We start from the raw sequence: 70,099 nt of genomic DNA on the forward strand, positions 1-70,099 counted from the left end.
TCTTTTACTTTTCTTTTTTCGATTTCTAGTACAACTGAAATCACCCTTTGAGGGCACAGACCAATAAATGACAATCTTTTCTGCTGCACAGAACCTGAAGCGAGTGGCTGAGACCTGGATGGATGAGTTTGCCGAGTACATTTACCAGCGACGCCCAGAGTACAGGCACCTCTCCACGGGGGACATCTCTGCCCAGAAGGAGTTACGCAAACAGCTCAAGTGCAAGGACTTCAAATGGTTCATGGCTGCAGTGGCCTGGGATGTGCCCAAGTACTACCCTCCCGTGGAGCCCCCACCCGCTGCCTGGGGAGAGGTGAGGATCAGCTGCGTGAACACTGCTCTTACTTTAGTGTGACCATCTCTGCCAGCCTCAGGAGGTGGGAGGGGCTGCTGAAACCCTCCACTCCTTTGCCCAGCAGCCAAGTCACAGTAGCTTGAGTCACCTGGGCTAAAAGAATGTTCAACCTTCGTAAAAATCGCTGGGGGTGAGCATTCAGCCTTCGGTCTTGATAACCCCATCTAGAATTCTTGTCCACTGTTGATGCCCCAAATGGACTGTGAAGCGTGCCTGAAAAGTGTTTTTACTTGAGATTACTGAAGTTGCCCTAAGAGTTTGTGGAGAATGGAAATACCTGCCATGCTCCTGTGTGTACAAGAGTCCATGATCAAATCCCTCACTGTCCTCCATGCACATGTGGCTATTGGGGGATGCAAGGACGTGGTTCCAGAGGGACTTGATCACCTTCCTGACTAGGGTGCGCTAGGCAAAATTGTGAGGAAATGTGTTTCCAGAGCACTGACACCAGGGCCACGTGCAGAAGCCCTGTCCGTTCCTTAAATAAGCACTAACCTTTCCACCTTTGAGCCCTTTGCCTGTCCCTGTTTGGCACAGAAAGGACTGTCGTGCTGGTTTGATTCCATTCAATCTTACTGTCACCTTGGCCCCATAGAAGAGAGTATGCTAACGCGAGAACCAAATTCGGATAGGGTGGGTAGGATCCTAGAGACTTAATCTGCCTTTAGCAGAAAATTATGAAGCCGGGAGTTGACTGTTGGCGCTGGCTTTGGAGGACCTTTTCTGCATCGTTCTTGGTCTGGCGGTGTAGGGCAGGGCAGGCCTCTGTCCAGTTAGTGTCTGTGGCCTGACAGAGCTCTGAAAACAGGTGGCCCAGGACACAGTTGGAGAGGTCAGAGCACTGAGGCAGCATTCCTGGGGAACTCTCCTGGCTCCTGTAGAAAATGTGTTCATCAAGTTACATGTGCACTGCTTGTTTTGCTGAGAGGGTCCAAAAAGATGTTCTTTATTTGAGTCCGATAGCGCAGACATAAAGGAGTCAAGGTCATCCCCACACTCTCTACCTCCTAATGTCTTTTTCGCATGTGTGTGGTCCTCATCCTGGAAACTTAAATCAGTAATTTGGTCTAATCCTTTGCATCTTAAACATGTCATTAGAACTTCCCTGGAATATGAGTAATATTAATCTGCTGGTATTAGTTTTAGCTATTTATCGGGGGCTTAGTTTACAACAGTGGAAATGTAAAGTACACTCCAGAAAGAACTCCTCGGTCTAACACAGGGGTGTCAAACTCATTTTCATGGGGAAGCCACATCAGCCTCACGGTTGCCTTCAAAGGGCTGAATGTAATTTTAGGACTGTATACATGTAACTACTTCTTAACAGTCAAGTAAGAGCTCAGTGCTGCCGCTGGGTAGAAACAAAGTGCTGGGCTGCATACGAGTTGGAGGGCCGGATGGGGGCCGCAGGCCTTGTGTTTGCCACCTTAACCCATTGTAAGACAAAGGAATTCGTTACCCAATAAGCAGGCAAGTTCCTTTCTAGAGCTTTTTTGATGAAAGTTACATCTGTCCTGTTTCTATGCTAATTTGAACGGTCCTGCATTAGTAACTGAGAAATACTTGTGAAAACCCTACAGTATTATTGTGTGATTTGCAGCCAGATTAAAATCTCATTGATCTTTTCTCTGTCTTATATAGAAATATAAAATTTTATTCCTACCTGGTCAACTTTAAATTGCAACTGGCCACATTTTCCCACATTACCTGACTAAACTGTAACCAGTATTCTAAAGCACCTCACTTGGAAACAGACTCAAGATTCCATTGAGATTCTAGAAAGACACAACTTCCCAGAGATAATAAAAATAAGATCCATTTTCGGGCAAAGTAGTGTATGCCAGACTGTTTTTATCCACTGCTCACACCTCATATGTAGCTTGCCTGGCCCGTAGAGATATTTGCATTCATCATTTCTGATCTAAGCAATCAAATTGAGAAGATCAGGGTTTTTTTGTTTTTTTTTTAACATGATGGCAAGTTTCTTTCCTCAGCACTTCAGAAAATGAGGAGCTAGGTCAAGGGCCAGCTGCGTTCAGACACATGTGCTTAGTGAAGATGCACTGCAGAGCAAAAATGAAGACAGAGATTGAAGGAAGGTAGAATAAAAGGAAATCAACATGTGACAAGGGTTTGCCTGGTAACTTGTTTTGAAAACTAGATATTTTCTAAGCAAAATAGATCCCCGACAAGGAATGTAATGCATGTACATTTAAATCAAGAGACAAGTGAAGGGTTTGAAATGCAGCTTCATCTTCATGAAATGATGGAAAAGAAAGACTATTTCCTAATTATTTATTGGGTGGTAATACCTACTTCTTAATAGTGGACACAAATTACTAAATGTGCAGAAGACACCTGCTGGCCATTTTATCTCAAAAAAAATTTCTTTCAAAGTTTTCACTCTTGTGTTTCCTTTTCCCTCTGAGAGGGCTTTGTAGAAAATAAGTGTTTCGTTTTCGAATAATTTGAAATTCACAGAAAAGTTGCAAAGTTCCCCTAAGCCCTTCACTTCACTTCTTCTAATGTTAACATCATATGTTTGCCATATTAACCACAGTATATTTGAACTAATTAACATTTGTAAAATACTATTACTTAAACTACAGACTTTATTCAGATTTCACCAGTTGTTTTACTAATGCCCGTTTTTTCGGTTCAAGGATTCAGTCTAGTATATGAGCGGACTGTTTAATTTCCTATGAACTTTAATTGTTAGAATGGGCAAAGCTCCTAAATAAATGTCAATTGTTGTTTTAGTAAGAAAGTTAAAAGGGAAATGCAGACCATGTGGGTTTTTTTTTTTTAAAGCAGCTATAGGAAGGAACCACAAATGTCCAGCGAAGTAAACATAAGAATTCTTTATGGGAGACCTTTGCCAAGAAGCAGGGTAACTCGCTGTTTTATGCACTGGTACTTGGAACAGCTTTCCACCTGCTTTTCTGTGCCAGCCTGATTCTGGATAAACAAAGAAGTGCTTAGGCAATGTTTGGCTCTTGCAGTTGAAACTCGGTGTGTAAAGGATATGTTACAGACCTTTAAAAACAGCCTATAAACAGCTACTCAGTTCCCGAACAAGTTCAGCGGCATTATTGCGCTAGTCTCCTAACTTATCTCTCTGCTTCTGCCCTTTCCCCCCTTCAGTTTAGTCTCAACATAGTCCACTGAAAATGGTAGATAAGGCCCCTCCTCCATTTAAAACCTTCCAATAGCTACTTCTCTCTTGGCGTAAAAAACAAATCTCTTTCACAGTAAAAACCAAAGTCCTTATCAACACCATAAATGATCTAACCCATATTGCAATTCCTCTAAACTCATGTCTTAGTATTCACCTCTGGCTTACTTTTCTCTAGGCACACTGATCTCATCCCTGCTCCTCCAACTGGCCAGGCACAGTCCTGCCGCAGGGCCTTTGCACTTGCTATTTCTTCTTCTTAGAATCCTTGAGTCTCAGAAATCATATGGCTCCTTTCCTCATTTCCTTCAGGTTCTTACTCAAAAAATCATCTCAGTAAAGGTCACTCTCTGTTGTATGCAGCATTTCACAAACACATGGATTCTCAAATTTACACACTTCTAATCCCCCTTCCCTGCTTTGTTGTTCTCCTCAGCATTCACTGTTATGTAACAAGCTAGCTAATGTACGTATCTACTGTACTTCTCTTCTATCTCACTCAGTAGAAAGCAAGCTCCATGACACAGGAATTTGTTGATTTCTGGAGTTATTACTGCTCTCCAACAGTTTAAAAAAGTGTTTGACATGTAGTAGGTACTCAATAAATATTGAATGAATGGATGAATGAATGGAGGGTTCTGACTCCCTGTTGTTCTCTTCCCCATTCACTGCTCTGCTCACACACTGTCAAAGAGCAGGCATACTGAGTGTTCACTGTGCTTTACTACATGGGGACAAGTCTCTACATCACCCCTCCCTGTCTACACAACGTCCGCCTCACTGGAAAGCTCGGCCAGGAAGACAGTTTAAATCATGCATTTTGGGTAACTGATTCTGATTGACGATCAGATCTATGGTCCACATGGTAGTCAAACAAGACATGGAATACTCTCTGTGGAAGTCCTACAGGGGAAAAGGAAAAACTCCAAAAGTAAGATTTCTCTGTTCTGACAGTTTCCAAACTCTCCTGGTCAGCTTCCTGCTTAAAAGACAAGAAGATATGAAAGTCACGTCTGATAGAGAATTTCTCTCCAGAAGTCATTCCATCCTCTGGTGCACAGGGGTCCTGAGTGGAGTACGGAAGATGCAGGCCCCAAAGAGAATAAATGAAAGTTTGAGCTGTGTAATAATTCCAACACCTCTTAGTGCTATTCAAATGAAAGTGAGATGCTTTTCCACGGTGCTGTGTCGGACAGGGTAAGGGCAGATTTATATTGGAAAACTCCTCTTAAATCATGCACATGTAGAAGATCTTTTTCTGAGTCGAAATGCTAAATAAAAGAAACAGAATCTCTTATTATTTTTTCTTCTTACTCCTTCCCTCCTTAGAATTCATGAATTTGCCAAAGTCATTTTTAGCACTCCTTTATAGTCAAAAAAGAAAACTTCTGCAGAATTCCAAATACCATGTGTAAGAGCGAATAAAAGTAGTAAAATAGACAAACATGCCTTTTCCAACCTGCGCCATACATTCTTTTATGAGGTGTCTGCTTACTGTCCTCAATGTGCCAATCTTGGCCCGTCTGCGTGTCATCTTGCAATTGTGCAGCACTTTTTTTAAATCTTTATTTTAAAAATTCATCTCAATGCCGAACTACTTCGGCTGCTATTTAAATTTCTTCCTCAAAATTAATGTCACCCTGAATTATGGAACATTTATAAAGACAGGCACCCTAAACAACTCCTGGTCTCCTCCTCTGGTTTGGGCTGCTCTCGTCCTCTTTTAATTTGCTTCCTGTCTTCTAATGTACTTACCGTACACAGGCTCTTTAAATGTCTCCATATCAGCCTACATGAAAGGAAGTTCAAGACTAGGAGCTGCACAATGTTAAAGTCCATCTGAGGATGTGATCTCGCCTGTTGCTGTACAATGCCAGCGCTCTCTGCACAATGAGTGAGGTTCTCTCACACTCTCTTGGGAGAGCCGTGGCCAGTTTCCCACCTTCCCCTCAAACCTGGTCTGGCAACTCGGGAAGGTGCAAAGTCAGATTGTCCTGCTACCCCTTTGTCAACTATGCAGGAGCCGTCCTTGCCATTCAACTGCTGTTTATCTAAACCGGATCTTTCAACTGAGCATTCATTCAGAGATGTTTTGTCATTCTCTGGCTGTATTAGAGCTGTCTCAATCTGTCATTTATTTACAAAGGCAGAGGCAATGCCCGTGTACTATGCTAATTCATCTCTCTGGAGCTCAACCACAAGGTTGAGAGAAATGTAAGGACAAATAAAGATTCACATCATCCTTTCAGATTTTACTATGTGTTTGCTGAGTTCTCAACAATTGAGACAGTGGAAGACAAGCTTAAGTATCTTATGATGAACACAATTTTAGTTCCATATTCCCAGTGGAGCAAACTAGACATCTTCTCAACAGTAGCAATTTGACCCAAATCATAATGGAGTCAGGGGTATTTCAGATCTCACAGATTTGATTTTCTTCCTTTATATTCCAAACAAAACTTTGTCTTTTCTATTTATCTTGGTCTTCCTTAAAATATACTTTCCTATTTATAGTGGAAAACTCCTCTTAAATCATGTGCATGTAGAAGATCTATTGACACATGTCTACACACATAACTATATCACTTTTGGAGTTCATGGGACAGAAGTAAGTGACATTTTAAGTGCATGTTAACCTACATGAATTCACCTTAATGTTTAATTTTCAGTGACAATCGCTACCTTTCCACTTCCAAAAATTATACAAAATTAATAAAGTTTGAGAATCCTTCCATTATCACAGCAGGGTTTCTAATCTACAACCTCAGAGAGATGGCACTGATAGAATAAATTCAATATAATTGTTCCAGTGATGGATATAGGAATACTTCCATCTTACCCATTCTTTAACAAAATGCCCCGTTGCCTTCTGTGAGATGCCCCACAGTTTGCCTTAAAAATCCAGTGACCACCCACAGGACAAGAATAAGCACAGGAAAAAAAAAGAAAGAAAAATACTTGGGATCCTGGAATAAAAGTGAGAAAGTACTGGAAATCAATTCCAAGTGAGTCAGACTGATCCCTGGATGTGTCACCAGGCGTGGATGTGGCTTTAATCACTTACAGGCAGGCACTAGTTAACAAGAGCAATATTCCTCTAAGTGCCTTGCAGTGTGCTGAGCTGTCCTGTTAGCAGTAGTAGGTCCTGACTGGCCCTGTGCCAAATTTACAAAGCACAGTGCCTCAACTGCTTAAAGGTGAGCCATCCCTTAAATCCACAGTAGATGCAAAACAACACTGTGTTAAGTATTTCCTGTTTTAATTCGTAAGTTGTTGCAATATGACACTTTATGGACTCATTTTCATGCACTTGTATTAGGTAGCCTGTTAATATAAGATGGTGAGTTGTGGATTTGCATTTTTGGGGGGTGCACAAGCCATAGTACCTGGGAATACTGAAGAACAACATGTTCCAGTTCTGCTTTGTCCTGCCATGATGTGGTCATGATGATATGGTCTGTCATTGTACACATTACAGAGGGTTTCCGGAAAACTCCTTCAAGTGAGCTTTCTGTTTCTCAGAATGTTGAGAGCAGTTCACCCTCACTGTAGCATGATTCTATAGCCCTCAGCCACACGGAAGCAGCAGCTGTGTCTGACATGCTCACCTTTCCTCCCTTGTGATGAGCACAGTGCCTGGCCCATTACTACGTACTCAACGGAAAAAGATGAACAAAAATGAACACCTGATAGATCAGATAATAGCTAAGTGAGGTCACACAAAGCGGGTAGGATGGCCAGCAAAATTCTGCAACAACCCATCCCACGAATCAGCAGAGAGACACAGAAAGACTGTGTTGATTAGAAGGGGTTCGGTAATGGGAAGACAGACAAGGTGACTGAGAAGTAAGTGGTGGTGCCATCCAAATGCGAACCTCCTGCTGCACACATTCCCCGTCCCAATGGCAGGGTTGTTCTTGGGATGGAGCTGAAGGTGGGGGGTTATGCCAACAGACTTTTGGCATAACGACCAAAAGTTGTTCCTTTTGGCCAACCAAACCATGGACATCCCCGGTAATATTCATTGTTAATATTCATTGTTAATATTCATTGTTAATATTCTCTTCATCTTTCTTTTGATTGCAAACTCATCAAACAACATTTTGACTCCCATCTAGTCTGTTTACACAGAGAGAATGTTCTGATGATATGGATTTCACAATTTCCCTTCACTGTTCCCCTTGAAAGAGATTTATCACACAAAATCAATAGAGAGATTTGCAATGGAACTTTGGTGCATGCGTAGCATTCTGAGGCTAAATGTGCTGGTTTTATCCACAGGAGGATTTCTGAGCTCTGTGACAGTAGCATTCTCAGAAAGACTCTTGGGAAAAGTAATCCCTGAGTTCTTGAATATTTATAACTTTTTCAATGGCCTTCATACTTGAAGCCTAGTTTGGTTGAATATAAAATCTTTGGCTCATACTTTATTGTCTGGAGCATCTTTACAAGGTTGTTCCACTGTTTTTTGGCACAAAATGTGCTTCAAAGTCTGACTTAGTTTTCAGAGTTTTTTTCTTAGATGTATAAAATTGTTTTTCTTCATTTAAAAACAGAACAGTTTTACTAGAAATGTTTCACTGTTGATGGTTCTCAGTTGAACTTTTCAGATGACAGCCCTCTAACATGTAGATGTTAATCTTGTTGTGAAGAGTTTCTGAATTATAGTTTTATATATTTTTTCTCTTTCACTGGGGGAACATTCTTCTTTGGGAATTTTTTTCTTAAACTTTCTTTATATCTCTTTTCAATTCTTTGGTAGAACCCTTTTATCCTTTATTTATTTCTGTTTTATTAATTTCACTCTTTTTCCTTCTAGCCTCAATATTGTGTCTTCCATGGTCTCTATTTGCTTCTTTGTTCTTAATTTGGTCTTCCTTTCCAAAATATTTTTCTTTCTGTTCTTCTCTTTTCTTTCCATTTCGAAGTTTTCAGCTCTTCTTTCATATCATCATGTTTCGTATCATTCCAGCCACCCCCTTTCTGTTCTAATTCTGACTTGTCTGATTCTTTACAGCTTTGATTGTTTTTAAGATTTTTTAGCTTATTTTGAAATCCTATGTTATAATTTTCATCTTTGTGTCCACATTTGTGGTATGTTCTCATTATCTGTTGGAACTATTTGGTTCATTTTATCTTTATTCTTGTCATATCTTGATGTGGGTGTTTATTGCCATCTATTTTTATTTTCCATATATAAATGAAATAATTTTCTTGGATGACTAGAGGTAAATTTATCTATAGGAGTCTCTTCTTTGTTGTTACCATAACAGTAAAAAAAATGGCCTCTTATAGATCACGTCTCTGCCTCTCAGGGCTATGGCGGATTTGCGAATGCTTCTTGCCTCTAACACTGTGTTGCCTATAAAGTTCTAAGAGTCCTCCTTTCCAGAGCAGTGCTGTTACCTTTAAATGTATTTGTTGTTCGGGACTTTCTGGGCTCTGTCTCAGACACCTCCTTCTCTGGTATTCGAAGCTTTCATCTCCCTGGAATCTGTAGTGTTTCATTTTGTCTTCATTGATCAGCAGGGCTTTTTTTCCTCTTATTTTAGGGTAGGGGAAGGGAAGGAAAAAGAATGAGTCCTTGTCTTTCCAAAAGGAAGTATTTTGGAGTGTTTCTGAGTCACACGTGGGCTAAGCCTGCTTCAGCAGAGTTTAAAGTCTCATGGCTTCTACTGGTTTCCTATGCTTTCTTTGTACTTGTCTTCAGCATCAAATCTGTAAGAATAGTCTTGGAATTTCACTGGTAACTTTCAGATTTGATTGCTTTAGGTTCTCTCCTGAAAAGGATCCTCTCCTTTAGGGGTGAATATTTGTTGATTTTGAGTCGTAGCTTGTGGAATCGTCAACAGCCCTGCCCTCCATCTTTCCCCTGCCAACTCCTCATCAGTGCTGATCCCACACCAAGGTTGCTGCTGTCTGCCGTTCAGGTTACATGAACCCATGCTATGGAGTCTGGGGGGATGTGCATGTTGTGTGTATTTTTATTTTTTCATTTTGCTATCCTATGTACTCTGTCTGGTTTCCGTGATTACGCAAAACCATACTGCTGCCATGCTTTCAGCATTAAAAATCCCAGTATGTTTTAAAGCAAGACTATAGTGGAAAATTTAGCTTTTTATTTCTGGCATCACACCATATGGATTTTTACTATTTCCAATAGAACAGCAGTATTTGAATGTTAGAATATGGAACAAAACTGCTGCAAACTTGTATGTAATTCAGGCAAAAATCAGAGGCAAAGATCTTGGATGTGTGTAATTGGTTCTGGGTGACTTGGGTTCAGAACAAGACTGGGAAAATTAATTTGTCTTCCTCATTTTAGGGATTGGTCTAGAGAGTTCAGCTCCTCCTGAGATTATCTTGTTACATTATTTTCTCTTTGTAATGAACCTAAAGAATAGGCCAGTTTATTTATAAATTGACCAACAAATAGGCATCACATCAGGCAAACGGCTATGCAGGTCAACCCCCAAAAGGGCAAGAACTAAGCTGTGAGCTTGTTTAGCCAAATACCACTGGGTTGCTGATTAGACAACGATAATATTCTAGTAAATCTGAGCTGGTGAAAAACTTAACTCCTATATCTCAAATTCAGTAGGAAGAAATCTAATCAAATAGATACAAACGAAAAAAGAGATAAGTGGGAGAAAACAAAACACAGAGAGAGAATTTGGCCGTGGAGCACAGGAGGGTTTCTGTTACATCACATACCAAACAGAGATAGTTATGTCCCAAGTTGCTCACTAAATCTCAGGCCGACGGATGACCTTTGGTTTCCCCAAATGCATCTCCTGTGGATTTAACAGGTTACCTAATATAAGTGCACGAAAATGAGTCCATAAAACGCCGTATTGCAACAACTTACGAATTAAAACAGGAAATACTTAACACAGTGCTAACTGTTGTTATCCTAATCCTCTAGGCTTTCCCCATTCACACAAACTTGAAACAAGCTCATGCCACCACATAGAAAACACAATGTAGTGTTTGCTACATTGTGAAAGCACAATGTAGCAAATACAGTGTTCAATAGGAAGCGGCTATTGTTCTCTCTTTTCCATAGGTCAGTACACACCTTCAGTTCTACCAAATTCCTTGGCACCTCCCTTTGTCTAAACTCCAGCTCCAACATGTACTGGATGTGCTGAAATCAGGCAAGTTAATCTCTGTTTCCTCCGCAGTAAAATGAGAACAATAGTCCCCCATCACAGAATACGTTGAGGAGGCTCAACTGTAGTAATTCATGTAGAGTGCTTACCTCAGTGTCTGGCATATGGCAAGTCATCCTCAGAAGTTCCCTGTCAGCACAGACAGCGATGGTGGTACTGGCTGTAACTTGCACATCGAAATTAATGGCTCACAGGGTCACTGGAGTTGTGGTGGTGGTTTTAACCATCTCTGCCCATCTCAAGCCAAATGAATAATAAATTACCTACCCAAAGATAATAATTCTATATATGTCATAGTTACTGATAATTAAAAATTAAAGCACCCCAAAGAAAAAGAAAAGTTACATTTAATTCTCTTTCCTGCCAAAGTAAAATGAGTAAATATTTTCTCCCGAAAAAATTTTTTTCTATCTCCCCTCAAAGATTAAATTTTCAAAAAACCACTTTGGGTAGAACATGCAAACTAAACTTAAAAAAAAACTGAATGTGAAAACAATTTCTTGCAACAGAATCAGACTCAGTCATGACATATGAAATGAGCGAATGATGGGGAGGGTGAAGAATTCAAGTTCATACGTAGCCTACACCTGGGTTACACTGAGCAGAGGTGTGTGAGAATCCCCCACTTTTCAAGTACTCCTTTCTTCTCTCTCTTTGTAGCTCCCCTTCTCCAAATAAATTAGAAAATTGCTTACAAATTTGAAAACAGATTTTGCCTCTTCCAGCTTCCTAAAGTATCTTCCGGTTTTAGGGACACTTCAAGCTGCCCTTCTTGGTGAAAAACATTGGTGACACAGCTGGAAAGCTTGGCTGGGACTGCTTGAGCTATACCTTAAACAGAACAATCTTATTTAGTTTCTAAAGAAGATAGTATGAATGTAAAGGTATTCAATCTCAAGTAAAGCAAGATTAGAAGGGGGCAGAATAAAAATAAAATAAAATACCTAGCACTTGCAACTACCTGGATCTGTTTTTAACTTCCTCTCTGTCCTCGGAAGTAATCCCAGTCCTTTGGGGGAATTTCCAGACAGTTCTCTCCCCTAACACAGGCATTCACCATCATAGAATATATAATGCTATGTATCTTTGAAACTCTTTTGCTTACGTGTAAAATGGAGGTGAAATACATTGTGTGTGTGAGATGTAATAGTCTAAATACATTGAGAAAATTGNTAACTCTCTTCCCTGCCAAAGTAAAATGAGTAAATATTTTCTCCCAAAAAATTTTTTTTCTGTCCCCCCTCAAAGATTCAATTTTCAAAAAACTACTTTGGGTAGAATATGCAAACTAAATTTTTAAAAAACTGAGTATGAAAACAATTTCTTGCAACAGTGTCAGACTCAGTCATGACATATGAAATGAGTGAATGATGGGGAGGGTGAAGAATTCAAGTTCGTACATGGCCTACACCTGGGTTACACTGAGCAGAGGTGTGTGAGAATCCCCCACTTTTCAAGTACTCCTTTCTTCTCTCTCTTTGTAGCTCCCCTTCTCCAAATAAATTAGAAAATTGCTTACAAATTTAAAAACAGATTTTGCCTCTTCCAGCTTCCTAAAGTATCTTCCGGTTTTAGGGACACTTCAAGCCGCCCTTCTTGGTGAAAAACATTGGTAACACAGCTGGAAAGCTTGGCTGGGACTGCTTGAGCTATACCTTAAACAGAACAATCTTATTTAGTTTCTAAAGAAGATAGTATGAATGTAAAGGTATTCAATCTCAAGTAAAGCAAGATTAGAAGGGGGCAGAATAAAAATAAAATAAAATACCTAGCACTTGCAACTACCTGGATCTGTTTTTAACTTCCTCTCTGTCCTCGGAAGTAATCCCAGTCCTTTGGGGGAATTTCCAGACAGTTCTCTCCCCTAACACAGGCATTCACCATCATAGAATATATAATGCTATGTATCTTTGAAACTCTTTTGCTTACGTGCAAAATGGAGGTGAAATACATTGTGTGTGTGAGATGTAATAGTCTAAATACATTGAGAAAATTGGGTTTACTCAGAAGCTCTGTTGAGACAAGTATCCTCTAAGACCTATTCCAATGCAAAGCAGTTAGGTCCTGCCTTGGATGAGCCACTGACCCCCTCCAGACCCCACAGCCCGGCTGCTTCTCCTTTATGGATTTACAGAGAGCAAATGCAACTTCCCCATCGCCACTGAATAAACACTGCATTTCTTCAGATTATGGTAAAATAATCATAACATAAAATTCACCTTTTTAACGATTTTAAGTGTACAATTTAGTGGCATTAAGCACATTTATGTTTTTATGTAACTGTCACCAACATCCATCTCCAGAACCTCTCAGCACCCTAAGCTGGAACTCTGTACCCATTACGTAATTCCCTACCCCCCTCCCCTTAGCCTCTGGTAACCTCTGTTCTTTTTTCTGTTTCTATGAATCTGACTGTTGCAGGTACCTCATGCAAGTAGAATCATACAATGTCTGTACTTGCAGGTCTGGCTTATTTCACTTAGCATGTCTTCAGGGTTCATCTATGTTACAGCACGTATAAGAAGTTTATCCATTTTTAATTCTGAATAATATCCCATTATATATATACCCAACATTTTATCCACTAATTCATTAATGGATATTTGGCTCATTTCCATGTTTTGGGTATTGTGAATAATGTTGCTATGAACGCAAATAAATGTTCAAGCCTTTACTCTCAATCATTTTGTGTGTATACCCCAAAATAGAATTGTAAATGACATGGCAATCCTATGTTTAATTTCTTAGGCACTGCCATGCTGTTGTCCACCACTGCTGTGCATTCTGTATTCCCACCAGCGATACCCAAAGGTTCCAGTTTCTCCACACCCTCACCAAGACTTACTGTTTTCTGTTTTGTTTTATAACAATCCTAATGGATGTAAAGGAATATTTCGATATTCCTGGTTTTGATTCGCATTCCCCTAATCATTAGTGATGGTGAACTTCATTCCATGTGCTTATAGGCCATTCGTGGGTCTTCTCTGGAGAAGCGTCTGTCTTTGGCCCATTTCTGGGTTAGATTGTTTGCTTTTTTGTTGTTGTTAAGTTTTAGGAGCTCTGTATATATTCTGGATATTAATCCCTTATAAGATATATGGTTTGCAAATATTTCATCTTCTTATGTACCTTATACACTGCTCAGAGTGTTCTTTGATACACAAACCTTTTTCATTTTAATGACGATCACTGATAATCTTTTCTTCAGCTTTTGGTGTCACATCCAAGGATCACTGTCAAATCCAATGCCATGACGTTCTTCTCTTATGGTTTCTTCTACAAGTCCTTTCGTTTTAGCTTTTACATTCAGGTCTTCAATGCATTTCAAGTTAAGTTTTGTACATGATGTAAAGTAAGGGTCTAACTTTATTCTTTTTTTAAGATTTTATTTATTTATCTTTAGAGGGGAAGGGAAGGAGAGAGGGAGAGAAATATCAAAGTATGGTTGCCTCTTGTGTATCCCCTGCCGGGAACTGGCCTGCAACCTAGGCATGTGCCCTGACTGGGAATCGAACCACAATCGTGTGGTTCACAGGCCCACGCTCAATCCACTGAGCTACACCAGGCAGGGCTAACTTTATTCTTTTGCATGTGGATATTCAGTTTTCCCAAAACCATTTGTTGAAAAGACTCTTTTTTCCCGATGAATGATCTTGCCACCTTTCTGAAAAATGAAAAGCATTTGACCTTATACGGGTGGGTGTATTTGTGAGCTCTCTATTCCATTGGTTTGGACCAACTATTTTGATTACCATAGCATTAGGGTAAGTTTTAAAATCAGAAAGTGTGTGTTCTCCAACTTTGTTCTTTTTTTCCCCCAAAATTGTGTTGGCTAATCAAGATCTCTTGAGAATTCATGTGAATTTAAGAATTATTTTTTTCTTCTTTTTCAAAAATATTATTGAGATTTTGATAAGGATGAACTACAGATTGCTTTAGGTAGTATTACTATCTTAACAAGATTGTCTTCCAATATATGAACACAGGATGTCTTTGCTTCCATTTATTTATGTTCTTTAACTTCTTTCAATATGCACGATACTTTTGCCAAATATTTCCACAGGAACACTGCCCTTCTGCCCAAGCAGGTCCCAGCTGCAGCCTAGCAGGCTTCTGAGACTCTCCCAAGTCCTTTCTCTTCTGCCCCCTGGCTTGATTCCCATGGAGCACCTTACCGGAGAAAGCAAGGAGGGGCACTAGATCTTGGCACTCTGTGCCTGAAGCAATATTTGGCTCTATTGTCCTGGCTTCAGACTCTCTATTTCTTTGCATGAGTCAGTTTCATAGTTCCTCTAGAACTAGGACGGATACGTAACGGCCCAGCTCTCTCAGCAAGTGGCCAGTTAGCACATGGTACCATTCTCCCTCTGACAGAGAGTAATCCCAGAAGAGGTTCTGAAGTCAACAGTTATCAAGTGTGAGGTTTTTACAGGGTCTTAAGGCCCCAGCATAAGAGTCAGAATCCCAGATTCACCNTGACACTCTGTGCCTGAAGCGATATTTGGCTCTATTGTCCTGGCTTCAGACTCTCTATTTTTTTGCATGAGTCAGTTTCATAGTTCCTCTAGAACTAGGACGGATACGTAACGGCCCAGCTCTCTCAGCAAGTGGCCAGTTAGCACATGGTACCATTCTCCCTCTGACCGAGAGTAATCCCAGAAGAGGTTCTGAAGTCAACAGTTATCAAGTGTGAGGTTTTTACAGGGTCTTAAGGCCCCAGCATAAGAGTCAGAATCCCAGATTCACCACTGATGTACTATAACCTGACTATGCCTCGGGTAGCAAGTTGAATGATGGCCAGCAAAAAGATTTATCCACATCATAATTTCCAGAGCCTGTGGAAATTACTTCATTTGAAAAAAAAGGCGGGGGGGGGGTCTTTGCTGATGGAGTTAATAGCTTCAAAATGAGATCATCCTGAACTATCTAGGTGGACCCTAAGTCCTGTGATAAGATTCCTCGTAAGAGACACAGAAGAAATGCAAAGAGAAGAGGAGAAGGCCACGTGAAGACTGAGGCAGAGACTGGAGTGACTGACCGCTAGCTAAGGAGAAGCTGAAAGAAGCACAGAATGGAATTTCCCTCGGAGTCTTCAAAGGGAGCGCAGCCTAGCCAACACCCTGATTTTGGACTCTGGCCTCCAAAACTGTGAAGGAAATACCTTTCATTGGCTTCAAGCCTCCAGGTTTGTGCTGATTTGTTACAGCAGATACAGAAAGCTAATACACCTGGGTTTCCTCACTGCAGAATAAGAATATAAGAGTTGAACCTCATAGAGTTGCTGTGAGGATTCAATGAACTGATTTATGGAAAGCTTTACACAGCAGAGGGCAAGCTCTCCATTAAACGTTGGGTACTATTATTTACTGCTATGGAAACCCTGATTTGCATTACAAATGATGGAAGATGCAACACTTTACCTAAATCATACCGGAGGCAGTGGTTGAAAAGGATAATTGTTTTTGCATAGATACTTCTCAGCTTTTATTTTTATTTTTTAAGCAAAAACTACAGCCATTTTCTTGTTTACCAATGTCCATGGGTATAGGGAAGGTATCACATCGTGTATCCCAAAGCACAAATCCTAAACTCGTGTGGGTCTGCATGTCGAAGGAAGGATGGGGAAAAAAGCGACATGTGTAACTAACACATGAAACACTGTTTACGGGCCACCGGATATATAAAGCAAGAATACTTTGCATCTTTATATTTGAACATTTTTCTGGAGAGTCCATAGATTTCATCAGATTTTTCTAAGACAGTCTGTGACCCAAAAGAAGTTAAAAATCACTTACGGAAAATGATACTGACAACCTTCAATGGAAAAAAATTAAGACCAGGCTCAACATATTAAGCAGACAAGGACCACATTCAGCTGGAGGACTCCTTGTGGCTCCAAAGCCATTGCTGGAGCTTTGCCCATGACCTAATCCTAGCAATAAGCGGAGGTGAGTCAGGACTTGGGTGAGGGGTTTGGGAGATGAGGTGAGCTAGTGGCTTTGCGACTCTAGCGATCTCCCAAATAGGCCTGGTATGTGTGTAGTACCAGAGAAGGGATGTTCAACATATCCCACAAAAGGACTGAGCAATAAATTCTCTTAGAATCATTTGAAAAATCCAGTGCTTGGTGAAGTGTCTTTGTAAAGCCCTAAAATAAATTCCAAGCATAATAATAAATAGCTGTTTTTGTGACCCCTCTCATTCATCAGCAGAGAAACTACCTAGAAAAATAGTGAACATTTTTCTTTATTTAAAAGGTAATTATTGACTATTATATATTATAGGCTTGTGTCAACCCAAAATTTGTGCGTTGAAGCTCAAACCTTTCAACAATGTAACCATACTTGGACAGAAGGCCTCTAAGGAGGTAACATTGAAGAGCGTCATAAAAATGGGGCCCTTGGCCAGCAGGACTGGAGTTTTCCTAATAAAAAGAAGAGACATCAGGCATGTGCGTACACAGAAAACAAGCCATGTGAGGACACAGTGACAAGGCCGAAATCTTAAAGCCAAGGAGAGAGGCCTCAGAGGAAACCAAACCTGTTGGTACTTCAATGGTGGACTTCTGACCTCCAGAAGTGAGAAGGAAGTTTCCGTTACGTCACCCACCCAGTCAATGGCATTTTGCTGTGGCAGCCCGAGCTGACGATTACATTATACACCAACATCTATGCCGGGAGCTGGAGCTACAGAACTAATTAAGGCATGGCTTCTCCCCAAGAAGCCTCACTGGCTTGAAGTAACACTGTAGGACCCTGCCAGACACAGAACACAGCCCTTGGCCTCTCAAAGTTTGTAGGGTGTCAGGTAACTTGAACCAGCCCGGACTGGCTGTTTAGCTTGTACTTATACCCAGATTCACTACACAAGAACTAGACCAATGTTGACTTTCCTTAAGACCTCTTCTGTCCCACTTTTTTTTTGTCTTGTTCTGCTGTATTTTCAGGGAAACATAAAGTCTCCCTCTCTCCCACAGAAAGAATAACTCTTGCTTTTGGCAACTACCATTTATATCACAATCCCATCAGACCCCAATCACTTCATTCTCAGAACTATTCACCCATTGAGTCTGGCCGTGATGAACTACTTTCACAGTTAAGAATTGGAGAAGAAGAAATTGTGTAAAATGCTTAGATCAGAAGTCAATGTGAGATTATTGTTCAAAAAGCCAACCAGAGCATTCAAGCACTTTGAAATTATTACACTTATTTTTACGTAAGGTGGGACTCCAGGGTGGAATTTCTATTGTCACAGGTTCAGAGGCAGTGCATTTGCTTTTTCATAGGAAATAGTCATTTGTTTTCCCCATTCGTTTTGCATGGATTTCCCTTGCTTCGGGACAGAAAGAGGGCATGCTGGTCAATGTGACTCAGAATGTTAAGGCTAGACTTTCACAGCTCACTATCTCTCCTTCCTGTGTGTTTGATTTTGTGGAGGGAAGAAGGAGGGTGGAAAGATATTTTATCACTACTGTGTTCTTTACTAAATGGAAATGATATGGCTTCATAACGTCAGTCCCACAGAAAAAATCTCAGGGTAGTTATACCATGAAAGGTCTCATAAATGTCACATGGCCGTGTAGTATCCCGAAATGTCACTTGACATGTCCACATTTTTCCCTGAAAAAAAATCAGTGGACCTCTTCTGATATGCTGACTATGCTTAACAGTGATGAGATTTACAATTAAAAACTCAGACCCTGAATTACCTTACTTGCAAATAAGGGCAATTTGCTGACCTTCCTTAGAAGGATGGCTATTAAACTCAAGAATAAGTTCAAGAGAATCTACTTCTCTGAAAAACTTTAAAAGCTCAAAAATTATCATGTGTCTCGGGGATTTTGCCGCAATCTTGTCCAGGGTCAGAGAGGTACATCTTTCTCAGAATCAACCCTATGATTTCAACGGCAGATCTTCATTAACTAAGGGTCCTTAAATGTTACCCAAGAGCTTAACATCTCTTTATTAGGCAAGCTTTTAAACCTGCCCATATTTCAATGATCTGACCTGAACTCAAAAGAAGAATTATCTTATCTGGACACTGTTGTGTGAGTAGTTTTTCAAGTATACTAAAAAGTTGCTTTATTTTTAATGCCTGGGGCTACTGACCTTGGCTTCAGGGATAATGTTGAAAGTGGCTTTTCATGATTGTACTGGAACTCAAGCAAATCTTAGATTTATTGGCAGTTCATAGGTGAATCTAAGCATCTTAGATTCATATTCATAAAATAGCACTCCAGGAGAAAAATGGCTGGAATTTTGTAAGTTAAGATATTAGTTAAAAGATGCAGTGCCCTCTATTGTTGAAATCTAACACTGTAGCTGAGCTGTTGGCCAGGAAAAATGTCTGCAGGGTCCATCCCGAGTATCAGAAAGCAAGGTAAAGAGGGATAGGTTTGGAGCTGAGAGGCAGTATGCTACATTTTTCAACCTGACCTCTTGTCCAAAATCCAGACTTCTGGGTGTCTACCTACAGGTGTCACAAAGACACCTCAAATCCAGCGTGTCTTCTTTATTATCTACATGACACAGTTGTCAAGACCTATAAATGCTCTCTGAAAAATGCATCTGGAATACATGGCTTTCTTTGAATGCATATGTTCTTTGGCCATGCTCTGTCACTGTCATTATCCTACTCCAGACACTCATTTTCAGTTAGAGCTACTGCCCATGCTTACAACTGCCCATCTCTTTGTCCATCTTTCTCATCCACACCAGCCTGTCCTATCTCAAACAAGTTTTTCTTCCCAGTAATTCTAATAATTCCCTCTGCCAACAAAACAAGGTCTACATTCCTTTTCTCAACATCTAAGGTCCTTCACAGAATGGCAGGAATCTACCTCCCAGTCTCATTTCTCACTGCATCCCAAACTACCATAACTGATCCTACTATAAAACTAACATGTATTGAGCATTTAATATGGATCAAACACTAATGTAAGCTATATATATCATCATATTTATCCTCACATCAAATTTATCTATATAAATTATACATCATATATATAATGAAATACTATTCAGCCATATAATAGAAAAAATATTTGCCTTTTGAGACAACATGGATGGACTTTAAGAGCATTATGCTGAGTGAAACAAATCAGACAGAGAAAGACAAACATTTTATGATCTCATTTATATGTAGAATCTAAAAATGTGGAATGCATAGAAATAAAGAATAGAATGGTATTTGCCAGAACTGGGGGTTAAAAATAATAAAAGAATGTTAGCCAAAGGGTACAGACTATAAGATGAATTTATTCTAGGGGTGTAATGTACAGCATAGTAATTATAACTGACAATGCTTGAAAGTTGTTAAGACAGTAAATCTTAAATGTTATCACCATAAAAATGGTAATTATATGACAGGTTGGAGGTGTTAACTGATCTGATTGTGGTAACCATTTCATAATACTTATGTGTGTCAAATCATCACGTTGTACACCTAAAGTGTACATAGGTTATAATACCCCAATAAAGCTGGGAGAAAGTGTCCATCAATGAATGAATAAAAAAATCAAATGTGACTGATATATAGATGTAAAGATAGATAGATGTAGATACAGAAATAGAGATATTCCATACAATGACATATTACTCAGCTTTAAAAAGGAACAAAGTTCTAATACACACTACAATGTGGATGTACCTTAAAACATTGTTAAGTGAAATAAGCATGACACATGCATGGGCCCACTTACTGAGGTATCTAGAATAGCCAAATTCATAGAGTCAGCAGAATAGAGGTTACTGGGAGCAGAGAAACTGGGGAAGTTATTGCCTAATGGCTACAGAGTTGCTGTTTGAAGGGCTGAAAACACCTTGAAAATAGGTAGTGGTGACAGTTACACAGAATTTTGAGTGTACTTAATGTGATTGAATTTTACTCTTAAAAATGGTTAAAATGGCAAAATTCATGCTACCATATTTTGCCGTGTATAATGTGCACAGCTTTGCCCAAATTGTTTAGGGAAAAATAAGGATGTGCATTATACATGGGTATAATGATTACATTCCATGGATACAATACTGGATATAATAATCCCATGTATAATATTCACAAAAACATGGGTGCTCATGAAACACGACAAAATATAATACGTATATTTTACTAGAATTCTCTTAAAGCCCATGCGGAGGTGTCGAAGCTGTGTGAGAGTGGGGAAAGAGAAGAAGGGGCTGGGATGTTCAGGGCCAAGTCAGCTAATTGATGGGGGAGGGGGAAGAACATGGGTACACCCAGCGTGACACCCAAGCTGCCAGACTGAGACCTTCAGTGGCTGTTTATGACATTATTGAGATTAACAGGTGATCCAGACTGAAAAATAAGTCTGGAGTTTGAGGCCACAGCTTCTTCAGTAGCAGTCTTTTTATTTTTTAATTTGAAGGGCTTCATGGGATGTTTCAGAGTGTCATAGAAATGTGATCTGTTTGTGACATGGCCACAATTACCAATATGGTTGATTCAACTGGAAAAAATGAGCCAACAAGTAAATAGTAGCTAACATTTACTGACCACTTCTAAAGTGCCGAGCCCTGTGCAAGCACTTTGCACGAATCAGTTTCATCTCCCCAGCGACCCACCAAGGCATGCTTGTCCTCATTTGACAAACCTGCTGAGCTATGCCAAGTATGAGCCATTCCCCCCAAAATGCCTGACACTGTCAAATCGCTGGATTTACGTGTATTTTGCACCCCTAAGTCTACATTGTCATTCCGTCACTTCACTCTAGATTCGAATCTGTTCGTCCTCCAGAGCCCCTTCCAAAGTCATCAGTTGTGTGAAGTGTTCCAAGTGCTCAGAAATGGTCGGTTCTCACTTCGAATTTAATGTCTCATCAAATGCCTTCAAAGCGATGTGGCCCAACGAGACTGTGGGCTCCTTGAGAGCAGAAACTGATTTGTCTTTGTCTTTGAATCGCCATCGGTTAAAGGCACTTACCTGTGAAAGTGCCTTTTATTCAGAAGCACCCCTTAAATGCTGAGGTCCTAAATGTGGATACATAGATAAACTGAGATTTGAAAAGGCCTGTCCGGCTAGATTGCAGGAAAACTCATCTGTGCCTGGGGAGCTGAGCCCAGGCCTGCTCCACCCCCACGCATTCTGTCCCCCCATTGTACTAGCATCTTTCTTCTTTCTAGCTGCATGTCAGTTTGCGTTCCAAAGTTAACTGCAGTCCACAGAGGGAAGCCTCTTGGTCCGTCTGCACCATTAGAAATTTACAGCCAGCAATACTGGAAGTCTCAAACCTTTCTTCCACTCTCTAATGTCCTCACAGGACCAAAACTTTTACAAAGCAGGTAACCAATTCTTTATTTTTCACTTTATACCCAGTATCTAGCACAGTGACTAGGCGAAATATTTGGTGAATGAATCATGAACCCACTACTTCTTAGTAAAAAGACCCCAAGGCTATTGGGAAATTAGCAAACAGTGTTCTTCCATTTGTTAAACAGAGGCTGGTCCCTCTAACAACCACTTAAATTACCTACCGAACATTTACAACGCACCACCTTGACATCTATATCACAGTCCCCTTCTCTTGTACCTAGTTCAGAAAACCTCCTGTGTTTGGGAGGACAAAACAACAGCAAATATGTTTCAGCTGAGCCTGACTTCTCTTGCATACCTAAGAAATCCCAGACTCTCTGTCAGACCTTTTCCTAATCCTCTCCCCAAAGGAGATTATCTCCTAATCCTGTCACAAGTCCTGATTCCTTTCCCCCCAGGCTTCTCCTTCTTTCCTCCCACTCATAGTCAAGCACTAAACTTGCTTTCTAATCATGTTTGGTGTCTCCCAGGATTCCTTGGCAGTTTTAATGATGCTAAACCCTGAAGCGGGAATTCAAAGAAATAAAGACTGAAAATGACCTAGCGTGCCGTACGGAGATCCAGTTAGTTCCATGTCCTAGATTTGGAGTGTGTGTGTGCGTGTGAACTGTTTTAACTTTGCCCACAGGTACAGCGGAGCCTGTGTTGAAAAAGTATAAAACGTTCCTAAATTGTCGGGTCTACACTTTTTAAACTTTTTTCAAAGGAACAAACATGTACTAGAATCAGTACTACCGGAATTTTATTCAGCTGTTTATCAGGAGGAGGTGATGTTGGTGAGCAAGAGGAGAGGAGAGGAATGTGTGCTGGGGAGCTGCAAATAGAAAAAGGGGGAGAAGCACGTGGGAATTGCCTGATAATAGTTTTGTATCCAAGACTATGTCCTGTGTTGAACCCCCAGCACCTCGTTTCTGGCACCACTACATTCTGGAATTTACACAGATGTAGACAATTAGGGCTTTGAAACTTGAAATTTGGTTTCCAAAGAGATTGATTCCATTGTCTACACAGATGCCATTTGAGTGAGAATTTAGAAAATGCAAACGCTCAGAAAATGGGTCTCCTCCGTTCCCGCCAGAGCACCTTCCAGGCTCAGAGCATTTAGAAACAGAACAAGGTCTCCGAGGGGTTTGGGTGTGAATTCACAGGCAGATCTGGCAGATTTTCCAGTCTGTGTCCCTAGCTTGGGTTTGTCCTTTTCTTCCCTACATCCCCCTTTTCCAAGAGCAAAGCCCCTCCAGTGATAAAGAAGAACAAAATCTGTGTTCACAAAATCTCTGTGGCCACACTGCTAGAAACCTATAAGCACCCAGAGGAGCACCCAGAGATGTCTTTGGCGTAAGCTAAGTCTGGTTCTCTAAGACAAGTGTCTGCGAGTTACACAGTTTAAGAGTGAAAACACAGCCCAGCCCAGAGCTCTCTGTCGGGCGGCTCCCACGTTGAAAGACGGCCTTAGAAACAGACACCCTGAACTTGGATGAGTAGATCCGATAGGAGCTTCACAGAGCTCGCCAGGCCCAAGGCAGTAACAACAAAATCGGACTTTTGACCTGCTGGGTGACTCTATTTCACTGAAGAAACTCTCACACGCCAAGACAACTGGTTTTACAAAAGGCACGTTTTAACGTTGGCTCCCCAAATTCTGTAGTGCAGTTCCTCCCTAGTACTTGTCTGAAAAAGGTAGAGAAAAAGTAAAAGGAGTGAGAGAGAATCGAAGGCACTTGACACCGGCCAAGTTCACTCACTGTCTTTCAGGATTTCCCGTGCTGCTAAACGGAGGAGGGCAGTTACTTTGCAAGGCATTCGAGGCAAGCATTCTTCCTAATTCGGAGTTCAAATTCAAAGTCTGTGCTTTCCAGGAAAATGAGTGCAAATGTGCTTGTGTGTATTTATTTACAGTTCGTTTGTTTTTACAAGCAGTTCCTAGCTTTCCTCAGATTCTCAGAGAGGTCTGCAGGCCAAACTAGGTTAAGAGCTGTTGCCCTGTGTGCTACATTATTTCACATTCCCTGTTACAGGGTCCAATAGTGCAAGATGAACCCAAATGGTGGCGAAGTTCCCTGAAAAAAGGAAACTGGTACCCGCCACAGTGACCACCTCCCGAATGACATCCCACCAACATCTACTCCTAAAAGAAGTGAAGTGTGAAACCTCTCCACCCACCTCATCCCAGCATCATTTATCCCCTTCATGTTACCCAGTGTGTCTCCTAGCAACCTTTTCTCTGTCTCATTCTGTTACGCCAATAAGAGTAGGCCCAGATCAGGCATCTTCTCTTGTGGGCAGACTCTTTACCCTCTCTACACACTCTGGGCAAAAGAACCTTCACTGAAGTGATCAGCAGAGTGGAGTCCATTCTGTTCTTGTTTCTATTCTTCACTGGACCTAAAGGGATTAGTACAATCCAGGACTACCTAAAGGCATAAAAAAGATTGAGATCCTTCAGCTTATCTAAACAAGCAGGCCTAAGTAACAAACTAGAAACAATATTCAACTCTGCTCCAGGGTGTGATTCTGATGTTAACCGGAGAATGGGCCAGATATTCAGGAAGGAAGATCTGAGGAAAGGACATGTTTGTGTCCAACCTTCCTGCGGCTGTGCCTACTGTTCTTACTTTTCATAGTTCACCCTTTTCCCACCCCTAACAATTTGGTTTCTTATATCAGTGTTCATATGATCATTGTAAAGAATTTTTGCTCTCTTTTTAGTTCTGCAACTTTTCAAAGTTCAGACTTTACATAGAGAATCTTTATCCAGTATAGCATTGTACCAACAGTACTGTATTTGCTGTTTGACAAGCCTCTGGGGTGACATTTTTTAATATATCAGCCGGGCCTAGGTATAAACTGAGACTGTCCTGGGCAAACTGCAATTTCAAGGTCACCATATCCTGCCCAGAATCACGCTCAGTGGTTCACTTTTTCAGCACACACTTCACCTGCATCACCTGCCTCATTCTGGATCTCTTCCCTCGTTAAGGTGGAAATGGTAGAAGATGCTTTTGAACAAGAAGCTACATCCCACGTTAAGAACGACCTGAAGAAGAAAAATCTCCCATTTTAGAAAAGTCAGGAACTCTCTGCCGCCCCCTATGTTGTAATCAGACATTCTTCTGCCGCCGTCAGCCACAGTCTTGGTGTCCTTCCAGCTCCTGTTCTTTTACATAGAGACTGGACCGTGCTATTTTTATTTCCCTGCTTTCTCCATAAATTGCCATAAATTTAAGGCATCGTTTAGTCATCATGAAATCACAGGCAAAAACCCAGCTCCTGCGTCTATACCAGAATTGTCAGAAAGCAGAGGTAAAGAAAAAATGGCCTCAGGCCCATTGTTCCTTCTCTCCCCAGATTCGAAACGTGGCAGCCAATCTCTGTGTGGACAGCAAACACGGAGCCACAGGCACGGAGCTCAGGCTGGACATCTGTGTCAAGGACGGTTCTGAGAGGACGTGGTCGCATGAGCAGGTGCGTCAGCGCCCAGAAGTCATGGGCTGGGGGTGGGGCTGCAGCAGGGCATGGGGGGGTCAGTGGGGACCTATCCCGAGATGGGATCTTGCTTCACTTCTTTGTTTCTGTTCCTTCTCAGAGCAGTGGTGATAATCAAATGAAATAATGTATGAAAATGTGCTTTAAATCATAGGAAGGACGTTAGAAAGGTTGTGTTTCCTTTCCCGGAATGACAGTTGTCAAACTGTAAAAAGCATGTAGAATGCTATGGAATTCTTCCAACTAAATTTCATCGTTTTAATGAAAGACTCTTTGTTATTCCATAAGTTTGTGTGACTTTAATCTCGTGCCTCCCCTCCAGCTGTATATTGGAAAGAACAGTTTGCGTGTGCCTCTTGTTGTCAAAGGGGCTTGTAAACGTACACATGAAAGATTAACTTTGAGGCAATAACACCCAAGATAAACTTCGTGGGATCCTTTAAGACTGTTTATTGCTTTTGACTTAAAAACCATTTCAGTGCGACTCAGTTTCTGGAGTGAGGTGTGACACCTGACCCACTTTGAAATTCAACAGCCCTCGGAAGGGGCTCTCCTCACCCCGTGTCACCTGTAAAAGAAAAAGGACAGGGCTAGAGTCACATCTGTCCCTTTCTAGTGCTTTAATTTTTAATTGTGAAATATTTCAAATAGGAAACCATAAAAATGTTATAGTAGACACTTACATACTTCCCATGCAGGTTTAACAAGTATCTGTAGTCATTTCTATATTCTTTAAAACAATACAATGTACAGGTACAGTTAAAGCCCCTTCCCCCGAGGTTGCCCCCCTCTCTCCCTCTGCAAAAGAATATAGTCCAAGTTCAGGATAGTATGTCTTCCCCGTGCATTCTCTTTCCTGGAATCGTCTATACTACCTCTCTTATGAAAACCAAAATAGTAGGCAAGCAATTTCCAGTGATTTGTTGTGTGGTGTTGTGCCCTGTTTGCCATCTCCCTCCAGTGTCTATCACGGTTATACTAGTAAAGACCCACCCTGTCCAGCCCAGGATCTCGCAGAGTGCTCAGGGGTGCTGCGATTCAGCATGGTGGCACCCCAACCATGCAGTTGTTGACCCCATGACCCCTCCTGCCCCTCCTCTAGCCCGCACAACAGTGCAGAGCAGCATCACTCAGGAAAGCATCGGTGGACCAAGTGCACAGCACAGTCAAGAACTAATGCAGTCAATCACTGAACCAACAATGCCCCGCCCCCCCCCCGCGCCGTAGCCTGTAATCTGGTCCTTGTACGCGTCCCACAAGGTCATGATGTTCCAGAACAGCCTTGCCACCAGGCCAACCTGGATGTCAACCAGTTTGACCTGTGTATCCTTGTGAAGTTATTAAATCTTTCAAGGCCATCACTCCTCCATCTTTGAGTAGAGACAGGAACCCGTCTCACAAACAGGGTGATTATGAGAATAAATCATGTCTAAGATATAACAGCTTCTCACACCTATGGTAGGTACAGAGTAAATATACTTTCCCCTTTGCCTTCTCACAGTTCCTCTCCCTGGAGAGCATCATGACAATACCAAATTAGCACTCTCTCTCAGGCCCAAGGCAGCTGCCACGTACCAAACACAGTTGATTCATCATTCCCTCAACCACGTCCTGCAGCACGTGGACACCTGTCAGACGGGCTTGAAAGAAGACCGCAGCTCCAGGACTCACTGATAGGGATGAAATGTCAGTAAAAGCTGATTTGCCTTCTCCTTTTTCTGTCTCTTTCTACGAGCACCACAGGGGTGCTTCCAGGGATGTGAGATATAGTGTTGGCCTGGTACCTCCAAGATGCATTTCTGACTTCAGCCTGAGAGCAAGAGGGAAGGCTTCAGAGGCATGTCAGGAAGACTGACATCTTTAGAGGAAAAGGTTATGTTTTAAAAAGAGAAAAGAAAAAGGAGCGTGCCAATAGGAAATCTTTGTCTGAAAGGCTAATCCCTCTCTCTCTACCATCTCTATTCAGCCCAACCAGGAAACACACCTAGGCACCTGGTTGATGCGAGGTATGCACACTTGAATGCCCGAATCAGGATTAATATTTCCATCCCCTGGAATGTTCTAGAATAACATATGACCTGGGCTTCAGATTTTATTTAATTCCTGACAATAAATATATATAAAACCAACTCTGTGGCATACACATTTAAAAGTGTTTCATTCTCCTCACCCCTCAGACAAAACTGTAAACGTCTCTGGCATGTAATTCAAGAAATAGTCAGCAGAGGGAAGCACTAGACAAGCAGACATAAGAGAAGCTGAGGCGACCAGTTAATAAATCTCTGTAAAAAGATTTGTAGTCTCTAGAGGCTGCAAACGGAGCTCCAGGAAGATTGAACAAGGTTTACAGGAGGTGAAAAATAAATCATATTTGAAATATGTATCACACTATATTGACTTGGATGTGAAAACCTTACAAGCTGCTTTGTTTTCCAGTAATTAACTGTAAGCTTTATTCAATATTACTCAATAACTCATAAGAATTAGGTTTCATTCGCTTATATTTAGACTTCAATTCCTGAATGAGAAAAGAAGTGTATCAGGACAGGAAATTTATAGTAGTCAAAATTTAACTCAAATGCATTCATAGAACGCAAAAGGGACACTTATGAGAATTAAAATAATCCTTTTTTAATGGCACACATAAAACAAACAAATAAATGCATACAATAGTCACAGGGGAACTAAAGAAGAGTCTATTGAAGCACTTTTCTTTTTCTTCTTTAGTTGAGGAAAAAAATATTTATTACCCCTGTGTCCAAACAGTGAAGATGAGTTCGAACTTTACCCTTCAACACAGACACACACAAGTCCGAACAACTAGATGAAGGGTAACTGACTGCCGAAAGGTTCATGAGAGAGGAACGCTCCCATCTGAGCGCACAGTCCCTAGTCTTACCTAGACCTTAGAAAACTGCTGAGTGAATTCATTGCAGGGGAAATACATCAAGTTCAAAGGGAGAGAAACTACCAGTTTCAGCAGTGCCGAAGTGTTCTTTTCGGTTTTAATTCTTTCCATTAACCATTTTTTATTTTTCAATTATAGTTGACGTACCAGACCAGGCGGGCACATCCAGTGTTGTGTGGTTAGACATCGTGTACCTAACTCAGTGATCTTCCTGATAAATCTCACACCCCGCCGACACCATACACAGTTATCAGAATACTATTGACTATATTCCCTGTGCTACACTTTACATCCCCATGGCTGTTCTGTGACAACCAATTTGTACTTCTTAATCCCGTCACCTTTCTCACCCATCCCCCAACCCCACTCCTCTCTGGCCACCATCAAACTGTTCTCTGTATCTACGAGTCTGTTTCTGTTCTGCTTGTTCACTAATTTTGTTTTTTTGATTCAAGTGTCGATAGGTGAGAAAGTTGCTTCTGTTGCAGAGCACCAGTGATGACTAATATGGCTTCTCTGAAGGAAGCAAACGTCTGTGGTTCATTTTTCAGGGCCCTCTGTTCAGCCGTTTGATACCACTGCGGCCTCGTGTGCTGGCTTTCCATTTCTTCTACAGACCAAAAAAGAAAACTCAAATGAGACCGAAATAAGACCATAGGTCGGGAAAGGACACTCCCCACTGCCATTCTAGCATGAATCCCCCAGGAGAAAGTGGAGGGGAGGGGCTGGGGGGGAGGAGCAGAGGGGCCCTGTGGCTCCAGGCAGCAGGCTGTAACAGCTTCCGGGGAGGAAGCGCTGACTGCAGGGGAGCGGAGCGGGCCTTGGGCCTGCTGAGGTAGCAGAGAAATGCCCCTTTGCAAAGACCTGGAAAGGAGATGCAGTAACAGGGGAGGAAGCAGGTACCCGCATGTGGTAAAAGGATGGATTCTGGGACATAGTCTCCCTCTCGGGACAGAGCACGCTGCAGATCCCAGGTGGCTGCCAACCACGCAACACTGGATCTAAGTCACACCACCCACAGAGAGAGAAATAGGTTTAATCCTCCCAAATCAGGTAACAAGATTACAATAATGAGCCTACTATTTGCAGTACTGAGTCTAGTGGGCTTATTCATGTAAAACAACACAGACATTACACATACCAAATCAACATTAAAGCAAAGACATGAGTTATGTATCATTCTGAATCTATATTTAAAAATATCAATTAAAAAAAAGAAAGTAGAGAAATTCATGTTGATTTGCTCTAAAATTGAAGGATTGGAGGTTGACAAAGAATCAGGAGTTATTTTCCAGGAAATAATTCTTCTGTGTGTAAGGAACAGCCCAAGGGTAGAAGACAAACTGTGAATGTCACAAAAACACCACCCAATGTGAGCAGTGACAATGCTTTCATAATGTCTGCTTGTTTCTGCCGTGACAAGAGTGCACACAGAAAAGTGTGCCTTAATGAATGAAACGCTCAATGCCTGATCAGTTTGACATGGCCATTAGGACAAGATAAATGGCAATTGCATGCATTTCAAAAGCATAAGAGAAAAAATTAGCTAATGGTAGAAGCAGCAGAGTAAAACAATTGGTATAATCTGAAGATATATCACATGGGATGCAAGAAGGTAATCACCAGGTAATAAGAAAAGCAATAATACATAAAACACTGAAGAAGACCACAAGCTAACAATCAGTCCACAAATCTATAATAACAGACCTAGAAGCTAGAAATAAAAGTCACCTGAGGAATCCCTGGTATATAATTGTGACAGTACATGAATAAATTTGCCCGAGACAAATCTGCATAAGTCCGCCCTCACACAGGTATTCTTTTGAACCTAATAGATCAATTTATTAAGTGTAAGACAAGTAACAAACAAGAAAAACTGTCTATAAAACCATTTGACCTTTGCAGGACCAATTTTCCCCTATGTATGAGAATGTGCTGGGAGAGGACTACAGTCCCTTTTGTCTCTGGCCTTCTAAGGGGACAGCAGGTCCTCAAATCACGTTGTTTTGTTCAACATGGTTTGACTATAATGTTGATGAGTTGCCATGGGAACTCTTTCTTAATCAGTTAGCCTATGGGAAAGTTGTTTTTGATGATGTTAAGTGAAGACTTAGTGTATAAAAAACGAAACAGGGGATAAGCAAAAAGACAGGAGACAGCAACAGAGAGGGAACTAGGTAAACCAGTAAAGACCACTGGTTCCTGCACTGTTTGGTCTGCTTGTTACAGTAACAAGGAACCTTGATATTTAAGTGAAATAAAGATCTAATCAATGCCAATGGCGTGCTTATAGGCCAGGAAATAATAGGTAACTGAGCCTAGAATCATTATAGTTGAAATGTGGGGTTGATATTGTTGTGATTAGACACAAACAGAAGAAATTTTTCTGAGGGACGAAAAAGGATCAAGTCATGCATTTTGATAGCTATCCCAATACACTCTCTATTGATATAACAAGTGCAAGTTTTTATTTATTTGGTAGAAATTGTATTGAACATTTATTATGTGTCATGAGTTGTTCAGATTGCTGGGAATGCAAAGATAAAAGAAGGTATGTTTCCTGCCATTAAAGAGCTCACTGTTTAGTGAGATGAACAGATACACAAGTGGGCAGACGTGATGAAGTAAAAGCAAGCGGTGGCGAGAAGTGAGGGGTTCAAAGAGGAAGGCTGCTTGGATAAGTGGACAGCTGAACTGAATGTCATAAAACCAATGAGCCTTCACTAGGGTGGCTAGTGAAAGTTGGCCTTCCAACCAGAGGGAATGCCCTGAACAAAGCCACAGAAGGGAAAATATAGCCCGATTAGTGCAAGGGACTGTACATATTTTCTTGTGGCTGGAACACAGACCAAAGGGAAGAGATGCAGCCGGGGAAAAATGGCAAAACCAGATTGTGGAGAGTTCTTTACATGTTAAAAATGTAAAGAACAGAACTTTACAGTTCAATTCTTTAAAATGAACATGTTTAAAATGTAAAGAATTAAACTTTATTCTCTAAGGCTTATATAAAATTATCATGGGATTTTGGGTTGAGAGGTGGCAAGGCCAAATAGACATTTCAAACAGAATTCTCTGGAGGCTACCGAGGCTAAGGACAAGAAGGAATTTAAAAAGGAAGGTATGAATGAAACTGTTTAGGAGGTCATTTCAGTAGTCCAGACAAGAAAGGTAGAGAGCAATGGCAGTGGAGATAGAAAGGAGGAGATATTTTCAGCAATATTTAGAAGACAAAAATGACCAGACTTGGAAATAGATTAGATGAAGAGGGGAAGGGAGACAAAAGGGTTAAAGATGAAAGACTCTCAGGTTGACAAGTTGAATGATATGACCACCAGCTAAAACACAATAGAAGAGTATAAACAGGCTAAAAAGGGAAGAAAATCAATTAAATTTAGGATGTGTTGAACCTGAGATGTCCATGGGACATGCAGTTGGAAAATCCTACGTGGAGTCAGATGTAATACAGATGATGAGTTATTAGCACATTGTCAGGAGTTGAGCCACTGAGAATATTTAAGACCAACCAGAAAAGGTGCAAGGGTGGAGGGTCCAAGGAGAGCCCTGGACAACACCTCTGTTGAAGAGACAGGTAAAAGAGGAATGTGGGTAAGATAGAGTTACAGGATGACAGGAGCTCGGAGTCCTGCGTTGAGGGCAGTGATCAAAATCGGAAGCACTGAGTAGACATCTGTCCTTGAGAAGTCATTCTCCTGCGCAAATTTGAATGAATCTAAAATTGCCTCAGTCCATAATCATATTTAAACAAATAAACAAAGATGCTCAAGGAAAAAAGACCACACAGCTCCTCTTTGGGAATCAATTTTGAGTGCCTAACCTAAAAATCCTTTGTCCTTCTATTCAAAACATTCTCTTCTGTCCTGTCTTTGGGGAAACAGTTATAGCCACTTGCCATTTACTCAATCTGCTTCCAGCTTCCATATGTTGGATTTAGAGAATTTTTTTCTGATTTTCTTCAGGCCGCTTACCCAGTTCTTTCAGGTTTTCTGCAGTTTCCCCACCATTGAACTGTTTCTGTTAGTCATCCCTGGAATTTTGCCAGATTCTCTACATTTTCTTCCCTGGGTAGGACTTAAAAACTGAAATATACTGAGGGCCCTGTTGCTTGTGCCTGTTTGTATATCAGCAGGGGCCCCTGGACACCTCTTCGCTTTGCAATTCCCAGTTTGGCTTTATAGAACTGGGCCTGCCTTAAGTCCTACAGTAAGATTCATATAACCTTAATGAACTCAAAATTGGAATTAACCATGTCTCATCTAGTCTATTTTCCCACTTTAAGACTTTTTTCTACTGCACCCCTCTAGCAATTGTCCAGGTCAAACTCAAGAAAAAACCCTGTCCCTACAAGAATGTGGGGGCGGGGGTGAAATTTAATACATTGTATAATTAATGTAGTACATCATAAACAGCATTTTTTAAAAAAAATAATAGAATGGGTTGAATAGGGTAGAATAGACTAGAATAAGATGAGGTCAGATGGACTATCAGAGTCTATTAAATGCAATAAGGATAAATATAAGTTCATGAAACTTGTTTCAGTTTGGGGAAGGGAAGTGTGTGCAAGTGTGTGCGTGAACTATACTTCGTACTGTGAGGTACAGTTCAGAATGTCAACCCAAAGAAATTATTTGCCTATTCTTTACTTCATCAAGCTTAGCTTTCATTTAAATCAAACTTTTTAAGTTGCTAGCTTCAACACAGCTCAACTGTACTTCTGGTCTTTTTTCAATTGATCTACTCATTTAGGCTAACTGTGTAGCATTTTACCCAGTAGCATTTTATCAAAATGAAGAATGTAAAGAACTTCATCAAAGAGTTCTTCTACCTCCTTCTTCCCTGTCTTCATACAGTGCCCTGGTATTTCTAGTACCTACCTGGAAACTCCTCGTTTGCATTTTTGGCACCCAAAGGTGCAGCTCTCACTGCTACAGCACTTTGTGATACGTGCTTTTCTCCTCAGCTCTGTTATCACGAGACAGTTTTTCTCTGTAAGTCATAAAATCTAAATTGCTCCCCTTGTTCTCGAATCTCTCCAAATTAAACTCACTGCAGCTTTTCTGCTATCGTCGCTTTGGTAGCTCTTTACTTTTGGATGGAGAGAAGATATCCGACCTGGGGAGCCGCTGCACACCCGGAAGTTCTGCTTTGATGCCATCTCACACCACAGCCCAGTCACTCTCTATGACTGTCATGGCATGAAGGGGAACCAGCTCTGGGGACACCGGAAGGTAAGAGTCAGCTCACGGCAGGCGTTCTCCAAGGGCCAGGCTAACGGCTTGCTAACTCAAAGTCTTCATTTAAAACACACTGTGTGATGGAAATTGTTACCTGGACATGGGCATACATATTTGGCTCACACACTTGGGGGTCAGGGGAAAGATAGAGTGTGTAGGAAGTGATGTGCTCTTGGCTTTGCTTGTTATGCATACACCTATCACAGCCAGTTGGACAGAAAAATGGCTTTGAACCAGAACACTAGGGCTACAGGGAAGGGACAAGTCACAACCCAGACAACTCTCAAATGGAGGGACCACAAACCCAATGACCACATGAATACATGTGTACTTTTTAGGAACCCCAATTCTCTCGCTCTCTTTCTCTCACATGCACAGAGAGAGATTAACAAATCTATTCATTTATTTTTTTTCAGATTTTATTTATTTATCTTTAGAGGGAAGGGAAGGAGAGAAGGAGAGAGGTCTCAATGTATGGTTGCCTCTCGTGAGTCCCCTGCTGGGAACTGGCCTGCAACCCAGGCATGTGCCCTGACTGGGAATCAAACCTCGATCGTGTGGTTTGCAGGCCTGTGCTCAATTCACTGAGCCACACCAGCCAGGGCTATTCATGTATTATATAGGTGAGACTCATATGCTTTGGAACTGTCTCAGTTAAGAGAAGTACATTTACATAAATAATTATACACTTATGTAGATATAATTGTTGAAACCCTTATAGAAAAAGTGAACTATTTGTAATTTGGCCAAAATCCTGCCTAAGTATCACAAAGGAGAACTTATTTGGAGAATGTAAAAATTTAAAGAATGATATAATTAACATTTAATGATAGGAAAAATAGTTTAAAAACAAATATCACATTTTATTGACGTGATAAAAATAAGGATCGATTAAATTTTTATTTTAAAATATCCTTATTATGAATACTGTACAATTTTCTTTAATTCTTTAGTTTTTAAAGCAGGACTCACGTCCCAGGTAGCAAACACTTCAGAAGTGGCTTCCTGCCCCTCAAGTTCGTGCAACTGTGGGCAGCCTGCAGAGCCAGGCGGAAGCAGCCTGTCCTCTGTCTGCCTGTCACACTCCGACATAATCCAGCCTTACCCCAGACTATAGGAAAAATGCCATACCCACCGCTTTGACCAGGAGCTTGGGCTGTCCTGTGGCTGAGGTATCATCAGCCTCCCCTAAAATGACAGAAAGTAAATGAGAAAACTCTGCAGAGAATCCACACAGAGCCGCCACTGGTGTTGATACCTATTCCCTCACATAATAAACTCTCTGGTGCCCAAAGCTACACTCACATTATACCACCATATTATCTGGCAGATTATGGGCACGTGTGCAGTAAAAATATCAAATGCCAGGTGTTATATCTTTCTACAAAACAATTTAAAATCAAAAGAGCTAATAAGAATATGGCATCGGACATAGCATGGGGGAATTACTACAATAGGGAACTTCACTGTTTTCCTTATGAAGTACATCATAAATAATTAATCTTATCAAACCCTTTACTGTTCACTATGACCCAGACTATGTGTGGTCTGAAAAGAATGTTTTTGTTTTGTTTTGATTTTTTTGTTGTTTGTTGTCCTTTGTTTGTTTGTTTGTTTAAGTCTGACCTTTGAGAAGTCACTTTCTGGGTACATCAGTGAAATACCTGATTCACCCTTTGCCTACTATGCTGGTGGTCCCTAATTAATAACCTGCTGCTCATGACTGCACATTTATAGCACGAGAGACAGTATGCTCAATACTATGCAGTTAAACCCAGAAAATGCAGTTGTTTCCATTAGAGAGCTTACAAAAGCTTAAGGATGGCTAAGACCAACTAATACCTATGCACACAGAGCTCCTGAGGAGATGAATGTGGCTGTGGTGATTTCAAGAGGTAACTTACAGCTGTAACACTTAAACCTTCCCAGGGTCCTCAGGGACCTGTGAAAGGGGACCACTAGGTGCAATTACGCTGTGGCTTTTTTCTCAGATCTTCTTGTGGCTATTTGCTTTGCATTGCTTAGCAAAAAGTTATACTCACCATGTACTTATATAACAAGCAAGGTATTTATACATAATCAGAAACATGCCACAGTCTCAAAATAGAAATTTTCTGAAATATCTCATCTTAGTGGATGACTGAGGCCTATTCCAATGTACCTGTTTTAGAAAAACCTTCTTGTCTATTTCAAAGACTATTCCCGCAGCATTAAGGGAGAAACCACAAAGAGAGAGGTCTCTGGGATTCTGCCTTGTGTGTTTAGATTCACTACTGGGCCCTGGGAGCTTCAGACATGTTAGCAGTATTTTGAGTCAGCTTTGGAGTTGCCCCTTTTTGTTAGCAGAGTCATGAATAATCAGGATCCCAAAGACCCTACTACTCGCCCCAAGGACCTCAGTGGGTCACTCCTGAGCTCCTAAGGGAATCATTACCTCCAGCCGTTAAGGAGGCACAGGGCTGGTGCTTTGCACAAGTTCCTTCAAACCTCACAACCACCCAGGTACCGTCAGGTATAATTCAGAGAGGAAGAAACATACCAGCAGATTTGTGGCAGGGCCAACATTCAGAGGCAGGTGTATCGGGCTTTAACGTCTCTACACTTTCCCCTGACATACTCTTAAGAAATCAGGTCAATAATGAGTGAGTTCCCAGTGTCTGTTGGATTCGGCACCACGTAGCAGCCGGCCCCATCCTGGGCTACATGGAGATTTCTCGGCCCGAAGCTACCCTGTTTACGTGGGTGCAGGTTGTTGACAGGCCTCACTTTCTGACCCATTTGCAGCCATCAGCTCTCAGTTGTTAGTTCAGGAAGATTTTCCCCCCAAACATTGTATGCCTCTAAGGTATACAACATAACAATTTGATATATGTATATATCGCAAAATGATTACCACAGTAAGTTGAGTTAACACATCCATAACTTCACATAGTTATGAATTTGTTTTTCTTGTGATGAGAAGTTTTAGGACCTACTGTCTCGGCAACTTTCAAGTATACAATACAGCATTGTTAACTATAATCACCCTGCGGTACGTTACATCCCCAGAACTTATTCATCTCATAGCTGGGAGTGTATACGTTTTAACCACCTTCGCTCCTCCCCTCCCCCGCCTCCCCCCCCAGCTTTCAGTTCTCTTTAGATGTGAGCCTTTGCTGCCACACACAAAACAGGCAGGGGATTCCTGTACTAGGGTCTTGGAACCAGGTTCGGTTGCACAATTGTATGCCATGCAAGCAGGTACCCGGGATAAGAAATCCCATTCTCGGTTTTCTCTTACCACCAGGGGGACCCCTGTTACAAGAACAAGGAATTGTTGAAGTGACCTCAGTAAAAATATTTAAATCATCAACCAACATCTGAAACAAGAAACTGTCTTCCCTCTTCTCCGCGCCCCCCGCCCCGCCCTACATCTAATTGGTCAGTAAACTTGTCAATCCCCTCCCCTGGCTGATGGCCGAAAAATCCATCCTCTCTTTGTGATTTCTACGGGCCCTGCCCTAGCTGCTGCCCTTGGAGTCTTAGCCCTGGGTTATTGCAATAGCTCCCTAAAGGGTCACCCAGCCTCCTGTCCTTTCCCCTCTGACCTCCCTCCATCCTGAAGTCAGAGGGAATTTCTAAAACATCTGGTCCTTGCGTTCTTGTGTTTCACAACTCCACCTGGTTTGCCATTGAATACAAAATACAGAACCTTCACTCTCGCTTCTCATCCTGACCCTTCACAATCTGGTAAACTTAAGACTTGCCGATCAGGCCTCCTAACACATCCTGATTCACCCTGAAACAGTAATGTGATTTCAAAAAGGTTACTTTGCATTTATGATTTTCAACTTCCTCATCAACGATAATAGGGAGGATAATTAAGAGAGATAAACCACAGGAAATTTCCAACACAGTTTCTGATGACATGATCAAATTTATGTCTGTGTATTTGGCAAAGGCACTTTTTGCATTGAACGTAGCAGTGAGGTATATCCTAATACACCGTATCACTACAACAACCCATCCTAAGTAATATCAACTCTTGTAATACCCCCTGGAAATTCAGAGTTATCACCCATCACCCAGGTCTCTTTCTTTTTAAGTGAACATTTTTTAATTGAGTTTCCCCAGATTTATACCCTAAAATGAGAATTTGAGTACAAGTGGCTTATTTTGGAGATGGCCCCCCCAAAATCTTGGTAGGAAGTGGGGAAGTAACATGGAAACGTTATGGTAGTCAATAAAAAGTAGGCTATCCAAAAATAATGTACTGTCTGGGAAGCCTCACGGTCGGCAGCCGGGCTCAAGCGTGCTGAAGGTCTCGGGAAAGGGTGTGGCAGACACATTGAGAACAAGGGGATTGGGGCATTTATACACCACTCCACACCATTCGTGGTTAGGATTAATCCTGGGGGTAGGGGAGTTTATTCTCTGATGCCTCGGGGCTCCTGCTGTCACAGAGAGAGCTATTCTCAAAATCAGAGAGAGCCCCGAGGGAAGCAGAGATGGTGGCCAACTCCCGGAAGGTGGGCCAGTGTGCACTGGAAAAACAGTGGGGCTTGAAGAGGTGCGCAGATGCTCCCTGAGAACCCAACTGGTCCACAGTCCTCGCCAGCACTTGGCCGCGTCAATGTCTACTTCAGTCCCTGTTTCATTCCGTGATTGTGGTGTGGCCTCACGTGTTTGTCAGCTGCTTTGGATGTCATCTTTGTGAACAATGTGAGCCTACTGATTGTTTTTTTAAATATATATTTTATTGATTATGCCATTACAGTTGTTCTATTCCCCCCTTCATTCCCCTCCACCCTGCACACCCCCTTCCCCACCATCCCCCCTTTAGTTTACGACCATGTGTCACAAGTTCTTTAGTTTCTACATTTCCCCCACTATTCTTGCCCTTCCCCCCTGTCTATTTTCTATCTACCATCTATGCTATTTTCTGTACCTTCTCCTCCATGTGTTCTTCATTTCTATGGTTCTGCTCCTGATCTAGCTGTCCTCTTGGTTTGCTTTTGTTTTAGGTGTGGTTGTTAATAACTGTGTGTTTGCTGCCCTTTCACTGTTCATATTTTTCATCTTCTTTTTCTTAGATAAGTCCCTTTAACATTTCATATAATGAGGGCTTGGTGATGATGAACTCCTTGAATTTGATCTTATCTGAGAAGCACTTTATCTGGCCTTCCATTCTAAATGAAAGCTTTGCTGGATAAAGCAATCTTGGATGTAGGTCTTTGGATTTCATGGCTTGGAATACTTCTTTCCAGCCCCTTCTTGCCTGTAAGGTCTCTTTTGAGAAATCTGCTGACAGTCTGATGGGAAGTCCTTTGTAACATTGGTTCTTTTACATATTTTTGGGATGATAGATAGACACATATACACATACATACAAGTTCTGTGTTAGATGTATGTATTGTAAACATCTCATTCTGATCAATGTCTTCCCTTTTCTTTCCTGTGGAGTATCTTGATGAAGAGCCGTTCTTCACAGTTAATGTTTTTTTGTGTCCTGTTTAGGAAATCTCTGCCCACACCAAAGCCTTGGAGATAGACTTCTAAGCTGTCTTCGGCAGCTTCATTGTTTAATCTTCTAGTACTTTCTGGTATATAATTTCATGAAATATTTCTCCATGTACAAAGTAAGGAGGAGATTTATTCTTTTTTTCATATTCATATTTATTTGATCAATCGCCACTTATTAAAAGACCCTCTTTTTCCCACTCTACAGAAGCAGCATCTTTCTCATAAGCCAAGTGGCCTTATATCCATGGGTCTGTTTTTGAGTCCTCAAGTTTTTACCATCTGACTCAATAGTCTTAGCCAAACAGAAAGTAAACTGATAGCGATAAACTAACCACAATCTAATCAGAGATACATCCAAAACCCCACAACAGGTATCACTCTTAGTGGTGGAAGGTTAAAGTTGTCCTCCAGAGTTTGGGGATAAAATGAGATGCCTGCTATCATCAGCTTTATTTATCATTGCACAGGATAGCCTACCTAGAGCAATCAGGCAAAATCAAGCAATTAAAATGTATGAGTTGGAAGTGAAGAAATTAAACACTCTAATCACAGTTGACATATTAGGTATATAAAAAATCCAAAAAGTTATACATTTAAATTATTAATAAGTTCATTTTAGCATAGTCCTGTCAATAAGGTAAAGAAAATCAGTTGTCTATATACTGGCAACAAAAAAAATAGAAAATGAAATTCAAAAATGATTCCATTTGATCACCATGAGAAGTGACAAATAGGAATAAATCTCACAATACACATGCAAGACCTTTGCACAGAAAACCAGAAACAATCACTAAGAGAATTTTTTTTAATTTTTAACAATTTAAAATATATATTTCATTATCTTTGACAGAGCAGTCTATTGAGGACAACAAGACGTCATTGTGAAGATGTCAGTTCACACATGGGTGCATAAATTTCATGCAAAACTAATAAAATCTCGTAGGTTTATTTGTGGAAATTGACCAACTGACTCTGAACTTTATATGGAAATGAAAGGGCCAAGAAAAGGTTAAGGAAGAAAAAGAATAAGTATCAAACAATATGAAGCACCAGGGATCAAGATGTGCAAAAGTGCATCTGTTAAGGCACTGAGACCTGGGTTCTGGTATGTTGGGAAAGCTCCTAATGTGTTTGAATGAGCGTCAGATGGCGAATCATTTTTTAGCTCTAATTTCCCCCTACTTTCTTTACCTTGCTCTTGGGTGGAGTTGGCCCTTCTGCTGGGAAACTATACCATTTTGTTCCTTTCTGTGTACCTGTGACATCGTATCCTGCCCAGTCAGTTAACTACTTAAGGATGGAAACTTTCTCTTGCATTTCTATATGGCCTGCATAATATCTAATGTGCAGAAGTTCCTAAATAAGTATTCTTTAAATAGCTTTAAGAACCACTGGATTCAATTAATGAAATAATTCTCTCCTTTATGAACCCCAAGCTGTGCTGGATAAAACTTAACACATCTCTTTGTCTTAGAACCACGAACACAGTGTCTCCAAAGACCCAAACTGAAAGATTTAAATTATTTTTCTTCATTGTTAACTGGGGTGTTCTTATCATTTAACTTCCATAAAAAGAGTGTAAAAATAACATCAAACAGGACACACCGATAAAAATGTACCTTTCAGGCTAAGTTGATAACACTGCCAGTCACTTGGCTTAAAAAGTGAGGGGGTGCAATTTTTGGCATGTATCTGCATTTGACTATTTATTGTAGCTTGTGATATATGCCAAGACTTTGGCCTCTTTGCCCATAGAATCCTGCTGGTCAACAGAGATACCAGATGGAAGGCCGCAAGGTTGTTATTTTTAAATCACTCTGGTTAGCTATTGATTCTGGATGAAAAAACAAGGAAAACGTATACAAAGAGTTTAATTAAAAGGCATATAACTCAACTTTGGTATTGATACACGAAGCCTTACTGCAAAGCCCTGGACTGAGGCCGCCACGCTCTCTGAGGCCAGCCCACCGTTCCCAGATAGTCACGAGAATTAGAAAGCTTATTCCTGCCCTTGGTGACCACACAGATTAAATTTAATCCATCTTGCTGAAGGCAGCTCCCAAATATTTGAGCAACACTTACCTGATCCTTACTCTTTACTTCTGATTAAATGACCCAGTTCCTTGCCACTGCTCTTTATGACTTCATTGGGTTCTACTTCAGTTAACCTCCTGGGCACTCAGTCCTAACGTACTCCAGATAGCCCTCGAGAGTGATGATACTCAAAACAGAACACAGTATTCTAGGTGTGTTTTAATCCTCCCCCAAAATAGAAAAAGTTTCTAGTGCCCTCTGTCAACAGCTTATCGTACCCTTGGGTTATGAGCAGTATATTTCTCCTCACTTAGCTTGAGTTGGTTGATTTTCTGCCTGAACTTTATATACTCAGCTTCTTAATGAGCTTTCAGTATTACAGTAACCCACAGTCTTTTCTCATGTTTTGCAACACAGACACATCTCTGCGGTATCATACCTGTATAGTTCATCCTTCGTACTTGTGTAGTTATTCGTTTGCTTCTATTAAATTCTACCTCACCAGATTTATCCCAACCTGGATTTTGAGTCTTTTTGCAACTTATGAGCAAGCAAACTAGTTTGGTCTCGATCACAGTGTGCATTTAGGCCGTGATCTACTATAAGCTGTTGATCTCAAAGCACAAGGCCCGGAAACTGAGCCCTCTCCTGTATAATAGAGGTGACGTTGATCCATTCATGAGCATTGTTTGGAAGAAGTTACTCGACCAGATACAAATTCACCTAATAGCAATATCTTAGAGCCCACATTTCTCTAGCTTGACCACAAGAAAACAAAGATGGACTTTTCAAACACCTCGTTGAAAACCCTATGCACGCTGTCTGCATCATACCTGTATTTGCAGTAGGAGGCTTCAGTCATAACACCCTACGAAATTATGATTTCCAATTCAAATTGATGATTCAACTGCCTTGTCAAAGAAGGAGGAGGATGACTCCCAGGAGGGGAATGTTTTCATCCTGGCACTGAAGCTCCCTTTTCAATCAATCACACAATCTCCCCATTATTTTCATCTGTATGTCTAACCTAGCTGAAGTCACATCATGACCTTTTAATTTTTGCCACCTCTGGGTAACTTAGCCAATATCCCTACCAGTTACCATTTCACCTAGCATGATCAGCTGCTCTTCTCTGGTCCCTGGGAGAAGAAAAAGCTTCATCGCAGACCAGCGCAGCCTCTAACGTGAGGGGAAAGGCTCCTTGAATTGAATGCCTGCTAAGATCTAGATTGGCAAACAAAAGAATCTTAATAACTGGAACTATAAAAAAATTAAATTAGTTTGCTAATTAGAACAATTTCTCCCCACTGGGCAAGCATGGGGTTGGAGCATTTCTCTGAGTTGGCTCAGGCAAGAAGAGGAATAAAGTAACTCCGAGGTTAGGAGCACAAACTCTGGGGCCTGGCGACCTGAGATTTGACCTCTGGCTTTACTGTGGGTACTAACTCTGGGATCTTGGGATATTACTATGTGTTTATTCCTCATTTAAAAATGGAAATAATAGTTCCTACCTTAGAAGATTATTGTAATGATTATACGAAATTGAAATAAACCTAGGACATGGTACTTAATAAGAGATCAATTAATGTTAGCTATACTACTCAATGTGCTCAACAAGTTATCTTCTGATTTGATTTTAGCTCTCCAAATTTACATATACAGAAAGATGGGTTGATTAGTCATGTTTCTTCACTAAATATCAGAATGCAAGTTCCATGAGACCAGGGATTTTTCTCTGCTTTCTTTTCATGAAAAACCTAAAACACTGCTTGGCACATAGGAGGTACTTAATCAGTATTTGTTGGATGAATAAATGAGCCTAGCTCCCATTTGGCCACATTCACTATTCCTTCGGATTGCTTGGCAGCTTAGGCAGATAACAATGAGAAAACCTGTGTGGAACATTTAGCACTGCCAGACACAGATACATATTCGGTAAATAGCAGCTACTATGGTGTTCACATGACTCCCGGAAAATTTACTGAGGAGAGATCAAGAGCTATGGACAGATGGAAATGAGCTATAGAACAATTGGGCTTTCTCTACCCTGGGGACTTTCAGTCTAGTGGGGAAGCAGACCGAAATAACCAGATATAGTAAGTGCACAGGACAATATGAGAACACAAGACACCAGGCTCTACTCAGGCAGGTCAGAGAGGCAAGCAAGGCTTCTCAGACAAATGTTTCAGGGGAGACTTAAAAGATGAGTAGGAATTAGAAAGTGAAGAAGTGTTAGAAAAAAAGATCGGTTTGTGCAAAGGCCCTGAGGTAGGCAACATTTCAGTTTTCTTGGAAGGTCAAAGAGAATCTAGTTATGAGTGTGAGGGAAAAATTGAACTACAAGGACAGACATCTGGCCAGAGGCAGGGCCATAGAAGACCTTGTAGACCACGTTAAAAATTTAGCTAAGAAACCAGGTAGTCTCTGAATGGTCTGAAAGGCAGGATTATAACATCGGGATTTTTTAAATGATTCTGGCTCCTCTGAAGAGAATTGAGGATGCACTCATGCAGACCACTTGCCTATATCCCAGAAGAGCCTGTGAGAAGAACAGAGGAGGTCCACCGCAGCTGGCACTGCCTCAGGGCACACACCACAGAGTTCTGTCGAGACATTAAGAGCTGCCCTGCCTGGTGTAGCTCAGTGGATTGAGCAAGGGCTGCAAACAAAAGGGTTGCTGGTTCAATTCCCAGTCAGGGTACATGCCTGGGTTGTGGGCCAGGTCCCCAGTGGGAGCCACGTGAGAGGCAACCACACATTGATATTTCTCTCTCTCTCCTTACCTTCCCCTCTCTAAAAATAAATAAATAAAATAAAATTTAAAAAAATAGAAGCTACAAAAATAAAACTTGTAAAAAAAAAAAAAGAAGCATTAACTATGACTGGCCAAATTAGCCATTGAGGCAAGGCCAGTTTTCTCCTCCTGTGGAGAATTCTACCTGTCAAATAAAAAATGGGGAAAAATATATAATAAGACTGCCTTCTCCTTGTTATGTCTGTCAGGGAGTTATTTGCATTCTCCCGGATGCCAACAGTACAAATAGGCAGACAAAATCTACTTAATTTGTATCTCTTCCAGAACTCACAGGATATTCATACATCTACCCTGGCCTTTACCACAGCCCTAGGGGGTGGGAGGGCACATACTTTTATCCCTTATCTCATCCCACTTTCCTCCTCTCACCCCATTTATTCTGCAGATAGAAAACCTAAATCCCTCACAGACTAAGTGACCACCAAAGGTGATAGTCAGAGACAAAGCCAGGATTCAAACTAGTCTCATAATTCCAAACCTTCATTCTCCCACATTTGTGTTAGAGACAAAAGGCATTGGTTATAAGGAGTCCTCTCTCACAAAAGCCTTACCTTTTCACGTACGGTACATGAAAGTGAATAGTCAATAGGACAGAGCAGTTCAGTTCTACCCCCTTTACACTAAGGAGCTATCCTGGGGTCTAGTCTATGTCCAGCTGCTCACTGAGCATCTAAACCTGGATGTTTCCGAAAGTGTCCTACTCCCTGTAGCTCAAACAGAAATCATTGTTGTCGCTAGCCCAATCCTGTTCCTTTTTCTGCATTTCTTACCTCAACACTGCTTTTCCTCTAATCATCCACGTCTTCCCTCCACCTTCCCTCCACCCCCGTATCCCATTAATCAGACAGCCCTATATACTGCTTCTCAAATATTTCTCACATCATTTCTTGGATCGCCTCCAATTCATCCTCCCTTGCTTTTGCTTTTGCCTAAGCTTAAATACAGATGATTGCAGGAGCCACCTGCTATTCTCTTGGGTATAGTCCAAAGCCTTCCTTCCTGCTCCATGCTTCTCTCCACCACTAGCACCACCCACCCAAAATATACATCCTCTGGCTCTACTGTTTTAAATCCTCCAGTGACCACTGCCTACCCCCTACATACACTTGCATGAAAAACCAAGCCTTAGTCTTGTACCCCAGTCTCCTCATGATTCTCTTTGTGATATCACTGTCTGGGACTCTCCAACTTGCTCCTTGTGTTCCAGCGACACCAAGTGACTTGCAGACGCCCAGCAAGTTTTTGGCACTCTGGCCTTCTTGCTGTTTCTCTAACCTATCACTGTGCATTCTCTCTCTTTTTAAAAATTTTATTTATTTACTTTTAGCAAGAGGGGAAGGGAGAAAAACGAGGGAGAGAAAGAGCAACGTGTGAGAGATACATAGATCAGTTGCCTCTCCCATGCTACCAACTGGAGACAGCCTGCAACGCAGGCATGTACCCTGACTGGGAATCGAACTGGTGACCTTTTGGTTCACAGGCTGGTGCTCAGTCTACTGAGCTACACCTGCCGGGCCTCTGTATTCTTGTTTAGAACATTTGCACTGGCTGCTCCCTGTGTCTGGAACCCTCTTCCCCCAGATATTTGCATGGCTAATTTTTTCACCTTCTTCAAGATTACCCAGATGTTACCTTCTCGATGAGGTTTACCCTTGCCACCCTATTTAAATTTGCATACTGGTTGTACATTTTACCTATTCTGCTCATCATTTATTGTCAGTGCCTCACTGCCCTACCACCCCACCCCATATCCCTTTCTCTAACATGTAAGTTCCAGAAAGCAGGGAATTATTTTGTCTTATTAAGTTCATCGATATATTCTAACTACCTAATACAGTGCCTGAGAAATAATAGGCACTTAATAAATTTTTGTTGAATAAATTGAATGCATACATATACATGTTATTTTACATTTCTCTTTTCACATGTTCTTCCCTATGTCTGAAATATCTTAATCCATTCCAGTTCCCCCTTGTATTGATTTTTTTTTTTACTTCAAACATTTCTTGTTTACCTATTGGTTTCCCCAACGTCTTGGGTCAGGGGAAACACATCTTATGTTACCTTTCTATGTCTATCTCCCAATACATATCAGAAAATAAGAGGCAACTCAACTGACCTGAATAATGTTGTATTTCAAGGAAATGGCTTAAATCCATAGATCATATACAAACTGATCAAATTACGCAGAAGAGCTTGTTCTGGAGCCATCAATGACTTTTGCTCAATACGCCCTTTCACTTAACACAGAAGGCACTGGTTTATCCACCTGGATAGCAGGTAGAGGCAGGTACTAATTTTTGCAAATTCTATTTTTTTTATTTTTTAAATAGCTATCAATGATATTTTTTAAAGATTTTATTTATTATCTTTAGAGGGGAAGGGAAGGAGAGAAGGAGAGAAATATCAATGTATGGTTGCCTCTCGTGAGTCCCCTGCTGGGAACTGCCCTGCAACCCAGGCATGTGCCCTGACTGGGAATCGAACTGCGATCGTGTGGTTCACAGGCCCGCGCCTGTTCTCAGGGCCTACCTCAGGGCCTTTGCACCAGGGCCTTTGCACCACTTTGTTCTCAGGTCAATCCACTGAGCTACACCAGCCAGGGCTGCAAATTCTATTTTGCCAGGATTTCAGAAAAATCAGTTTGGTCCTGAATGGCTAGTCTCAGACCAGGTGCTGAGTGCGCTCTGATTTTTTAGAATTGGGACATGCTCCCTGACTAGAAATAAGTTCAGAGAAGTGGGGAGTAGAACCACTATTACTGAGTTATCTACTCTATGTAGGACACGGCGCCAGTGATTTTACATGTGTTAACTCTTATCCTCTCAACAAATTTGTGAAGCAATATTATGCCTGTATTTTACAGATGAGGAAGCTGAGGCTCAGAGAATTAAGTAACCGTTTGAGGTCACACAACAGTATGGGGCACGACTGGAATTTGACCCAAATTCCCTGTGAAACAAGGTCCAGCCCTTTCCCCGGCACCAGGTTGCCTCCCCATCCACAGGGTGGAGTTGTCCTTCCAGAATCATCTTCCCATATATCAGGAACTCGCCCACCTGTTTTATCATCTTTGCATCTGTGGTGTTTGCTGTTTTATGACTCTAAACACAGGGTGGAATGTTTTCTACATTGTGCTCATTCTTTCGGAGTGTAGACCCTACAAAAGTATAGAGTCTCACAAAATTTAATGCTGGCTTGCAAACACCACAAAGTATAACACAGAAACCAATCAAATCACAGGCCTGTGTGGAAGAGGCACCCCTTTCAAAGGAGCTACCTGAAAAATCCCACCCACACCTTTCACAACGTGGACTGGTTGGCCAGCACCCAGGCACTTCGCTTGACCTGATTTGACCTTGAAGGGTAGGTCTATAAACCTGGAACTTTTTCATGTCCTGCTAAAGGATTTCTAATTTCTTAGACAAAAACAAAAGCAAACAAAAACAAGAGAGGAAGCAGTCAGGGAAGGTGGGAGGAGTACAGGAGAGGCAGTTTGTTGCAATTACATTTTGAACAGCCAGAGCACATGCTATGCCTTCTCTCAGGACTAAACAAAGAACAATCAGTGAAAAGAGCCCTTTAAGGAGGATTGCTATGGACAACTTGCCAAAGCACTGAGAAGTCTATTCCAAAGAAAAAACTGGGTTCAGTTCTGTTACAGTCAAGTCTTGTCATGACTGAGGACACCAAGGGTAAGGAGCTGTCACAGAGCAAGAGACCATATTCACCAATGATCACTCAATTCGTTGACTTAATTCCAGCCAGGAAAAGCATCAGTAAAAACATTTGATCATTGAAAAGCTTAGCTGAATAAAAACATAAAGATGCCAATTATGTAACCTCCAAGGTCAAAAGTGGAAAACGCATGCTCTGGACACGGCCGAAGATGTTTCCAGAAGTGTCACCTCTAGGATGAACTGGTTACTGCAAAGACTAGGGTGAGCAGAACTCAGCCTACAACCAGAGAGCAATCAATCTGTTGGTCCACTGCTTATGTTGATAGTCTCTTGTTTGATGTTCCGTCATTTGTCTCTGTCATGAGTGAACTTGGGAATGAAATGTATATCATTCAATTTTATGGCTGGGAGAGACCTTAGAGATTGATCTTATCCACCCCCTCACTTTACTGATAAAGCTTCTCAGGCATAGATAGATTTAGGAAATTCAACTTTTCCACTTTAATGTGAACATAAAGTCCAGCAAGAGCAAACACATTCTGGACTTTTCAGGGTAGTGCTGAATTTGCATATCCTGCCTCATTGGCCCCCAAATGTACACCTGTATTTGTCAGAGCACATGTTCCAATTTGAGATTTGCAAAAATATGATCACCTTATGGCTCCGAAAATAGGGTTGGAAAAAATAAAATGTTCAGAAAATCTGGTTCAGCTTGTGCTTTCACGCTGAGGTACACAAACTGGTGAAGGGAAGAGAACAGAAACAGGTTCTACTCCTTTTCTCACTGTCTAAACTTTCCCGGAAACATGTGCTCAAGGGGGAAACTGCAAACATATGGAGGTCCCCACTTCGGCTATTGATAAAGGTATCAATAGGGAGGAATACAGATAGCTAAGGGAGGAAAGAAGTACTTATACATGGAACTGAGTGTACTGGAATTTAGCAGGTCCATAGAACTAATTTTCAGGAATTTTAGCAGCTTAAGAATGCTCTACGCAAAACTCATCTAGATACATGAGGCCCACGCAGCTAACCTGGTAGGAGACAGAGCACGAGAGATGCTGGCAAGGACGAAAGCAACAAGGTAAAGGAGGCCGCTGCCCAAGGTTCCAGGTGGCTGCCAGACAGAGGGATCTGTGATAGCAAGAACAGACCCCAAGAGGGCGGGGTGTGGGGTGAGCTGCAGGGCCCTCTCCTTCATGCCAGAATCTGCTCCTTCTGTCCAGAGTAGGAGAGAGCTCCTCAGAACTTCTAGAGTCAAAGGGCAGCCAGTCAGCTAGCGAAGCAGGTTGGGAGAAGAAAGTGGGAAGGAGGCCTCAGGATCCCTCTTTGTGTAAGGAAAGTAAAATCCACAATAAACTCAGGGAAAGTTAGAGAACAGAAGAGTGAGCCTTTGTCTTAGGCATAGCTCTGTTTACACTGAAAATAGAAATGTGAAAACTAAATTGCTGGCAGCTGCCTATTTTCTTTTCTTCTTCCTTCCTTCCCATAGTGCATAACCATGCAAACATCCGGGGCCCTAAAAGGACATTAAATATTAGCTAGTGGAGTCTTAACATACAGTAGCAATCCAGAAGTGTTTACACAAGGCACCTGAAAAACTCCTAAATTCTAAAAGCATTGCAAGTCTAATATTCCCCAGTTAAAGAAAATAATCAGAACCCATAAACATTTCCTAAGCTAAATAATTAAGCATTATGTGATCCTAAAATTTAAGCAGTAACTTGGGGAAGTTTTTACATGTTATTGACACTTTTCTTTTTTAGCATAGACATTGTAAGAGACAGCGTTTTATAACTAGTTAAGAAAGGGTCTTTTTCTCTTGGCATTAACTTTCTCTTTCCAGTTTGCACAATAAAAAAGGGGTGTGTGTTAATAAAACCTATTCAGATAGGGAGCTTGCTCCCCACATGTACTCCTGTAGTGCCTCTCATTCACAGAGCTGTTATCTTTGTCTTGTACTTAGCGACCTTTTCTTAAAAGCAGTGGACATTGCCTCCTCCACTTTACAGAAAACAATGAGAATTGCACCGCAGGAATGGCAATAAAGAGATTGAGAAGAGACTGAAGTTCAAGTGCTAGTAAATTGAGGCTACATATTGAAATATTGCCTGCGTGTCACTCACTTACCCCTTGCCCCATATTCATCTTCCAATTAGGGCAACCGAGCACCTTGCTGATTTACTTCCTGTTTCTTTTGTATTTCTCTTTCTGGTTAGAGGCTCAGAACAAGGGTAAGAAAAATTACGACTCTTCTGAGTGTATGTGTGTGCTGCTGTTGTTTTAGACAAAAATGATCATTTTTGTATATTGCCTCTCCCCAATAACTCTATTATTACATATTGTTAACTACTTGAAAAGCAACTTTACATGCTTGCATCTTCAAAACCCAAGGACAAAAGCAAAAGGCCTACCACAGAGTAGGAAATGATGGATTTCTTTTTTTAAAAAAGATATCAGTAAATGAATGAATGCTTCTGATTGAACCTGTTTGGAGGCCCTACCTAGTACCGATGGATCCCAGGAAACCGTGTTCCATGTGGCAACTCAGCATGCTATTGTTTGCTTTGGGACACAGTCTGTTTTTCACACTGTGGGGATAGACTGAAGTATAAACAGGAACATTTCGCTTCCTCTGTGTATTTTGGGTTCTGACCGTTCAGCAGGTATTATGTCAGTCGTTTCTTTCTGATCTCTCCAGGACAGAACACTGTTCCACCCTGTGAGTGGCAGCTGCATGGATTGCAAGCCTGCAGAGAAGAAGATTTTCATGGCCAGATGTGACCCTCTGTCTGAGACTCAGCAGTGGATTTTTGAACATATCAATATGACTGTTTTAGAAAAATTTAACCACCATGCCAGCTCCTAGAAAGAAAGAAGGAAACAAGAGTGGTTACCTACAGATTCTAAAAGCTGAATTTTCGCCAGCATCTGGGTCCAAGGAGTCAGGAATAACTTTTCCAAGATCTAGGAAGCCTGGTTTCAAGTTTTGTAAATGCCACATCCAAGTGGGTTGTCCCAGAGCTCTTCCTGCATCGGAAAAACTTGGCTGAGAACCTCACCAGCTGCTTCTGAGCACTTGAGACTGGCAGTTCCCTTGCTGGCCAAGGGCGAGGATTATTTAGGGACTTTTCAGAACAACTGCTGAGTTATTAAATCCTAGCATTTCTCAGGTCAAATCCTGCAGTAGTGAGTAGCTATGAATGGATCCTGTCATTTGGGTGGGAGGGGGGTGGAAATAGCGTGCATGACTGCTCTGACAACCTAAAGATACCGCCGGTGTAGGACTAGCCACGCTGAAGGGGTGAGCTGTACTCTTTGGTGCCATTCTCCAACTAAGAATGGGTGAAGCAGGTTTAACCCTTAAAAGTGCTGCAGATGATTTTAGAGTGCTCACACCATTCTGTTTTCTTGTTTCTTTTCATTTTGTTTTTCAATGAAGGTGTGCTATATAATATAAGACTTAAATTACATCGTGGAATGAACTTCCAGTGTTTCTACTCTCGCATTGGCCATTCTCCTTCTAGAGCAGAAGTAAGTTATTGTTTATAAGAGGTCATGATCCATCAATCAGCTGAAGTTCTAATTCAGTGCCCTGGTGTGAATCCAGTTTAAAAACAAGAAGCAGAACCCCATGCTTCCAAGTTACTCCAAAGAAAAAGATTTCCCGGAAGCAGCAAAACCATGTAAGACTTTAGGAGAGGGATTTCCTTAGGGAAGCTATTTTTACTTTTCTCTTATTTCTAGAATTTTAAAAGTCTGATGTTTGTCCAGTTATAATTTTTATTAAGGAAGGAAATGGAGTGAGGTTGATGCAATTTATTTAAGGAGACTCTTAAACCCAAACAAATAAATCTACACTCCAAGCAGGGTGTGAAAATGTCTTAGTTCACTTCGGTTCTGTTTGATCAGCCCTTGGGACATGGAAGTGTTTTGTTTGTACGGTTTTAGACTTTTTTGTTCTATAGCATTGATACTAATGCTGTTTTTGTTTTACTTGGAAGTGTGCAGGAGAAATTTCCATCAATAGTGCATCTGACACCATTTTCTGTAAATGGGGCAATATTTCAGGGGGAAAGAAAGAAATGACTGAAAACACTAAATGGGACATTTCATCTTAAAATAATTTTTATTTTGCTTTTTAACAATAATGGAAATGAGATTTTTTTAATGGAAATGAGGAATGTATAGGGATCAAGGTGGCTCTTTAGAGGCAAAAATCATGTTTATTATACATTTCTCAAGTGTTTTCAGGTAGAGATTTTTATTTTACTTTCATTGTTTTCTTTGACTTTGGTTTTCTTGTTCATAAAAATGTGTACATTATCTTGCATGTGGAGGCACTGAATTCTAGAGCTGTTTTTCCAGATGAGTAACAAAAGCCCAGAGAGGGTGGTCCTTTCTCCTCGCAGGGTAGGTGGGTCTCTCACCCCACTCCGAGCTCTTTCTCCTGTTTCGTGTTGCCTTACTCCGAGGCCCAAGGCGGTTCTGATTGTTACTCTGACTGAACCTGCGGTTTTCGGTCCTTAGATGAAATACCACGCCTCCCTGGGAATGCCTTCATGTTCAGAAACTTTAACAGATGGGAACTCTTCCTGTAAATATTCATGGTTTTGTCCTCTCCTTAAAATCTAATCAAAATGTCCAGTTGAACTGCCCTGCTAGTAGTTGGAGAATAGCTATTTTGCTATCGTTACTGATTTTTCAAGCATTCTTTTGAAGAACTCTTCTCTTTAAAGTCACAGTTGTGGGGGCTTTTTTTTTTTTTTTGAGTCAGTCAAGAGATCTTGAACTTTTCAAGATGCATAGTAGAGAAAATCAATAGTACGAAATTAACCTGTGTGTTGTGCAGTTCCAGAGACGGGGTAAAACTTTATCGCAAGTGTTCAGAGAGCAATCCAGTCTTAGAATTAGATGAGCCTATAAAAATCCACATTATGTCATTAAACAGTTGACTGCTATTTACACTTCCACCCAAGAGCCAGCCTTGGGCTCTGCACCCCGGACGGCCGTATGTTAGAGAATGCTCTCGTCACTGGAAGCTAGCCACAGCATGTTTGGCACCGTCCTTGGAAAAAGTCTGGGTACTGTCCATTTTATTGTAACCCCCAGGATCAACAAAAAGTGGTGTCCTAATTTCAGATGCTATCTCTTGGATTTAATCTCAGAGTCAAAGGATGTAAAATAACATTAAAATTAAGGAAACAACTGGAGAGGAGCATAAGATAATCAAAGCCGACATTAAAACTTCCAACTGCCCTCTGCCAAGAAATTGTTCAATGTTTGCAAATGGGGACCATCCCAATAGAACAAAATGAGACCAAAAGAATCTACCTACCCATAAGCTGAAGAGCAAGGCACTGCCAATAAGCACATTTCAGGAGAAATTCCCCATGCCACCAAAGGTCGGGGCTCTGCTTACTTGAATTACCACTATCGCCATTCTGAAAAGTAGAAAATTCCATGTATTGGTATATTTATTTGGCAAAGAGGACTGAACAGTTTTCAGAAAGATTCTCTTTCCTAGAAATAATGTGTTTCAGTCTTGAACAGTACAGGACTGACCAACCCTTTTATTGGAATGGGAGGAAAGATATAAAGTTAATCTGGCTTCAGAAAATGCTACTTCCCCAAAAGAAGAAATGGTCTGTCAGAAGTTAGAAAACAGTTCATCGTTAAAATTCTTTTTATGTGTTTCCTGAGAAATGTCTGTGCTGATAGCAGTTGTGGGCTAATTGTGGGATTTATATTCTGTTCCAAGGCTGGATTAGTACCATGGCAATAACGATGTACTGGCATCTATGTCTACTTTAGTTAGTTAAAAATATTAATATGATCACATGATTGTTTTTAAATGTATTCAGTATACAGAGGCCTCAGTGACTAGTGCAAGTTGCAGGAATATTTTACAAATTGATAACATATAACTTTATATAATAAATGCAAAACATATTAAAAATGGGTTTATAGTCAATGAAGGAGAATGTTAGTCCCATTCTGTTCATGTTCTTGCAAAACATAAAACCAATGCCACCACTTGACAGCACTTTTTTAGGGGCAATTATATGTTTTATTTTGTACACAAAAACAGCCAAAAAGTAAATAAAGAGCATATAAGTAGCTATCTTGTGATTCTTGCCCTCACATGAAAAACATGTTTAAGCCTTTTATAACTCTCTCCATAAGGATGGCAAAAATGAATATTTTGTTGGAAAGACCAGCACTATTAATGTTTATCTCAGACCTATCAAAGGAGCCAATGACGCTTTGATTATGAAGCCCACGGTCCAGTCATGGAAGGCCACACCCACTACTGGATGACATTTCTTGCGCAGGACTTCGCACACCTGATGACCAGAACAGAATTAATGGTGAGACGTTGACATACCTGCAGCTTTTGACTTCCCATCTAAAGTGTTACAGAATCTTTCCCAGCAATGAACAGTTCTTCGGGTCTCCAAATGCTACCAAGTTAAGTTATTTGGAATTTTAAACCATTCTAATAATAATATGTGATTATTGTAAACCTTGGTTTATCCCTGGCAAATTGTTTAGGAAGGCTGCAATAAGCTTTCATAGACAGGTGACGGAGATAAGAAAGTAAGGCATGGAAATAAGACATTTTATGTACCTCTTGAGAAGGAAGACCTCCAAGGGAAAGTTTTTTTAACTGGTTCCCTATGATTCTGGGCGTAGATATAAATGGTGAGAGGTAAATTGTACTTCAGACATGAGTGCACATAATCTTCTCCATTCAGCTCATTGACAAGCTCTCCCGTTGCCGCCATAACTCTCAGATGACACTGCAGACTGTAATTACTGTCCATGTGTGAAACCGTGGCGAGAACACTGAAGCGTGACAAGTGGCCAGTCTTCCCCACACTGCGGACATTGGAAGATTGCTCTTTGATTTATGTCCGTAGCCTTTGCTTGCAGAACTGGGAGCTGTTTGCAGCTCTATTTGGTAGACTTGACATTGGCCTGAAGCTTTTATTCACAGTCACTCATCTCTCCATTTGACGTGCAGGCTGGTGTGTCTGGTACTGTAGCTTCTCAGCAGAAAACAGCTGAGGCACGTGGTACTTCAGAGAAACCTGGGGGCATTTCTTCTATCCTTCCTGCCTGAGGTTGCCCCCTACAGCTCACCCCAAAATAGCTTCCCAAGGTTTCCGCCATCTGCCACTCTCCCCACATGCTCAGTCCCGTAGCGATGTTTCCCACCTCAGCACAGCAAGGCCGGCTACATTTCATAATCTTATTGTAGGTGATTTTGTTCTGACCTTTTACCCACCTTGGGGAGGGCTGTTTATAACTAAGTGAAATAGGTCCTGGTTTACCAGCGACATTCCTGCTTTGTCCTCTGTAATTCTTAATACCACAGTTTTGCCATGTACAATGCACACCCACATTTTGTGCGCATTATGCATGGAGTCATCATGTAATCCTTATCCCCGTGTAGAATGAGCATCTTCATTTTTCCCTCAAAAATTTGGACAACAAAGTGCACATTATACACAGCAAATATGGTAGTGCCCCATTTTATTCTTAAAAATGTCCTAGTTTGGACAGGAAATTATACGGTTGCCCTATCTATAATACACCAGCCTGCTACTTCACAGTTCCTCTAGGGAAAGTTAAAATATCCTTTACTTATTAATGCCTACAGTCTCCAAGAAGTTGGCTAGTCTCACCCCCTCACTTCACACAGGACCAGGTAACCAGTCATATTCAATAATTGTCCACTGTATTCACATGTTTCGTTGCAAGTTGCTTAATGGAACCCTTTTAACAAGAGTTCTTTTTTTTTTTTAATATTTTATTTATTTATTTTTAGAGGGGAAGGAAAGGAGAGAGGGAGAGAAACATCAATGTGTGGTTGCCTTTCATGCATCCCCTGCTGGGAACTGGCCTGCAACCCAGGCATGTGCCCTGACTGGGAATCGAACCGCAATACTCTGGTTCGCAGGCCCACACTCAATCCACTGAGCATCGCCAGCCCGGGCTTAACAAGAGTTCTTATACCTATCTAAGTCTCTTTGCTGAATTAAGACAATTATAACTTAAATATTCACAATTTAAAAACTTAATTTGAAATCAACTATGTAGTTTTTTACTCTTTCAAGCTAAAAACAAATCTTCACTATTAGCCATATTATTATTCTCAGTATTATGGTAAGGGATAGAGATAGATGATAGATAGATAGATAGATAGATAGATAGATAGATAGATAAACAGACATTCTATCTGATGCTCATAACATGACTATCCTTAAGAAGAAACTGGAGGACTCAGAGCCAAGGGACTCACCAGGTCAATGGCATATGTGTTAAGAGCAGAGCCGGAACAAGAATTCAGGCCTTTGGGTGCTTAGTTCTCAGCCTCTTCGACTCTCCATGGTACTTCACACCTCACCAGAAGGTCATTAGTCCACAGCAAAACCTAATATGACGTGTATTGAGTGACTTCAAAGTACTGTGAACAGTCATTCCTTGGGGGACCATGTGCATAACCCCTCAATCACATTTGCTTTTTTCCATACCTGTGTCTTTTCACTGTTTTTCCTACCACCTTGTTGAAGTAAGAACAACAAACTGAATTCCCTCTTAATGAGATATTCAGGGTACTCTGAAGAAAAGAAGTGATCAACTAAAGCTAGATGCATAGTTCTGGATGACAAATCCTAAACCAAATAATGTGTATTTTGTGATTATTAATGGATTCAGCCTTCAGGGACAAAAAACAGCCACCAAGCAAAAACTTTGCAATAAGCCTCCAAATGGACCTTCTTTCAATGTTCTTATTTCTGCAATCTGTTCTGTCCGGTTCAACTCTTAGCCATCTGAGACGCTAAATGCACTGATGTGACTTCCCCCTGCGGCAGTTTCTTACCTCTGGGAGTATTTGCTAAACGGGTAGCTAACTAGGCCTTACCCCATATCTACTAAATCGGAATTTCTTCATAAGGCTGCTAGGTACAGATTATTCTACAACTGAAAGAGGGAATAAATTGCTTTTTGCTCCACTCTTACCACTAGTAAATCCAAGTTCATTCTCTGCCATGGTTGTCTTGCTCACATGTGTGAATTGCAAATGCCTAAAGGAATGGTCCATTGTAATCCAAAGCTAAATTTGTACCCAAAGAAACACACAAGAGCACTTTATTTCAGAAGCCTTCTAGCTTTTATTAGACCAGTGGTTATTAAACATTAGCATTTAAACACCTGGAGGGATAGTTACAACACAAATGTTGAAGACCCTGTGCCGCACACCCTAAGTTTCTATTCATTCAATCTGGGATGGAGCCCAAGAATTCACATTTCCAACAAGTTTCTAGGCAGTGTTAATCCTGATGGTTTGGGATCCATGCTTTGACATAGATTAATAGCCTCACCATTTGGGGGGGGGGGGACCTTTTTAAAGATAATCTTGTTAATGTCGAATGTGTTTAGAAACCATTTATCATATTTAAGAGCTATCTATTGCAAATGATAAAACTCCAACTCACTGAAAATCCAAATGAGTGTAACTCAGTTCAATAAATATTCATGGCCAGAAGAAAGTTACTCTTTCAAAGCTCTTCAAATCAGGATCACAGAGCTGGAAGACCAAGAACAGGCAGTGTGATGGTATCATAGTAAATATCTTTTTAATCACTGACCTTTCTCATTTAAAGTATAATGAACAGATCTAGACCTACCTACCATTAAGTGCCTGGCATTGAACAACACATTAATAATTTAATTATTAGTATTCCTCCCTCTCAGCTGTTAGTGAAATTCATACTACTGTTGAATTGTACTGAAAATCAAAGGAGAGCATAGTATCTTTAAATAATTTATGAAACAACGTTTTTCAGTATCTCGGCCCTCGTAGCCCAGGCTACGCTTTATCTTGAGTTCTGTCTTTAGAAAAGAAACATTACATTTTGGTGGCAAACCCCTGGCCAACCTCATTTCAAATACGTTGTGCAAATGTGGCTGAGCCGTAGTTCCTCTCGTATTTGAAAACTGCACGTTTTAGTGAAAAGCCTTTTAAGTGGAACAATGTCTCACTAGGTTCAATTCAGTTCAGTAACTTCATTGGACATAGTCTCAGAAAGTAAAGAAAAGCCTCCTATTTCTATCATGTTGAAACTGTGGTTCCCTCAGATTTGTAACCTTTTTTTCATTGAAAATAAATACTAAGGCTTTTTTTAAAGTATATTACCTCCCTCTCCCTCTGTATTCAAATATAAAAGTTAATTGGGATTTTTTTCCCAGTTTATTTGAATTTCAGCTTCTAAGGACACACAGAGGAACTCCTCCAAATTGTCTTTTGGTTTTTTTTCAAATATTTTTCAGGGTCACGCAGCAAACGGTTTGTGAAAGCGTTTATAATGTGGTGATGCGCCAACAAGACAAACTTAAACGTGTTCAAATTTTGTGGAGAAAAAAATACACAGTAGATGCAAAAAGTCCTCTTAGGGCCAAAACCTAGACCGTGGGTCTCAAATTGAAAGAGTAAACTTCTATCATTAGAACTTTCAATTCTTGTTAAAAGTAGTCAGAAATTGAAGTCTGAAAACAACACTCCCCATCCTAGTAAAGAAGGAATTAGAGGAGATGGAAACCCCGCAGAGAGTGAGGCTGAGACAGAAAGAGAAACGGTCGTCCATTATTTTCCTTAAGCTAATTTTTTTTAATGTCCTGGTGGAAGCAGCAGGGAAGTGTCGGAGAGACTGAGTTGTCCAAGAAATAATCTCACGAAAGAAATGCTGCATTTGAAGCGAGGTGCCACTTCTCATTAATATCAACCCTGGAGCGAATGGTGAGGGTCAGACTCCTACCGGCACACACACATCCTCCCAGCGCGCTTGCCTTCCTTCGGAACGCGAGGATTAGTGAAGAATGGGAGCACAAACCGGGATTAAGTAACTATGCAGAATCACTGAAATGTTTAAAATAAACCACTCTCTGGGGCAATTCATCTGGGTGATAAATGCCTCTGCTTGACGAAGGGCACAGAGTCGAGGTTCTTCTATTGTGAATGACAGGAAAGACTAAACTGGAGGAGAGCTAATGACCTTATTCCTGCAGTCCTCAGACATCAGTGAGCTGGCAGAGCACCGCCTAGGGGGGCGACAGTGATGGCCAGGGAGAAAGGCTGCGGGACAAAATGAGCTGCAGCAAGGGTGGCAGCTCCTTAGCATGAGGACAAATGTCTCTGCTCTGGAGCCCGGCAACAGACTGCACTCTGTGCTACCAGAGCCGAGTCACTGGCCAAGGAGCTGGGATCTTTGCAATGCTCCTTGAGAAATCCGTCTGCACCTCTCCTTTCCTTTTTAATTGTTCCCTATTTCCATAAATTCTGAGTAAATGCTCTAAAAAAAGGAAGTTATCAATAGAACATCAGATCAGTGTAATCCTTTTGGTGACTTGAGGAAGGCAGAGCATCTTGCTGGGGTAAAGAGAAATGTTAGAACAGCAAAATCCCTTATTTTCCATGACATCCTTCTTCATGCCTCTTCTTCCAAACGAGGAAAAACTGTTTCAGGCAATGTCAGCAGGTTGTTCTCTTCCTCTGAGGACTCAACGTTCTCTCTCTAAATTTAATTCAATAAATGTTTGTTGAGTACCCGTAAAAGAGAAGCTTCACATTAGACCAAAAGGTACAAAGAGCTAGAAAAAAGATGTCTGTTTAGTTGTCAAAAAAAATGATATTCTTCTCCTAGTAGCAGCCCCTCTCTCTCATTTGAAATGGGCTAAATGTTTTCTTGAACTAAATTCTTTTGGACATTGGTTGATAAGATTATGCAAGTTTCAAGAGTATAATTCTATAATGCACCATCTGCACAGTGCACTGTGTGTTCCCCAGCCAACATCCAGTCTCCTCTGTCACCATGTATGTGACCTTCTTGGCCCTCTTCACCTCGTCCCACCATACTCTCTGGGAACCACCACACTGTTGTCCAGGTCTATGAGTTATTTTTCTTTGTTTGTCCATTTGTCGCTTTCAATTTGACATCCCACATATGAGTGAAATCATATGATTTTTATCCTTTTCTGGTTTATTCACCTATTATAATACTCTAATGATCCACCCATGTTGTCGCAAATGGCAATATTTCCTTTCTTCTTCTGGCTGAGTAGAAATCAATTGTAGATATGTTCTACATCTTCTTTATCCAGTCATCATACTGGAGGGTACTTTGGTTGTTTCCATGTCTTGGCCACCATGAATAATGCCACAATGCCCTGGCTGGTGTGGCTCAGTGGACTGAGCGCTGGCCTGGGAACTGAAGAATCTGTTTCAAATCCCAGTCGGGGTACAAGCCTAGGTTGTGGGCCAGGTCCCCAGTAGGGGGTGTGCAAGAGGCAACCACACACTGATGTTTCCCTTTCTTTCTCCCTCCCTTCCCCTATCTCTAAAAATAAGTAAAGTCTTTTAAAAAATAATGCTGCAATGAACATATGGGTACAGATATCTTTATAAACACATGTTTTCAACTTTTAGAGGTTGATACCCAGGAGAGGGATTGCTGGGTCATCTGGTAGCTCTACTCTTCACTGGTTGAGGAATCTCCCTACTGTTTTTCATAGTAGCTGCACCAATTTATATTCTCAGCAGCAGTCTGTGAGGATGCCTTTATCTCCGCATCCTCTCCAACACTTGTTGTTTCTTGTCTTGTTGATAATGTGGCTTTGATTTGCACTTTGTTCATAGTGCAGTTGAGAGTCTTTTCAGAATCTGTTGGTGAAACCTGCTAAATCCTTAACAGGGTAAGTCTCGCTCAAAGGATTGTGGTAATGATGAAATATGACAATGAACAAAGCATTGCCGTGTCACTTGCAGACAAAAATGTAAATGAAGTGTGTTACTATGTCATGAAAATCTGTCCTCAAGCAGCTTGCAGTTTAGCAAAGATGCTTAGATAGTGCGACCCTTTAATGGATTACACAAACCAGATAATTTTGGGGAGGGAAATGAGTTATCATTATGGAGGAAAAACAGATGAAAACCAGAATTAAGGAAACTGGGACATATAGTCATCCTCTTCTTAAAGATACAAACAAAAGAGTCACAGGTAAGACAAAATACTAAGATGGGACCCACATAGTTAACATTTAGGAGTCGTGTTGGGAAGAAGAAAACTTTTCACCTACTCTTAGAAAGTTGAGTTTGGGGGCCTGCAAATTAAACTGATGAAAGAGAACAACAAGAGGAAAAACAGATTTAATTATTTAGTTATGCACAGGAGCTCACAAAGAAAGTGAGTCCCAGAGGCAGCTAGAATCTGGGGCTTACATACCATCTGAGCAGGGAAGAGATGGGTAGAGGGGCACTTCTGAGAGAGCAAATGACTCAGAAGGGGAGCAGGGGAGAAAGAGCATTTATGGAAAACCAAATGACTCTTTAGAAGGATGAATGGGCCCTTAGGAGAGGGGATGGGAGATATGACAATCTGTGACAACGACTGTTTGCATGTGGGGCCAACTTCTGTCCCCGAGAAAGGAAGATTAAAATTCTTCCAGGGGTGGAGAGTTATGACAATTGAGTTCTTTTGGGAGGCTCTGCATTTAGGCAGGTAAAGGATTTCAGGTACTCGAACGCCTTAGCTCAAAATAATTGTTTGGCCAGAAGTGTCATATTTTGGGGTGACATATCCTGATCCCCATCAGGGTTCACAAAGTGGATTTGGGTTTCTGTACTTAGACTCTTTTACTGGGAAGTCATCCAGGCTATGTGGTTCTATTTGCTATTTTTAAGTTTAGGCATGAAGCTTTATCTAAAATAAAATTGTTCCTGTGCTATTATTGCTAAACTATAATATCTAGGCCATTCATTGCTTGAAAATGGCCCTAAAATATTTGTTTGTCAAATCAGGATAGCAAAATAACACCATAATAGCTTAATTTAGAGACTGTAAGTCAAAATCTTACCAAGAATGCACTTTATATAGGACATGTAGTCTTCCATTTTGACATGCAATTGTATACATTTAGCTAAAAAGCAAAGTAGAACTTATAAAGCAACTGAATTATTTAATATCTCCCACAATATTAAAATTGCTATTTTCTAGTTTGTTTTATGTAGATTGCCAATAGAATTGTGTTTTCTTGATGAATGAAAGTTTTGGAAGGAGCCTGCTGTCAGGGAATGCAACAATAGAGCAAAATAGTGAAGAAGACATTAAGGTTTTATTGCTAATTTACTTGCTTGGTTTTGCAATGCACCAGGGCTAATTCCTCTACCAAAGTGTGGTAATAATGCCGACAGGCTTACCTGATAAATGCGCCCCATCTTCAGAATGCGGGATGAGCTGTATTTGTTCAATTTTACTGCATCCCGAGACAAATGGAATTAGGGGAAGGCTGCTAAGAAATGAAGCTATTTTCTACAGGGTTTGCTCCTGGCAAGCTAGATTGCAGCCCCAGCAAAAAGAAGGAGATAATAAATCATCTGGTTTATACCAAACAAACCAGCCAAAATAAAACAAACACACAAAGCAAGACAAACAAATATACGGCTTCTAAATGCTATTCCAGTAACAGACCTATGGAGGTTAAAGTCAGTTTATCTAAAATATGGATACATTTTATATGCAGAAAATTCTTCTTGAATGAGTGGGTGGCAAGAAGAACATTTATTTCCTTGTACTGCTCTCAGAATTTGCCATTACTCAACCCTGAAAATGGAGAGCAGAGGGGGACAAAAGATACAGAACAAGAGAGACCGAAAGAGGGAGACAAGTGGAAGCCCACAACTCTAATGCATGAGAAATACACCTTCACTGGATATTTTGGTTAATATGGTGAGTTGTTTTATAATTGCTGCCCCAAGAGGAATAAAGAGGCACAATCAAAATAGACGCCATTAGGCAGTGGACAGGAAAAGTCTCCATAGGAGAGACTAAATCACTAACTACACCGAATCTCCAACAGTCTGATCGGCTTTAATGCTCCCCTGTGCAGTTTCCCCAGGGAAAGGAGCACAGATCTTAGAGAAACTGCCGCCCTCCTTCCCAGCTCCCGATGATGTTTTTCCCCCTTTCTAAATGTACGCGGTAATGATATGCACCAGGGAGTGTCATTGGTTAGAAGAAAGGAATCTAGGAAGGAAAAAGCAGATTCAGTACAAGCTGATAAGTATACAAGTTATATATGCTATTTCTGTTTGTCGGTGGAAATGGCAAGTATAGATATGTCATACAGTCATGTGCCATAGAACGATGTTACACTCAGTGACAGACCACATATAAAATGGTGGCCCCATTAGGATTGTAATGGGTCGCTTCTCAGCCTTTTGGCTAAGATCAAGCGTAGGATTATAATGAAGCTGGAAAATTTCTGTCATTTAGTGATGCCATAGCCTGTGTAAGGTTGTAGGGCAAAAGCATTCCTTGTGTGTTCGTGGTAATGTTAGTGTAAACAAACCTACTGTGCTGTCCATAGTATAAGAGTATAGCACATACAATTATGTACAGTACATAATACTTGATAATGATGATGAACAACTATGCTACTGGTTTACGTATTTACTATACAATATGTTTTTTCTAATTTTTTAATTTTCAGTCACAGTTGGCATAAATATTATAGTAGTTTCAGGTGTACAACCCAGTGATTATATATTCAAATAAGTTATAAAGTGATCACCCCAATAAGCCTAGTATACATCTGACACCATACTTAGTTATTACAATATTCCCTGTACTGTACTTTACATCCCTGTGACTACTTTTACCACTGACATCTTGTTCCTAATCCCTTCACCTTTTTCTCCCAGCCCCCCAACCATCCGCTCATCTGGCAATCATCAATTTGTTTTCTGTACCTATGAATTTGTTTCTGTTTTGACTGTTCATTTATTGTTTTTTAGGTTCCACATGCAAGTCAAATAATATGGTATTTGTCTTCCTTGTCTGACTTATTTCACTTAGAGTGATACCTTCTAGACCTATCTGTGTTTCTTTTTTATACTGATTTATACATCAGTGTGTATATGTGTGTGTGTATACACATGATGTTATGCTCAATGACAAACTATATATTATATATATTTTATATACATATATGTGTGTATATATATACTGATGTATAAATCAGTGTATAAAGTATATATCTGATTTATACTGATGTATAAATCATATATATATATGATTTATATATATTTATATATATATAAATATATCTCACATCTTCTTTATCCATTTACCTATTGATGGACATTTCGGTTGCTTCCATATCTTGGATATTGTCAGTAACACTGCAATGAACATAAGAATGTGTATATCTTTTGAAATTATTGTTTTGGATTTCTTTGGATAAATACCCAAAAGTGGAATTGCTGGGTCACATAGTAGTTCTATTTTTGTTTGAGGAAATTCCATACTGTTTTCCACAGTGACTGCACCAATTTACAACCCGACCAATGGTGCATGAGGGTTCCCTTTTCTCCACATCCTCTCCAGCACTCATTTGTTTTGTTGATAATAGCCATTCCGACAGGTATGAAGTGGTATCTCATTGTGGTTCTGATTTGCATTTCTCTGACGACTAGAGATGTTGAGCATCTTTTCACGTGTCTGCCAGCCATCTGTACTATTACAATGTTTTACCGTTATTTTCTATTGTACTCTTCCTACTTACAGAAAAGAAGTTTGCTGTAAAACAGTATGCCTTGTTACACCAGCAGCAGCCTCATATATCTTGGGTTTACTGCATCTCTTGACTACATCATTGTCTCTTGTGCTTACCTAATCTCATGTCGTTTTGTACAGTCACATGTTCCATAAGCATGTAGCCTAGGAGCAACAGTCTATATGAACCGTGCAGCCTAGGTGTGTAGTAGGCTGTATCATCTGGGTTTGTGTAAGTGAATTCTGTGATGTTCACATAACAGCAAAACCAGCTAATGACACATTTGTAGAACATATCCTAACGGTTACATGAGCCATGACTGTATTTTATTGACTTAGCCTCAGAAAAGCTAAGGCAGAAAGGTGCCATCGTGCGACAGTTTTTGGTCTCTTCATTGCTACTGGAATGAGTACTCGTGCTTTCCAGGGAGCCATGGGGCATCAGGGCATCAGGGAGACGACGAGACAGGAGAAGCCATGTGAGTATGTTATCGGCAGGCATCTGTGGTCGGAAAGCTTTCTGGAGTGGTTTCCAAAACTAATTAAGCGACAAGAAATGAATGACACTGAAGAAGGAGGCAAGTCTAAGGCAGACATCAGGGTGTAACACAATCAGTAAAGGCTTCAGAAGCAACTGAAGATTTACTGACTGTTCCTGACCTGCAAACGTGACTACATTTTGCTTATACTACCGAATCACACAAATGAAAAATAAACGAAAGTAATGGACATGGCAATTTCCTAATTGCCATCATTTTGACCTGATGGGAGTTCATATCTTAAACTTCTCTAATGCACATTACATTTGGCCATCTCTACTTATTCTTCTAAACAACCACAAGAGGAATGAGGCTTAACATACATGTAGCAAAGCCATTTTTGTTTTTGTTTTTAATTCCTAAAGCTACCAAACCTAATCTTATTGAAGTTAAACTTTGTTACGAATTAGCTATTTAACCATTGATAGAAGGCCTGATATCTATAATTTGGGATATTCATTACTATGTTATACTGTACTCTAAAGTTCCCTATAAAAAGAAAACCCTGTGATTTTATAATAAAAATAAAGTATAAAAGTGAACCGTGGTAAGCTGTAAGAATTTAATCTGGAGAACGAGGAATGCGTTTCCTTCTTTGGCAGGGTTGGGAGAGGGTAGTCATTGGCAATGTTACTCTGGAGAAGGTAAGACTATCTACACACCATACAAAAATGAGGTGATGGCCCTGGCTGGTACAGCTCTGTGGATTGAGCTCGGGCCTGTGATTCAAAGAATCGTGGTTCGATTCCCAGTCAGGGCACACGCCTGGGTTGCAGGCCAGGTCCCAGTGGGGGACTCATGGGAGGCAACCATACATTGATATTCCTCTCCTTCTCTCCTTCCCTTCCTCTCTAAAGATAAATAAATAAAATCTTTTTAAAAATGAGGTGATGAATTGTAGGGCACTCTCGGATATCACAAGTGACTGGCAGTATATTAATTCTATCAACTATCGATACATTCGCTCACTCATCAAACACTTATTGAGTGACTACATTAGAGACACCACGCATACAAGTTCTCGAAACTCTATAACAACGCTTCATGGCAGAGTTTTACCCCAAGGAAGCTGTTTAAATAATCAAATTCACAGAGTCTCGTCATATACTCTGTAAACCATGCAAGCAGGCTGGAAATCTGCTGATCAGATTGCAGAACCACAGCCAGATGTAATGTTTAAAGGGAAATCATTCTTAATAGTAATCGTACTGTCTTTTACTATTGTTTTTAGTCGATGACTAGGGATTGCTCACAGAATAGGATATTGAGTACTTTTGACCTCTTTCACCTTTATTCCATAAGAAAATCTTAAGTACTTTTGAACTCTTTCATTTTTACAATACCAAAATAGCTGGTTATCTTCAGTATAGGGAGGAAACTAGAATTACCTACCCGTGGGAGTGGAAAATCCCTCTCTTTCCTTTTCCTACAAATTGCCCTCCAGCCCCAGCCAGTTGATAAAAGAGAACTTTTCACCCTTGAAATCCTGACAAGGAAGCAGGGAAAGGTGAACGTTATCAAATCATTGTTGCGTTTCTTCTGGCATCCCTATTAATTTTTAAAAATATATGAAGCGCCAATGTTTCTAAAGTTTTTCCAAAAATAAAATCATTCTTCCTCACTGTGTTCTGATATGCTTTCTGAGTAGCGTGAGAAAGGAGTACAGTTACAGTCAGTCCTGAGAACTGAGGACCTTCCTGACTCTGACAGTAAGCAAACACCAGCCCTGTGAAGGCTATCCATCATTGTCACCACTGCACAAAGACTGGGGACAGCTGCCTCAGGGAGTGCCTCATGAATTGTCCCCCTCCCTTCTCTGCTTTACTTCTAGGACCTCTCCGCTCTGGTGGCAGAGTAGAAGGACAGAGAGAGGCAGGTTGGCTTTCGTCCCAAGGAAAGTCCCGAGCAAACTGTGCACAGCCTATTGAAAAATGTGAGTCTGGTCATTCTGTTCCAATAGGCTGATAAAAAAAAGCAACCCAGTGAAGAATCAAGGTTAGTCTCCTCAGGCAAATGCTTTTGATAAAGCCAGATCCAAACTCTTGATTATCAAATGTTAACTAACTAGGTGGCAGTCACTCCACCAACACTAAGCAGGCTTCCGTTTTTCATTCACTATTTTAAATTTCTCTTAAAAGAGACACAGAACAGGTACAAGCTCACTGATATTTTACAGCCTGGCAGGTCAGGTGCCAGCTGCACCAGCGATAGGAAAAAGAAGGCTGTTATTCACAACTGCCCATTTTTTCCAATCCAGTAAGTAAATAGTCTGGGCCCAATCTTTATAGGCAGCTAAACTGTACAGGACATGATAAATAATCCTGGGCAGCTGCCTTAAAGCAAAGCAAAGGACACCACTGGATAACCAGCCAGCTGCAAAAATTAACATTAGATCCCAGAGGAGACAGGCATTTCAGGATCACAGAGGCTGTCTCTGGCAAGAGCGATACCTGTTTGAAAAGAGTGGTGCTTATTAAAATAGCAATAAGCCCTTTCAGATACATTTAAAGAATTCTACCATGAATTTGAAGATAAGTAGCATTGCCTGAAGTTAAGCACAATAAGATAACTAAAAACTATGGTTCTACGTTATCATTTGAGATTCACAGCCTGAGGGAAAGAGTGGCATGAAAAACAAACTTCATCTCAATTTTGTATCAACGCCTTGCAATTAACCATTATCACAAGCAAACTTGGCATAAAAGGAATTTTTGAACAAGGATATTGGCCCATGCAATAGTGAAGTTTAATGGGTTAGATCTTGGTCTTCTAAAATCCTCATAATTTTTTTTGTAACCCCTTGTAAAATCTTGCCAGAAGCAGGACAAATCCTGCTAATCATCCTTCCATTTGGGCTGAAGCTGAAGGAAGATAAGAGGAGAGCACAAATCTGACTGACATATGAAAAGAGACTGACGTCTGAAAAGAAATGATTAAAGAATTCTAAAATGCTTAGTTCTGCTGAGTAGCAACCAAGAGAAGACGTGATTGTCATTGAAAGTGTCCACAGAGTGTAAACAACAGTCCGAGCCATCACTGAGCTGAATCGAACCAATAAATCGGGGTGAAATTTAGGAAAAAGAAATTTAAATGTAATGTCTCTAATGAAAAGAGCTGCCACATAGACAGACAACCCTCCAGGGGCAACCATGAGACATCTTCCCGGGGGGGTTGCAAGTGTCAGGCTCCACCATGAACCCCTTTCTCCAGTTCTTTAGATGGGAAAACCCCCTTGTAAAAGAGTAAGATTCACATTTTGGGAGGAAATAATTGTCTAACATTCCTGTTGAAGAAGAAAACATCTATGGCGGGGATCCACACAGGGAGCTGGCTCTAGAGGAAGTGAGGTGAAAGCAGGCAGGACGTGCAGGACAGAGGCCGGTCACTGGTGAGCAGAGCAGTGGAGGACAACACCACCGGCTCTAGACTCTTCAGAAAGACAGCGACGGACCTCTCACTGACAATGAACTTCAGCAATGATTGTGTGTTGAAAGCCACGGCACAGACAGCTTTAATTCACCAACACGACTTGATTTTTCCTACCAGTAGCCTCAATCGTTGGTGTCAACCTACCACATGAATCCTTTGTGCCCTTAAGCTAAGAATTCCCTAAAAACTATAGTAATTACAAACTAGTCTTAGTAATATTTTTTATATTTAACTAACAAGAGCCGTGTCTCACAATACAAGTTCAGCAGCAAGCAGATTTGGGTTCAAATTTCAGTCCTGATGTTTACTGTGTGCCCACTGGCCAATTAATGTAACTTTTCAGTGACCGGCCACCCCACCCCTCAAGTTGAAGATGGGGTAATCATACCTACCTCTAGCAGTCAGTGTTCTTGGTTGCAAGAATTACACTGGGAAACTTAAACAGAAAAGGAATTTACTGTAGGATATTAGAGAGCTCAGAGAATCAACAGTAGAACCAGGTGATAAAGTGGATGGGAACTGAGAGAGGTGAGTTGCTCTGGGCCACGGGCAAGGTTATGCTGGACAATGGAAGCTGCCTCCATCCCCTCTGAGCTCAGCCACCGTGAGGTGAATTACAAAAAGGTCTCTTTCTTTCAAGGTTCTAATTGCCACATAGTGAAAGGCTTCAGAAACACCTTAGCAGATGTTACATCCTATCTGGCAACATAAATAAATTCTCAGCAGGCCTTTCAATAGAGCCAGCTGCTTCTGGATGATGGGGAACATGTAAAGTTCAACAAATGACTAACCTTGAACGCATTACCTTTGTTAACTCACTATAAAGGGCGTCCTTGCTCAGAGCAAATTGTAGGGAATGCTGCGTATAAGGTCTTCCGTAAATCCATGATTATTAGGAACCCAAGCCAATATCCATTAATCACGACCTGGGTAAAACATGTTGCTGTAAAGCCCTTCCCCTTTCCCGACTTCCCAGAGAGCGAAGAGGTGCTACTCAGAAATCCTCCCCCCGGAAGGACTGACTTTCGTCTCCCCTGCAGGCCAAGTGGGTCGGGCTCCGGCGGCACAGTGCTCCATTCACTTCTAGTCCGTGCCAGCCTGGGCTTCACGCGGGTGAATCAGGCTCAAAGCGGCTCCTCCTCACTGAAGTAGTCATGGGCCAACTTGTTTGCTCAGTTGTCAAATAGGTTTTAGGAGCTTGTCGGGGTGAAATGGCATGAGGATTGGAAGCAGGTAATCCAGAGCCTGACATAGAATAAATACCCTAAAATCTAAGTCACTTTTGTTGCCAAGTACATTCTCAGGTAAGAGCCAGCATGTTTGGGCAAGGAAATGAAATTAAAACAGTTTTCTGTTGAGTCTGCATACTTAAAAAATAAGAGTACTGAGTAAATACATTACTTGGGTATATACTTGGCGTCTCATTAGCATTAAAGTTAGGCATTTTAAACCCAATTCATGGAAACACACACACACACACACACACACACATGCATTCTTTAACACATTACCTGGAGAAAATAATACAGGCCTATGATATCAAATAAAATGAGAAAATTCCAAGCATTTCTCTTCGCAGAAAAATTCACTAGTCCAGTCCAATAGGTTACCAGGATTCTGTTTCTTCTCACAAATCACTACTAATTATCCAAATGTATCCACTTCACACAAGCACCCCAGCGCTCTGAGAAAGGGAGCTGTCAACAGAGGTCACACAGCACTACCTTGCACAGTCAGAGCGGAAGTCTCATCTGCAAAGTGCTCACTCCCCGACATTGTCGCTGAGCTGACTACATCTCTAG

The 70,099-nt window shown here is 41.0% G+C and overlaps 1 long non-coding RNA gene across 1 annotated transcript; it reads left to right on the plus strand.

The window, feature by feature from the left end:
* The first annotated feature begins 25,435 nt into the window (after positions 1-25,435).
* Positions 25,436-50,593, plus strand: LOC118984300 (uncharacterized). The gene is made up of 3 exons (XR_005065898.1): positions 25,436-25,498; positions 33,524-33,673; positions 50,412-50,593. It is a non-coding gene; the product is annotated as an uncharacterized LOC118984300 (long non-coding RNA).
* The last annotated feature ends 19,506 nt before the right edge of the window (positions 50,594-70,099 follow it).

The sequence above is a fragment of the Sturnira hondurensis genome, unplaced genomic scaffold (genome assembly GCF_014824575.4).
Source record: "Sturnira hondurensis isolate 20B ecotype Veracruz unplaced genomic scaffold, ASM1482457v3 Scaffold0003693, whole genome shotgun sequence".
In the NCBI taxonomy this organism is placed as follows: domain Eukaryota; kingdom Metazoa; phylum Chordata; class Mammalia; order Chiroptera; family Phyllostomidae; genus Sturnira; species Sturnira hondurensis.